General features: G+C 52.5%; 3 protein-coding genes and 1 long non-coding RNA gene across 6 annotated transcripts; all 4 read right to left on the bottom strand.

The window, feature by feature from the left end:
• Positions 1-17,654: 17,654 nt before the first annotated feature.
• C1QB (complement C1q B chain) lies at positions 17,655-26,088 on the bottom strand. The gene is made up of 3 exons (XM_017974389.4): positions 26,048-26,088; positions 19,546-19,749; positions 17,655-18,372 (listed from the first exon to the last, which is right to left on the bottom strand). The coding sequence occupies exons 2-3, from the start codon at positions 19,727-19,729 to the stop codon at positions 17,798-17,800; spliced, it is 759 nt and encodes a 252-aa protein (XP_017829878.2). The 5' UTR covers positions 19,730-19,749; positions 26,048-26,088; the 3' UTR covers positions 17,655-17,797.
• Positions 26,089-31,483: 5,395 nt separating this feature from the next.
• On the bottom strand, positions 31,484-35,883 carry C1QC (complement C1q C chain). The gene is made up of 3 exons (XM_003733361.6): positions 35,802-35,883; positions 35,332-35,522; positions 31,484-32,348 (listed from the first exon to the last, which is right to left on the bottom strand). Exons 2-3 carry the CDS (start codon positions 35,507-35,509, stop codon positions 31,792-31,794), a joined length of 735 nt encoding a protein of 244 aa, XP_003733409.1. The 5' UTR covers positions 35,510-35,522; positions 35,802-35,883; the 3' UTR covers positions 31,484-31,791.
• Positions 35,884-40,116: 4,233 nt separating this feature from the next.
• On the bottom strand, positions 40,117-43,077 carry C1QA (complement C1q A chain). 2 transcript variants are annotated; one of them, XM_009000598.4, is made up of 3 exons: positions 42,623-43,077; positions 41,944-42,113; positions 40,117-40,899 (listed from the first exon to the last, which is right to left on the bottom strand). In XM_009000598.4, the coding sequence occupies exons 1-3, from the start codon at positions 42,649-42,651 to the stop codon at positions 40,325-40,327; spliced, it is 774 nt and encodes a 257-aa protein (XP_008998846.2). In that variant the 5' UTR covers positions 42,652-43,077; the 3' UTR covers positions 40,117-40,324. The 2 variants fall into 2 exon arrangements, with proteins under 2 accessions (XP_008998846.2, XP_003733408.2); XM_003733360.5 differs by having other exon boundaries at positions 43,021-43,077.
• A 7,468-nt stretch (positions 43,078-50,545) lies between these two features.
• On the bottom strand, positions 50,546-54,364 carry LOC128932598 (uncharacterized). 2 transcript variants are annotated; one of them, XR_008482621.2, is made up of 2 exons: positions 53,587-54,364; positions 50,546-51,610 (listed from the first exon to the last, which is right to left on the bottom strand). It is a non-coding gene; the product is annotated as an uncharacterized LOC128932598 (long non-coding RNA). The 2 variants fall into 2 exon arrangements; XR_008482622.2 differs by having other exon boundaries at positions 50,546-51,365.
• Between the last annotated feature and the right edge of the window lie 2,644 nt (positions 54,365-57,008).

The raw sequence follows: 57,008 nt of genomic DNA, 5'->3' as shown, positions 1-57,008 counted from the left end.
CTCTGTAAAATGGGATGTCTTTCTAAGAAGAGGAGAGGACACAGGGAAGAGGCCGCCTGAAGACAGAGGCTGAGGTATGAACTATTCCGCCACCAGCTGAGGAATGCTGGGCCGCCAGAAGCTGGAAAAGACAGGAGGATTCTTCCACACATCCTCAGAGGAAGCAGGGCCCTTCCAGGCCTTGATTCCAGGCATCCAGCCTCCGCAACCGGAGACAATCCATTCCTGCTGTTTTCAGCCACCTGGTTTGTGTTATCTTACTGCGGCAGCCCTGGGACACTGATAACATCTGAATGAGAAATGATCGCATTTATTTATGGATTTACTCTTCATCCTTCTCCTCAAGGGATCCGCTCCATAAGGTCAGGTGCCATCTGTTTGTGTCGCTGCTCTGCGCCTCATGTCTGGCACAGTACCTGTTGCATTGTAGATGCTCACAAAGGATTCAGTTGGATCACAGAACCCTGGGCCCTGTGTGCTGGGAGGGTCTGTCTAGTCTAGCCCCAACCTGCTGTTCCAGTCAGGCCCTCCTCCTGCCCCTCCAGCCCACTTCCCAGACATTTTGCTTTTGACAAATGACTCTGGTGACAGACCATGTTCCCCCCCCCAAGACGCACAGTGGCTCACGTTATCCTTGAAAGGGCAGTGTAACCCAGTGGTGACAAGCTGAGAGGTACAGAGATCCCAGAGCTGGGTTCAGTGGGGTCTGGCTTGCCCTGTGGCATCCCCCCAGCAGGCCCTGTGCCTCTCAGTTTCCTCCCCTGGAAAACGGGGACAGGATCCCAGCCTCTCAGAGTTACTGTCAGTGCCTGGCATGCAGTAGGTGCTCAACAAAGGGTAGCTGTGGGCCGGGCGTGGTGGCTCATACCTGGAATCCCAGCACTTTGGGAAGCTGAGATGGGTGGATCACTTGAGGCCAGGAGTTTGAGACCAGCCTGGCCAATATGCAGAAACCCCGTCTCTACTAAAAATACAAAAATTAGCCTGGCATGGTGGTACACACTGTACTCCCAGTTACTCAGGAGTCTGAGGCTGAAGACTCACTTGAATCTGGGAGGCAGAGGTTGTGGTGGGCTGGGGTAGCACCATTGCACTATAGCCTTGGCAACACGGCAAGACTGTTTCAAAAAAAAAAAAACCAAAACAACAAAAGGTAGGTGTGGTCAATTCTCCTTGGATGTCTCATCTTCCCTGTGAGGCTGGCCTGAGCCCAGTCCTCCTGCAGGAAGCCTTCCCTGACTACCCCCACCCTCGGGCTGCCTCTCCCCAGGACAGACTTGCCGAATGGCTCCCTTGCCGCTTGCACAGTCTGTTTGGGATCGGTGAATTGTCTGTCGGGCACCCGTGGCCCATATCCAGTGTCTCAGCCGTTGGCCATGTTTTAATGAGGGCTTCTCTTTGTAAATAAGGAAGCAGGCCTTTGATCTCCCTTCTGGAATCGGCTGTCTTTGATAGACTGCACTGATGAACTGCTGGGCATCCGGCTAGAATTCAAGTCTGGGCACTGCTGCCACTCGCTGCCAAGCCCTGGGCAGCTGCCTCCCTTCTCCCAGCCTCAGTTTCCCCCTAAGTAGAAAGGGCCTGGGTAGAGCAGACAGACTGTGGTCCATAAATTAGCTGATCCGTGAATTCAGCAAAATGCCACCTTTGTGCCAGTTTCTTTGGTAACCTCCCTTTCTTTAATTTCAAGCACAAATCAGCCATTAGCTCCAGTTCCCTAATGAGGGACAATGAGGCCAGGAGAGGTGAAGTGACTTCTCCACACCCTCATTCAGGCATGAAGCCGAGGGGACATTAGAACCCAGGTTGTCTGACTCCTGGTCTCGCTTATTTCTGTGACTTCTCACCCTCAAAGGTCAAGGTTAACAGAGAAGGCTGTGGTCTACTGGTGATGTCTTGGAGTCAGTCCAAGTCAGGACCCCCAGGCCGGCTCTGCCCTGCTCTGCTCTGGGAAGGCGGAGTCCTAGAACTTTGGGCAGGTCAGACACTTGGAGGAAGAACCATTTTCAAAGGTGAATGCAGTTCTGATGCAATCCCTCAAATGGCTCCGTGGGTCTGGTTCTTGGGGACAGGGCATTCGTGGAGGCCAGGTTCTTCACATGTGCCCGCTGCACACACAGAGGAAGACTCGGAGAAGAAAAGGAGGTGACAGGGCTGGAACTGACCCCAAACCGTGGCCTACCTTGCACTAACTGTGCCCCCATATCCCAGAGGGGGGCCTGTCAGTGGGGGAAGCCCCCAGCAGGTACCTGGTACCTGGAAGGGAACAGAAACAGACTCAAAGCCACACAGTCAGGTTCCCTGGGAACAGTGTCATGAGCAAGAGTTGGGGTAGGGAGCAGCAGCTGGAAAGGGAAAGCCGGTGACTATGAGAGAGATTAAAAGAGACATTAAGATTAAAAAAAAGAGAAAGAGGCCAGGTGCGGTGGTTCAAGCCTGTAATCCCAGCACTTTGGGAGGCTGAGGCGGGTGGATCACGAGGTCAAGAGATCGAGACCATCCTGGTCAACATGGTGAAACCCCATCTCTACTAAAAAATACAAAAAATTAGCCGGGCATGGTGGCGCCTGCCTGTAATCCCAGCTACTCAGGAAGCGGAGGCAAGAGAATTGCCTGAACCCAGGAGGCGGAGGTGGCAGTGAGCCGAGACTGCACCATTGCACTCCAGCCTGGGTAACAAGAGCGAAACTCCGTCTCAAAAAAAAAAAAAAAAAAAAGAGAAAGAGAGGGAAAGCAGGGGGAAAAGATGGAGGGAAGGAGGGAGGGAGAGAGGGAGGACGGGAAGAGAAAAGAGAGAATGAATGATGGATTCATTTTCATGTTCTGGGCAGAACCCATTTCCAGATCTAGGGGAATGCTGAAGGCAGAGTGGCTAACTCAGTCGGCTTGACAGGAGCATGAGGACCCTCGCCTCCTTGTCCCCTGCCCTTGTCCCCTGCGTGGCCCCTTGGTGGACAAGGGATGGAGCCAGGCTGGTGGGATTCAGGGCCAGATCCCATTGAAGGATGGAAGAGGGTGACTGGGGGCCTGGGCCACGCTCAGGAGCTGAGTGATCTTTAGTGAGCCACGGCCCCTCTCCTGAGCCTCAGGCTCCAAATCTGCAAAATGACCAGAGCTGGGGCTGCGTGCATCTGTGTGTGTGAGGGTGTGTGTATCTGTGTGTGTGTGCATGTGTGTATGTGTGTGTCTCTTTAGTGGGCTGTGCATATATGTGGTTATGTGTATGGGTGTGTGAGTGTATGTGTGTACATGTGTATGTGCATGTATGTGTGGTTTGTGTGTGTGTCTGTGTATGTGTGTGTCTCTGTAGGGGGATTTGTATGTGGTTGTGTGTGTATGTGTGTATATGTATGTGCATTTGTGTATTTGTATTTGGTGTGTGTGAGTTTATGTCTGTGTGTATGTGTGTGTGCATGTCTATATGTGTGTGTCTCTGTGGGGGGATGTGTGTGTGTATGTGTGTCATTGTGTGTGAGAGTGTGTATTTGTATGTTTGTGCATGTGTGTATGTATGTATATGTATCTGCATGTGTGTATGTATTTGAGTGTGGTGTGTGTGTGTATGTGTGTGAATGATGTCTGTGTGCAAATGTGTATGTGTGTCTGTGTGTGGGGTGTGCATGCATGTGTGTGGTTATGTGTGTATGTATTTTTGTATGTGCATATGTGTGTGTGCACACGTGTGTGTGTGTGTGTGTGTAAGAGGCAGCATTTGGGCTCTGATGATCTGGGTGCCACCACGCCTGGACTCTAGGCCTCTCATGAGTGGAAGGTGGGGCAGCTGGTCAATAGCCCCTTCCCTGGGTGGATCCAGCCTGGGGCCCAGCTGCGCCTCCCACACATCCAATGCCTCCCTCCCACTCTCTCCAGCTCCTTCCTTACTATGCCAAGCCAACCCCGACAGTGGCAAAAAGAAATGTTTGGGGCCAGCCATTAGTGGGCGGAAAGTCTTTGTTTCCTTCTCTTCCTGTTCTGGGATCCATCCTGCTCTGGGCCAAGTAATACCAATAGCAGCTGCCGTCATTGGGTGCCTACTGTGTGCCGGGCCTGGAGCTAAAGTCTTGAGAAGATCGTCTCATCAAACCCTCAGAACTACGCCCTTCACAGATCCCCACTTTCCAAAGGAGGAAATCGAGGCTCTGGGGGTGAAGTGACTGGTCTGAGGGCCCACGCTGGGGGCTGGACAAGCCCAAGGCTGCACATGAGTGATGGCGTTGTGACCAGAATGCAGGGGATGGTAGAGCCAGGACTCTGTCGAGTCTGTGCTCTTGGGCTATCACCACCACCTGCCTGTGACCTCAATTTCCCCATCTGTAAGAGTTGCAGTAAGAAACGGAGATGGTTGTAGAACCCCTGGCATGGAAAGGCTCAGCAAACTTCAGCTATGCGGAAGGAAGAGTTCAGATTCAGCCTCCAGCTGAGACCCAGCTCTGCTACATCACAGCTGGGTGATCCTGGGCAAGTGACTTAGTCTTGCTGAGCCACTTTGTAAAATAGGGTGCTTCAAGAAAAAGACAGTGGTGCGTAGAAAGGGCCCCACTGAGCGCCTGGCACAGGAGGAAGGACCTTTGATCCCAGCCCTTCCCCGCCTCTCCCCTTCCCCTTGTACGGGTGTGGGAAGGGAAGGCCTGGGACAGGAGGGGATTAGCCCTGGGTCCCCCTCCTGGGGCGGTGCTTTTAACCACGGTCTCCCCCGGGGATCAGCCCTGCCCCCTCCCAGGCCCCCGGCCAGGCCTGTGTTTGCCGTGGGGATCTGGGCTGCCCGGGCCCCTGCCTTTCATTCCTGGGCAGCTTTTGCTTGCTTTGCTCGCGGTGGGGCCAGGCGGCGGTTATGCGGCTCCCCAGGAGCAGATGGGCCGCAGTGGGAAAGCGCGGCGGCTGTCCCTAAGAGGATTGGCGGCCTTTCTTCCCACCCTTTGTGACGCTCCCCGAGGGCCGCCGATGCACAGACCACAAAGGCCGCTTGTTTGGCCGCCTCTGGGGACGCAGGGGTCACAGCTGACAGCGGCGCCCTTGGAGACAGTGGCACCCCAGTGAGCGGGAGAGCCGGGAGCACCTGGAGCACCCACGCTGGGGAAAGACGGGGGTCCTTGTCTCCTCCCCGCCTCCCAGGATTTCACAGGAAGCACTCTCGCATGCAGGAGAGGTGCTGGGAGTGGGGGCACTGCTGGGGCAGTCCTTTAGATGGTGCCAGTCCAGAGAGGATCTGTCTGCAAGCCCCCATCACCTCACTGAGAGCTCGAGGCCTAGACAGGTCTATGACTCAGGCAAGTCACACAGCAAGTGAGTCACCAGCCAGGACTCACTCCTAGGGTCCCCAGCGCCCAGCGAAGCTCCTGCTCTCTGGGAACTGTGGTCTCTCTTTCCCCCCTGTTCATTCCACCTGGCTGTGAGGACCAGGAGAATCTGAGAAGGTTGAGGGCCTCGACAGTGGAGGGACTTAGCCAGTTGAAGCCTCGGGACCAAAGAACAGTCCCAGAAGGGGCATCTGACGATAATTTGAGGCCAAGCTCTGCGTGAGAGGTGGAAGCTGGGAGAGGGAAAGGACAGGAATTATGTCACCCAGGAGCTTATTTTAAAAAGTTGTTGCGTGGCTGCTGTGCGGTGGGTACTGAGAAAACCAGGAGAAATAAGATCAGCCTCGGCGCCTGGGGCCCTCTTGGTACTAGGAAGACAGATTTGCAGGCAACAGGCTCAGGACCAGTTTCTCAGCTTTGAGAAAGTGACATTTGGGGTAGACAACTCCTGGTTGGGGGGTGTCCTGTGTATTACAGGAGGTGTTACAACATCCCTGGTCTCCACCACCAGATCTCAGCAGCACCCCTGTGACCCCAAAAAGGTCTCCAGACATTGCCAAATGTCCCCTGGCAGGGAGACAACCCCTGCTGAGAATCATTGGTCTAGACCATAATCCTGTTCATTCATTCAGCACGTGTCAAGTTCATTTGCATTTACCTGTTTGAGGAGAGAGTGAAATAGTCCATGTGGGGATGACATGGGGTGAGGGTTACCAGGAGGCTCCTGAAGAGGTGACATTTGAGCCAGGCCTAGAAGGAGATGCTGGGACAGAACAGATGGGAAAGATGACACTGCAGGCTGAATAGGCGAAGTGGACATTCTGGATTCATTCCCCAGAGATTCTCCAAGGGCTTGCTGTACACAGGGCATCTCTGGTGTTACCAGTGAAATGAGAAAGGCCCTTTCTAGCATGCGGAGGCTTGGGGCTTGCCAAGAAAGGTCTGCACCTGGTCCAGAGGCCATGGAGGGATTGTGAAGTGCTTCCCAGGGAAGAGGAGATGGGGGTCACATCTTGAGGCTGAGCAGGCAGGAGCTGGGCAGGCAGAGGAGGTAGCCCCTGCTCAGGCTGCAGCACTTGGGAGCCCAGGGCTTTGGGTGAACTGCAAGGAGGCAGTTGGCGCAGGGGCATGGCATTCTGGCAGTGGAGATGGGGAGATGAGGCTGGAGTGGGAGACAGGGAGAGGACCTAGTTGAATCGCCGGGGTTTGATACTGAGTCACTGGGGAGTCATGGAGGGCATTTGAGTATAGGTATATTTTTGTTTTAGAAAAATCACTGCCAGCCAGGTGCAGTGGCTCATGCCTGTAATCCCAGCACTTTGGGAGTGGGCGGATCACAAGATCAGGAGTTCAAAACCAGCCTGGTCAATATAGTGAAACCCCATCTCTACTAGAAATACAAAAATTAGCCAGGTATGGTGGCAGGAGCCTGTAGTCCCAGCTACTCCAGAGGCTGAGGCAGTAGAATCGCTTGAACCTGGGAGGCAGAGGTTGCAGTGAGCCAAGATTGTACTTCCAGCCTGAGCAACAGAGTGAGACTCCATCTCACAAAAAAGAAAAAGAAAGAAAGAAAAAGAAAAATCACTGTGGCAGCGGTGAGAAAATTGGTTGGAGGGGAACAGGCAAGAGGCAGGGGGACGGTTGCAGTGGTTCAGGAATGAGATCAGGGTGGCCGTGCACAGGGAATGCAGGGGACGATCCCACAGACACCCAGGAGGTGAAGGCGTCAGGATATGGGCTTGAATGTGGTGTTGAGGGAGCTGGAGGAGGCATCTGGGCAGATGATGGGTGTCTAGCAGTGCAGCACTAAAATGAATCACCAGATTAGAAATAAGCACATTGGGAGGCGGAGGTGGGCAGATCACAAGGTCAGGAGTTCAAGACCAGCCTCGCTGACATAGTGAAACCCCATCTCTACCTAAAATACAAGAAAAAAAAAAAAAAAATTAGCCAGGTGTGGTGGTACATGTCTGTAATCCCAGCTACTTGGGAGACTGAGGCAAGAGAATCGCTTGAACCCAGGAGGTGGAGGTTACAGTGAGCCAAGATTGTGCCACTGCACTCCAGCCTTGGCAGTAGAGCAAGACTCTATCTCAAAAACAAAGAAAGAAAGACAGACTAGATGAAAGACCAAGTAGAGAAAGATATGTCTGTGGGTCTCAATATGAATTGTTTTTGAAACTTTTCCTATGTTCATCTTTAAATATTGATAACCAACATTTTTACAGAGCTTAATGCTTTGTGCCGGGCACTGTTCTAAATGCTTCGTGTACATTTGCTCATTGAGTCTTTAAAACGATGCATTGAGGGAGTTGCTTTCTATCATCTCCATTTTGCAGATAAAGAAACCGACGCACAGAGAAGTAACTTGTCCAAGGTTAAACAGCTAGCAAGCGGCTGAGCCAGGATTTGAAGTCAGGCCATTTGACTCTAGAGTTTTGCTATCTGCTATGCTCTACCACCAAAACATAGAGTTTGTTTAAAGCCTGGTTCACTTCAGCTATTTTAAAGTCCTGTAGTTTTAATATAAAAATAAGAAAGCAATGGCATTTTATAGATTATGGTGGTGGGATGTAAAAGTGGAAAATCATTTTCTGGAATCTCAGGGAATACTTGGACAGTGACTACCGCCACCTGGTGGCAGTGTACCCCAAGTAGAGCCATGACAAAGGCTAACCCCAGTTTCTTTCAGTATTACATTTATGAAACTCCAGGCCAGGGTGACAAGAACTTACTAGTAATATGTACACTACTATTACAAAAAATGTGTCCTCTACGGGGTTGCAGGAAGACAGAGAGGAGGCTCCCGATGCCCAGGCCGCGGGTGTATGCACTGAGGAACTATGATTGTGGGGACTCAGGGTGAGGCTGCCACGTCCTGTCCAGACCCTCTCACCAGTTCCCTAGACGACCAGCATTAGGCATTTCTGAAACAGCTGGTGGGAGCTAGGGGTGGGATGGGGTGTTACTCTGCAAACATGGGCTGTACCCATGACCCCGACCTTCTAATCCCAGGGCTTAACTGACTTCATTAACTCCAGGGGGGCTTGAGAGAGAGCACTCCCCAAAATCATACTCTGATAAGCCACACTCAGAAAGGTCCCATTCCTGGGGGCTGTGCCGGATAACCTCCTGCCTAAGGCAGGGGACTGGAGGTGATGCCCCTTGGCTGCAAACCCTCTGCTGACCAGTGAAAGGGCTGGGTCTGCCCCACCCCCTGCCTGCCAAGGGGCAGTGAGGGAGAAAACTGGGTGAAAGCAGAGCATGCCGGGTAGCTTGGCCAGGAGCTGAATGGTCCAGCCTCCCACCTCCCACTGTGGTTGCCATGGCAACTGAGGAGGGGAGGGAGGAGGGGAGGAGAGACCACTCGTCCCTCAGACAATGGGAACCTATTCCAGGTCACCCTTGGCCTTTTCCTGAGGGACTTGGGGCAGTCAGCAGTTCTGGGCTCTTTGTACCCTGCTTGTACCCTGCAGCATGGGGATTTGGGGGCATAGTCCTCGGCTCAGGCCAGGTTGGAGGGCCCCAGAATCAGGGACAGAATCCTTGCCCTTGGAATATCCCAACCCCACCAGAGCCTTCCCCTTCTTGGGCTCCCAGATCCCCCAAGATGAAGTTGGGTTCATTTTCCAGGGCCCCTCCCCCATGGAAGAGCGTGACCTTCTGTTGCGAAGTGAGCGGTGGGCACAGGGAGGAGGCAGCCGCCACTTTGGGGACAGGCCAAGTATTTTATGAGTAATTTAATATCTGGAGCGCGAACCACTGAGCAGAGAACTCATCAGCTGCCCGGAGCGAGAGCTGGTCTGGTCCTCATAACGTAGGGGCAGGGGTGGCAGGCTGACAGGGATGGACCCGGGGCCACAGAGAAGTTAACCCTTTCAGGGTCCTGGAATGAAGCTAGGAAGGGGCGTGGCCCCATGCGCCAGATCCTGAGCCATGCAGTTTGGATGGCTTGAGCCCTTCGAACCTGGGAGGGAAGGGGTAGCCTGTTGAAAAGGCACTGGCTTTGAGACCAGGGGACCTGAGTTTGCTTCTTGCTAGCGATGTGACCCTGGACTAGTGACTCCACCTGTGTGAGCCTCGGTTCCTTATGCATGAAATGGGGATGACAATGATACCTGTGCCATTCCTGCCACAGTAAGAAGTGGGCAAGAATGAATACAAAGTACTTAATACAGTGCCCGGGACACAGCAGGCCCTCCGTCAAAGGACCTGCCCTCATGACTCTGATGTGTGTGAAGCTTGCCAGAGCCCCTTGAAGCCCCTTGAGGCCCCCAGAGCCCCTCAAAGCCCCCAGACATCCTTCATAGGTTCTCATAACGCAGGAGCAGGGGTGGCAGGCTGACAGGGATGGCTGTCAGCCCCACCACCCTGCTGTGTCCTGGACTCTTTTTCTTGTCTCAGGACCACCTGACAGATGTTCATACCAATCTGCACAAGACATAGCTGTGTCCTGGCTCCTGACACTTGCTTTAGCCTCTACTCAGAGTTTCTCAGAAGGGGTCCTGTCCAGCCTTGTGGTGTGGAAGGGGCCTGGGCCCTGGGTCAGCCTCCCAGCTCAGCCACAGTCCGGCTCTGTGGCCAAGGGCAGGTGCTTCGCTTCTCTGGACCTCCATTTCTTCCTCTATGAAAGGTGAGTAACAAAGTGCTGTCCTCATAAGAATGCTGTCCCAGTTAATGAAGACCATCCTGTAAGGAAGCCAGCACAATGCCTGTTACGTAGTCGGTACTCATTAAAAGGTGCTCTTCATCACTGATACTTCAAAAGAGTGGCTTCGGTGCCATGTTTTAGTCCATGTCCCAGCTCTGCCGCAAACTAGCTGTGAGGACTTGGCCAAATTACTTTCCTATACCTCAGTTTCCGTATTTGTGAAATGGGCATCACAATAGTACCTGCCTCATGGGGATTAAACAAGTGAAGATGTGTAAAATGTTTGGAACAAAGGAGGCGCGTGGCTGGTGTGAGGCTGTTCTCTTCTTCTGAGGTTCAGAAGCAATTTGTGAAAAGGCATCTCTGGTCCCCTCCGCTGCCCTCATCCTGCCACTGGGCCTGTGGCAGGTCTCCCAGGCTGTCCTTTGTTGCAGCATGGTGAGCTCACTCCCTGGGTTTATCTTTCTGCCTTCCTGGGGGACTCCAACAGCATCAAGGGCTTCTCCTGCCATAGGAATGGTAGGAGCACTGGTCTCAGAGTCACCCACGCACTGTGGTGACCTCAGGTACGTAACTCCAGAATGGCTTCTTCTGGGATTCTGCCCTTCGTCAATCATTACATCTCCCTTTTCTACACAGCCTAGTCCTGGCCATTGTTTCACTTCCTGGAAAAAAATTCCATATGCCTGAGCTGAGATGAGCCAGAGACCATCTGGCGCAGTCCCCTCATTTTACAGATTGGGAAGCTGAGGCCAGGCTTTGGCTTCATCACAGTGCTCCAAAAGGAAGAGCCCAGCCAGCCCAGGGATTTTACGGATGAGGAAACCCAGTTTGAGAGTGGAGTCACTTATCTGAGATCACACAGTGTCAGCGACTCTGGGACCAGTGCTCCTGTAGCTTCCTTTGCCCCCAGTGACCTTCTTTCAGTGTGGTTTCACTGAGGATGTCAAAGTCTCTCTCCACTTGGATCCAAGGAAAGGGCCATTCATTGAGCACCTGGGTCTACAAAGTGGGCAGCTCCATGCCCTAGTGTGCCCCTTTTTGTGATTTCCTGGTTGCAGTGAGTGCCTGCTCTGGTTGACAGACCCCAGCTTACAAAGGTGATCTTGATCTTTTTTTCTTAGAGATGGGGTTTCACCATGTTATTTAGGAGGCTGGTCTCGAACTCCTGACCTCCTGACTCCACCCACCTCGGCCTCTCAAAGTGCTAGGATTATAGGCGTGAGCCACCATGCCCGACCGATCTTTCTCTTCTTAAGAATCCGTGGGCACATATATCATTGTCCCATTTTGTAGATGAGGAAACCGAGGCTCTGAAGGGGAAAAGTGACTCCAGGTCACTCGATGATCAGGCCCAGCCTGGCTGGGGGCTCACTGGGAAACTGTTCTCCCCTCCCCATGACTGGCAGGACCTGCACAGGCTTCCACCACTGTGAACTCACTCTGTACAAAGCCATCATGGCCTAAGCTGTAAAACAGAAGGAATGAAGACATATTTTTCAGGTCTCCTTCCCCGGAAACCAGCTGGGGCTGGGGCCCAGCGAGGCTGACATTTACGTACTGTCTTTAATCACAGTAGCTGACGTATTCCAAACACGGTCTGGAGACACCTTGTTAACGAGGGCCCAGCTGTCTCTCCTGTGGCTACCTGCGCTGGCAGGGGAAGCCTGCCCCGAGATGTGCTAACTAAGGCCTGGAGCCTGCAGACAGGCCCACCCTGTGGCATGGCTCACGTGTGGCCGCTGTAAGCTCTGCAGAAGCCAGGGCTTGTTGGAGTGGCTGAAATCCAGGCAGGCGGGAGAAGGAAATATCTGTCCTGAGGTGGGCACAGGATTTTTGTCTCTTGGTAGCTCATCTGAACCTCACAACAACCAATAGTCACATTTCACAGGTAAGGATGCTAACATTTGTTGAGGACCTACTATGTGTCTGGGAAGGTGTGTGTTTCTTTTGTTTTGTTTGAAGACATGGTCTTGCTCTGTTGCCTGGGCTGGAGTGCAGTGATGTGATCATGGCTCCCTGTAGCCTCAACCTCCTGGGCTCAATAGAGCCTCCCACCTCAGCCTCCTGAGTAGCTGGGACATAGGTGTGTGCCATCACACCCAGCTAATTTTTTTATGTTTTGTAAATACAGGGTCCCACTATGTTGCCCAGGCTGGTCTTGAACTCCTGGGCTCAAGGGATGCACCTGCTTTAGCCTCCGGAGGTGCTGGAATTACAGGTATGAGCCACTGTGCCCAGCCTTGTGTTTCTTTATAACAGCCAGATTTTATTTTGGGCCTACTATGTACCAGGCGGGTGCTTTACATACACTAGCTCATGGAATGCTCGTAACAATAGTAGCCGATAGAGTTTCATTTTGCAACCAAGGATATGAAAGCTCAGAGTCGAGGCGACTTGCTTGTCAAGGTCATCCAGCTAGAAAGTGGCAAAGCGGGAATGAACCTGGTGGGGCTGAAGCCAGAAGCCAATGAGGGAAACTGCACGCTGCATCTGGCACGGCGCCTGTCACACTGGAGCTGCCTGCCGCATCAGGCTTTGCTTCTTCTGCCTTCTTTTTGCTGGTTGGCTTGTTTACATCCTCTCTTGCTCCACAGATGCTGTAAGGCAGATTCTAGGAAGAAATATGTGATGTGGCTGGTGCCGTGGCTCACACCTGTAATCTCAGCACTTTGGGAAGCCGAGTCAGGCAGATTGCTTGAGCTCAGGAGTTTGAGATCAGCCTGGGCAACATGGCAAAACCCCATCTCTACAAAAATAAGCCAAGCATGGCAGTGTGCACCTGTGGTGTCAGCTACTTGGGAGGCTGAGGAAGGAAGATCACTTGAGCCAAGAGGTTGAGGCTGCAGTGAGGCACGATCACGCCATTGCACTCCAGCCTGGACAACAGAGCAAGACCCTGTCTCAAAAGAAAAAAAAGTGATGAGAAGACATAAATGAGAAGAATCTGCAAGAGCAATGGGAAAATGGGGAGGGGAAGGCAGGAAGACGTAAACAGAAATGAGGAGGGAGGCTTCAAAGAAAGTACGGGCCAGGCATGGTGTCTCATGCCTGTAATCCCAGCACTTTGGGAGAGGGAGGTGGGCAGATCACTCGAGGAGCTCCAGACCAGCCTGGTCAACATGGTGAAACTCCGTCTCTACTAAAAATACAAAAATTAGCCAGGTATGGTGGCACACACCTACAATCCCAGCCACTCAGAAGGCTGAGGCAAGAGAATTGCTTGAGCCCAGGAGGCGGAGGTTGCAGTGAGCCGAGATTGCACCACTGCACTCCAGCCTGGGAGCCAGAGTGAGACTCTGTCTCAAAAAAGAAAGAAAGAAAGAAAGTGAGGTGCGTAAAGCCCTGCACACTCTCCGAGCCCTGGTGGGTCTCTCTGGAGTTCTCGGGCCTCAGTTGTCCACTGGGTCCTTGCCTCTGAACATTGGTGACGACGCCCACATCAGGGGCTGCTGTGAGGATGTCAGGGGCATCTCTGTACGACGGGCACGTTCACGATGCTCAGTTTGGCTTCTCCCTGCCTGCTTTCCTTTCCTTCCAGATGCCAAGCCTTCCCCTGGAAATGTCCCAAGGGCCGAGGAAGCATTATTATTATAGGCCCTATCTTTCCAGGCAGGACACAATTTTGACAGTCCTTCCATCTTGCCTTTCTTCCTTCTGTTTGGCAGCTATTCACTGAGCATCTATTATGTATATCTGTCTCCAGGCCCTACAGTCTCTGGAGTCGATCAGTCAATTAATTAATTAACCAATATGGCCATGCTTTCATGCATTCATTTGATAAACATGAATCTTCCAGGCTCTCTGGGCTGTGAGGTGTCAGTTTCAGCCTTCTTTGTTCCCTCCTGGGTCCTGGCTGTGTTCTGTGTAGATGAGGATTCTGGATAAGTGGGGTGCAATCGAGGGACGGGCTGCTGCTTTCTCACTGGTCAGTGACCCTGTCCTTATTCGTTGCCTCTTTCTTGAGGGCATCACCAAGCTCCCCTCATTCCTAATAAGTAGGCTTGGCGTGGGCTTAAGACTGTATCACAAGCTCCCCGGTTGAGTCTGATGTAACCTCCTCTTTCTGTGGGATAGTCTGAGGCTCAGAGAGGGGTAGTGACTTGTCTGAAGTCACACAGTAAGTCAGGTTCCGAGGCCAGCCTAAAACTGGGAGCTCTTAACTTCCCATCCAGGGTGCCTCCTGCTCTGCCAGGTCCCCTCACTTCCGGTGTCCCCCGGAGGGGGGACTGCTAAGTTTCTTGAGCAAACACCTGCTTTTCTCCTGCATCTGGTCAACAGGGTTGTCTATGAGAATGCCTCCTGGCTATGTGCAAAAATAAATGCAGCTTGCAGCTTTCTCTGAAGGAGGGCGTGTGTGTGTGTGTGTGTGTGTGTGTGTGTGTGTGTGTGTGCGTTTGTATGTGTTGTTTAAGGCAGGGCACCTGGTGCCCCGTGATTAGCAGGAGACAAGAAAGGCGAGGACATGGAGGAGAAACCAGGAGGGAGACCACAGTGCTCAGCATTGGGGAAATGATGATCCACCTTTTGTCCTTCTCTCTGCCTGACCTTGAGCTCCCGCATCCTCTCCATCACAATATCATCACCATGAGCACGACAGCGACAATACCAGTAACATGTTAATGACAGAGCACTTGCCGTCTACCAGTCCCTAGGCTAACCAGAGCCTGTGGATGACAGAACTCAACATCATCACAAGTCAAAATGCCGAACCACTGCTCCTGACCCGGGCTACTTAAAGCATGGTGCCAGCCAGGCAGCATCAATGCCTCCCAGCAACTTATTAGAAAAGCAAATTCTCAGGCCTCTACCCCAGACCTACTGAATTCGAATCTGCATTTTGGCAAGACCCAGGTGAGTTTTATGTACGTGAAAATTTGGGAAACCCTTGCACCACCATAGCCCTGATTCCAGTAACAACCCATTACTATAACGACAGCTACTACTTGTGGGGAAATTTCTGTGTGCCAAGGGCTTGGCACACAGAATTTCATTTAATCCTCATCAACTTTCTGCAATGAATATAATATTATTACCCCTATGTGACAGATGAAGAGACTAACCCAGAGAGGTTAAGTAATTAGCTTGAGAACACACAGCTTGGAAGTGGTAGAGGTGGGATTTGAACCCAGTCTCTCTGAGCTCCCTAAGCTTTTTTCCTCTGCTGCATTTCTGATCTTGTGTAGGTACTGACAGACAAAAAGTCAGCTTCCCATTTCCTCTTCCCATATAGCCACTGGATTTCTGGGGGAAGAGGCTGGGCCTACTCTTATTCAAGCCTTTGTATTAATTAAGCCAGCACCCTGGCTGGAGGTGGAGGATCACTTTGGAATCAATACAGACAGAGTGCACCTTTCCAGGCCCCTCCAGATCTTGTCTAATCTGATGGAATCAGAACCATCGGAACCTGGGATGGCTCCTGGACACTAGCAAATTTCCAGGGGATCTCATTGCCCAGTAAAATTGGGGACCCAGTGCCTCAGATCGCACAGAGGTTGCAATGCCCATTTTATTGTTAAGGGCAGTGAGACCCAGAGAGTTTTTCTGTCTATTTCCCAAGGTTGTAATCTGGCAGATGAACTTACAGGAAGGAGCACTGGCTTGGGAGTCGGGCAGCATCTTCCTGCTCCTCTTCTCCAAGGTTAGAGCCGTATTTGGGTCTCGAGCAGGTTGGCAAACTATAACCCACAAACTGTTGTGTGCAGCCTGCTAGCTAAGAATGATTTTTACATTTTTAAATGGTTGAAAAAAAACAAAAGAAAAATATTTTGTGACACATGAACATTATGTAAAATTCAAAGTTTAGTGTTCATAAAGACTTATTGGAACATAGCCACATTCATTTATTTATATATTGCTCATGGCTGTTTTCATGTTATAAAAAGAGGGCTGAGTAGTTGCAATAGATGCTGTGTGGCCTGCAAGGCCTAAAATATTTCCTAGTTGCTTACAGAAAAACTAGGCAACCCCTGGTCTAGAGCAGCGATCCTCAAGCTCTGGCTGCATCAAAATCACCTGGGCAGGTGACGGCTGGGCTCCTCCCTCCGATTTTCTGATTCAGCCAGGCTGAGATGGGGCCAGAGGATTTGCATTTCTGATAAGTTTCCAGGTGATGCTGATGCTGAGACCCCAGGTTGAGACGCTGGTTTAGAGGAATCCAGGTCTTGAAAGCTGACCTCACCACCATCCTGGAAGTTCATAGCCCACCCAGAGAGTGGGAAGGGCTGGGGGATGAGAGCAGGGAGGGAGGAGTTTCCACGGTCCCACGTAACCACCGGCCCCTTTTCCAGGCCATCCTTGTCTTGGTGTCTGCTCCCCCCTGGTGGCAGCAAGCGTGGAGCAGCCTGGAGCTTTGACAGCCCATCCCTCCTTTTGGAAACACACTTCAAAGCCTTCAAAGGGTACATATCCTTTCACCTGGGGAGTCCACATCTAGGCGCTTCACCCAGGAAAAGCGTCAAGGATCTGCATCAGGACATCACTGCTGCATTGTTTATTTGTATGGGGGTAAAACAGGAGACCCCTGTACAAATAAACAGGAGACCAGGCAGTCACTTGACGGGAGCCACACAGCTAGTGAGAAGCCCAGGCAGGATTTGAACTCAGGTCTAAGTTAAGAGCTAGTGCCTCAACTGCCACCTTTACCGCCCCTCAGGGATCCTCCTGTCTGCAGTGACAGAGCAGCAGCTCTGGAACCGACCTGCCAGGCGTGGAACCTGGTTCCGTTACTTAACTAATTGCAGAATGCTGGGCAAGTCATTGACTTGCTCTGCCTCAGTGTTCCCATCTGTAAAAGGGGAGCATGATTGCAAAGATTACATGGGTTAACATGAATACACAGAACCGTGCATGCTTCGAGCTGTTGTTACCACTGCTTATTACGCCCCCACCTTCCTGCATCTTGGCCGTTTCCTCTCCTTTCCTCTCTCAACCAACTCAAACCATTGTGGGACACCGGGAGGGGCATGTGGGTCAGTATCAATGGGCGTGAAGAAGCCAGGACTCACACTGTAGTCAGCAGGGAGTCAGGCAGCACTGGGCCCAACTTCCCGCTCCTCTTCTCCAAGGTTAGAGCCACCTTTGGGTCTAGAGCAGGTTGGCAAACTATAACCCATAGGCTAAAGAACCTGTCTCAAAAATAAATATAAATAAATAAATGTGAAGAGTCGAGGCACATGCACGTCTGTATGGAGCAATGCATGTTGGACTGTGATGGGCATGGCTGGATGCACGGTCAGAGCTGGGATTTCTGGCAGGTCTGGAAGCTCCTGGGAGAGCCCAACAAGGGCACTGTTATGAGTGTCCTGACTGTGGGGGGACAGGGATCTGGTGGAGGACAGGAAGCAGGGTCAGGGTTTATGGGTCAGGGGTAAGAGGAGGGTTGGTCCTGCAGAGGAGCCAGGCATCCTGATGGCAGCTCCTGAGACAAGCAGGCAGGTGCATGGACGTCTGCTCTTCTGTAAGCTGGGCACAATGCGCCCTCTCTTCCAGGAAGAGAGTGAGGATTAACAGGAGAATCAGGAAAAGGTGTACCCTACTGCTGGGAGCATAGTGGATGTTCGACCCCTGCCTCCCACTGTGTGGCTGGCATAGAGCAGGACTTGGACAGAGGCCTTCATTCATTCATTCATGTAACCAACACTCTGAGCCTGGCACTTATGGTGTGCCAGGTGCTGGGATGCAGAGTAGAATTAGACCACTGTCCCTTGGCCTTGAAAAGTTTATTTACTCATTCACTCAGCAACATTCACCAAGCCCTACTGTGTGCATTGGCTGGGCAAGGGGTGGGGCTGGGGGTAGAGTGCGCGTTGCTGGCGGGGTGAGCCGGGGTGGGTGTGAAGGTCACAGGTCAGGCTTCCACATCTGGAAAGAGAAGGAACCCGGAGAAGATGCTGTTGGCACCGTCTAAGCCCACTAGCGAGTTCTTGTCGGTGGCTTGCAGGAAGACGTTCTCCCCCTGCTCCAGCTTGAGGACCAGGCCACCGGTGGTGACCTGGTAGGTGTTGTACGTGTAGTCGCAGAAGGTGACCACCTTCTGTGCGCGCTCCCGGCCACGCATGAGGTTCAAGCACAGGTTTCCTCGAGAGCTGGCGTGGTAGGTGAAGTAGTAGAGGCCGGACACCTTGCAGGTGAACTTGCCACTGCGGGGCTCATAATTGTTGTTCACGTTGGTGATCACGTGGTCGAAGCGGACTGTCTGGTCCCGGCGCAGTGGGGCATTGATGGTTCTTGTGGCAGAGAAGGCGATTTTCTGGGTGGCCTTGTAGTCTCCCGATTCACCTTTGGGGCCCGGGGCTCCAGGGGCCCCAGGGCCACCTTTAGGGCCAACGGGGCCCTTGGGGCCGACTTTTCCTGGATTCCCAGGAATCCCTGGATCTCCTTTCTCTCCAAACTCACCATGGTCTCCAGCCAGCCCTGGAAGCCCTGGAAAAGCAGAGACCAAAGAGATGAGATCACTGAGACCAAAAGAAAAAGGTGCATGCTGGGGCCTTGGGCAGGGCCCTGCCCCTCTCTGGGCCTCAGCCTCCCATTTATAAAACAAAGAAGGCAGTGTCAGAGAAGGGCTCTGGGTCTCCCTTCAGCCCAGCTTCCTGAGTCCGTGATATGCTTGAACTTCATGGGGACTGACGGCTGGTGCGAGGGGAACGACTGCTCGCTGAGGAAGGTGCTAGGCTGGCCCTCCTCCCCAGCTTGCATGGGGGTTCTTGTTCAGGCTAGAGCAGGGGTAATAAGTGCTGTCCCTCTCCACCCCTTACCTCTGGGAGGCATCCCTAATTAATCATGGCCTTCGCTATTGCTGCTCCTGGAAATGGACTTCAGCATCTTTCTCACTCCATCCCCACCCCCTTAGCAGCCACTATCCCTTGGTTTGGCACAACACAAGATAAAACCGATTTTCCAGTAGAGTGGCAGAGACTAGGGCCTGAGAACATGGGCTCTGGGGACAGACAGGTGTGCTTTGCGTGTCACATCTGCCATTTGTAGAGGTGTCACCTTGGCTGAGTCACATTTCCTGAGGCTCAGCCTCCTCATATGTCAAATGGGGATGAAGATGTTTTGTGGGATTGTGCGGATTAGACAAGGTTATGTGAGGAAAGTGACTGGCACAGAGAGTTGCTTTATAACCTTAGGTTAAATGAATGAATAAACCACAATTTACAGAGGAGTTTTCACGGTAGGGAGTCTCATTTGAACCCTATGACAACCCCACAAAAGTATTGTTGTCCCCATTTTACAGGTGAGGAAATAGCGATTCAGAGAGGTCACTTGCCCAGGAGGTAAAGTTTAATACCAGGATTGTGTGGGAACAGCGGCACTTTCTCCACCTGAATTTAATGGTAAGACCATTAAATTGGTCTGGTCTCAGCCTCAACATTTACCGAGCTACCTTGAATAAGTCAGTAGTCTTTTTGGATGCCAGTTTTCCTGCCGGTCAAATGGGAATCAGAATTCCCTCCCTGCAAAGGTACTGCAAGCGTTCAGCAAGCTGCTGGATCTGCCAGTGCTTTTGCGGTCTCAGTTAGGCAACTGTGACTTGGGACGCAGGAGATGGGAACTTGGTCAGTATTACTAGTGTGTCCCTAAAGCCCATGGTACCTTTCTCTCCTTTTATCCCTGGGGTCCCAGGTTGGCCGTCAGAGCCAGGCACCCCAGGGATACCCGGGATGCCAGGGATGGCTGGGTGCCCGGTGCAGCTGCCCTGGGCCCAGGAGACATCAAGCAGGCCCAGAAGCAGGAGCAACATCAGTACTGGGACGCTGCCCCACGGGATCTTCATCATTATACCGAGTCAGATGCCTCCTGTGGAGGAGAAGACAATGTGAGAGGTTACCACCATGGTGATGCTATTATCCATCCACCCATCCATGCATCCACCCATCTATCCATCCATCCATTTAACCATCTCCATCCCTACATCCCTGTATTCATCCATTCATCCATCCATCCACCCATCCGTTAATCTATTCATCCATCTCTATCCCTCCATCCCTGCATCCATCCAGCCAGCCAGCCAGCCATCCCTCTATCCCCCATCCCTGCATCTATCCATCCATACGTTCATCCACCCATCCATTCATCCATCTCTATCCCTCCATCCCTGCATCCATCCAGCCAGCCAGCCAGCCATCCCTCTATCCCTCCATCCCTGCATTCATCTATCCATCCATCCCTCCCTCCATCCTGCTGTCCATCCATCCATCCATTCATCTACCCATCCATCCATCTATCCATCCATCTCTATCCCTTCATCCCTGCATCCATCCATCCATCCATCCAGCCATCCCTCTATCCCTCTGTCCCTGCATTCATCTATCCATCCTTCCCTCCCTCCATCTTGCTGTCCTTCCATCCATCCCTCCATCCTTCCATCCCTGTATCCCTCTGTCCATCCATCCATCTGTCCATCCATCTCTCTATCCCTCCATCCTGCATCCATTCATCCATTCATCCCTCCCTCCCTCCCTCTGTCCATTCCTGCAACCATCCATCCATCCATCTCTCTATCCCTCCATCTTTGCATCTACCCATCCCCCTGTCCATCTGTCCATTCATTCATTTCTCTATCCCTCCATCCCTGCATCCCTCCATCCATCCATCCCTGCCTCCATCCTGCTGTACGTCCATCCATCCACCCACCCATCCATCCATCCACCCATCCATCTATCTATCCATCCTTCCACACCTGCATCCCTCCATCTTTCTGTCCATCTATCCATCCATCCATTCTTCCATCCTCCCTCTATTCTTCCATCTGTCTCTCCATTCATCCTTTCACCCACGTGTTCACTGATTGTCCCCTATCTACCAGACCCTGTCCAAGGTTCTGGGGATTCAGTGAAGAACAAGACAGATACAGTCCCTGCCCTCATGAAGTTGTGCCCCTGGTGGAGAAACAGATATAAATAGGTCAGCATAGAAGTAAATAGAAGTAGTGACAGACTATGTTGGCACTCTGAAAGGAAGGGAAAGGTACTGGGAGGCAGAGTAACTGGGTTGGAGGTGGAAGGAAGGTGGCGGGTTTTGTGAGGGATGTCCTCCCACCAGGAAAGTTCTTCTCCAAGGGGAAGCCACTCTCGGAAGTGATGATTAGGCTGAGACCTGAAGGTTCAGAAAAGGTGGGGGCAAGAATGCTCCAGGAGGACAGAAGAGTATGGAGAAGGTCCAGAGGTAGGACAGGCATTGGAATGTTGAGGATCAGCAGGAGGCCAGTATGGCAGAGGGGAGCGAGGGTTCAACCGACAGGACGCAAGACTGGAGAGGCAACTAGGCTACTGTGAGTTTGGGGTCTTACTCCCCCAAAGCTCTTGTTCAGTAGAGCTTCTGAATTCAGGGTGCAATGCCACTTATGAGCAGGCCACCTTGCATGCTTCGAGCATCCCGGCATCTACTGTGATTCCTACACCAAAAAGGACACAGGGAGGCTAAGTCACTTGCTCAGAGTCACACAGGAAGGAATGAAGCCGAGGTCCCTGCCAGCGTACCAGGTCTTCTCTGCAGGTGGAACATTCTCAGAGCTGTGACTCTGGCAGGAGAGCAGTGCTGGCTGCTTTTAGATCCCAGAGAACTAGGAATAAGCTGGTGGGCTGTCTCAAACTGGTCAGCATGGCCAGTGTCCCATGCTGTTGGCTCTCGGGACAGAGTGGCCTTAAAGTCCATCCAGTTTAACCCTCAACCTATATATTTGTAATTGAGGCAACATTCCTACAACATAAATTTAACCAATTGAAAACGAGCATTTTAGCGGTATTGAATACATTCACAGTCTTATGCAACCTTCACCTCCATCTAGTTCCAAGACTTTTCATCACCCCAAAATAAAATCCTATGTCCGTTGGGCAGTTTCTTTTCAATTCCCTCTCCCCCGCCCCTGATAAACACGAATCTGCTTTCTGTCCCTATGGATTTACCTATCCCTATTATTTCATGTAAATGGAGTTAAACAGTATGTGACCTTTTGTGTCTGACTTTTCATTTAGTGTAATGTTTTCAAAGTTCGTCCATGTTGTAGCATGTAGCAGTACTTCATTCCTGTTTACAGCTGAGTAATATTCCATTGTATGGATACATGTGATATTGCAAAGTATATATTTGGTCTTCTACCCCTTTCCTGGCAGACAACTCCTAAAATCCTTAGAATTTCCAAAGTGATGTCTTTTTGTATGCTAATGATTGATTGATGGCTGGCAGCCTTAGGTAGCTTAGGATGGGGCTGGTCACCAGGAAGACCAAGGCAGGCTTAGAGGGTTTACCCTCAGCCCCACCTCCTAACCTCTGGGGAGGGGAGTGGGGTTGAAGGTTAAGTTGATTACCAGTGGTCAATGGTTTAATCAACCATACCTATATAATAAAGCCTCCATAAAATCCCAAAAACTAGGTTCCCTGAGCTTCCAGATAGCTGAATGTGGAGGTTCCTCAGGGGTGGCGTGCCCAGGGACCTGGGTGTGACATTGGCACGCCCCTTCCCTCATACCTCACCCTGGGCACCTCCTCATCTGTATCCTTTGTAGTATCCTTGATAATAAACTGGCAAACGTGTTTCCCTGAGTTCTGTGGGCCACTCCAGCAAAGAAACCAAACCCGAGGAGGGGGTTGTGGGAACAATCTTCAGCATGAAGCTGCGGGTCAGAAGTTCTGGGGGCCTGGGCTTGTAACTGATGTCTGAAGGGGAGCAGTCTTGTGGAACTGAGATCTCAGCCTGTGGAGTCTGATGCTATTTCTGGGTAGTGTCAGAACTGAATGGAAAGACCCCCAGCAGATTTGGTTGCTTGCTTGGTATGTTGAGGGGAACCCCCCACATTTGGTCACAGAAGCCTGTGTTGATTGTTGTGGTATGAGAGTGGGTGAAATATAGTTTGTGTTTTTCCCCTTACAAACTAGATTATCATTTGGTTTTTGTTTTGTTGAGATGGGGTCTTGCTGTGTTGCCCAGGCTGGTCTCAAACTTTGGAGCTCAGGCGACCCTCCTGCCTCAGCCCCCTGCGTAGCTGGGATTACAGGCACTCACCACCTTGCTTGGTTGTTTCTTTGTCCACTCAACATTGGTGGGCATTTGGGAAGTTTCCACCTTTTGGCGATTGTGAAGAGTGCTGTTATGAACATTTGTGAACGAGGATTTGAGTATCTGTTTTTAATTCTTTGGGGTTTATACCTAGGAGAGGAATTACCACGTTTGGTAATTCCATGTTTAAGTTCCTGAGGACCATTCAGCCTGTTCTTCAGTCTCCTCAATAACGCCTCTGCCAAGGTCCCCTGTGCGGTGCCTCATCCCACTCCCCTGCTGCGCAGACGCTGCGTTCACTCAGTCCTGAGAACGAATCACAACTCCATCTCCACATCACGTTCTTTCCTTGGAAGAGTCAAGCTGAACTTTCTCAGCAGAGTATGAGGAAATGACATCTCTGCTGAGGGCTCTTCCATCCACGGTTTGCATCCTTTCAGTGATGGGCAGCTCATTACCTCTTGAGGCAGCCCATTCCACCTTTGCCCAGATTCAAATTTTTTTTGCCATTCAATGCTTGGGTCAAAGCCTTCTTCCTCCGGGAAGCCTTTCCTCAGAGGCTGAACTGTATCCTCTCTTAAAATTGGGGAGCAGAGCGGTCTCTGCCCACCTCCCAGAGTGGCCACAGGGACCCAGGTGAGGCCATGGATGGGAAGGAGCCACGAAGCCCAAGCCCTGAGCTCTTATTGCGACTTGTGGCTGCTTCTGCTGTTGCTGCTGTTCTCTGAGTCTCACAACACCCTGGGGAAGGGGGTTGTGATCAATTTCCCACCTCTCAGATGAGGAAACTGATGATCAGAACTTAGAAAGCAACCTACCCAAAATCACCCAGCAAATGATTTAACAGTAGGGCTGTGGGCAAACCCCTACCCTCTCTGCCTCATGCTGGCTATACCAACCCCAGGGTCTGGCAATGTGGAGGGCTCCCTGGGACCAGAGAAGTCTGCTATTTGGCTCCTATGATCTACAAATTAGCCTCAGCCCCTCAGCCTAGTCCTGATAAATTTCTTCCTCAAAGCCCTGAGCTATGCCAGACCCTGTGCACCAAGGAAAGGGAGGCTGTGAAGAGGAGTATGGCCAGGGTGTGCTGGTGATGGATTTAGACTCTGTCAGGCTCTGTGCTCTAAAGAGAGGGCGGCTCAGGGGCATGGTCCTGCTTAGTCCTGAATAAGCATCCGCTCTCACTCTTGCTCTTGCTGAGGGTTTTACACAATGGCAATTTGACAACTTTAATAAGTTGGGCACTTATGGGCCAGGCTCTGAGCCAAATGGTTTACATGCCCTTAACTCATGTAATTTGAATGCTCAACCCCTGAGAATGCTCTCTGGCTGTCTTATTTTACAGATGAGAAAACAGGATCAGAGAGGGCAAGCACCTTGATAAAGTCACACAGCTCCTGTGTGGCCGGGAGTCAAACTCATATCCATTGGACCTTAAAACTCAGTCTTAACGTTAAGAGGCCACTGTACCTGATGGTTAAAACAAACTTTGAAGCCAGGCAGCCTGATACAAGGACCAATGAACGGACACACTATGAGTCGTGGTAGGCACATGGTCAGGGCTCGGTGGAGTTGGCTTTTACCACCATGATGATCGCTGCTCTTTGTAGGCAGCGAACATTCACCCAACAGTGGGAGCCTGGAGCGTCACAAGGAAAGCAGCACCGTCCGGATTCACATCAGCTCTCTGCTGCTCCTTAGCTCAGGGACTTGGGAAATCACTCCTCCTCTCGCGCCACAGTTGGCCCTCCTATAAAGTGGGAATAATGCTACTGTCTCCCTTGTAGGGTTGGCTCGAGGACACGAGTTACAGCTTCCAACAGAGCCTGGCATGTTGGCAGTGCTTAATGAATATTAGCTATTTTATTATTCTCACTGTCATCCAAGAATTCCTGAGTGGTTGAACAGAAGGAAAGATGGTTGGAAAAGTTAAAAAAAGACAATCCCTTGGAAAGACTGGGCTTAGAGGGAGGGGGTCTATCAGCAGGAGGCAGCCAGACGTGGAGCGCTGTGACCAGCTGGTGGGGGGAGTGGGTGGCGAGCAGGGCTCTGACGGGACCTGGGCTTCCTGGGGAAGCCAGGGGTAGGGGGAATGGGAAAATGCTGGTTCTAGCCCATTTCAAAAGCCACCGAGTTTCAGGCTTGAGTTAGGGCTTACAACTCACCTGGCTTACCCGCCTCCTGCCTGTGCCAGCCCATCATCATGGCCAGTCAGGTTCCTCCCATCTTCCCCCCAGCTCTGGCCTTTCTATCTCCTTCAGTCCCAACAGTCCCTTCCCCCAACCTGGAGTCAGGCCCACTTGACCTTAAAGCCCCTTCTGTGCAGCCGGCAGCATAAACTCAGGCAAGTGCCTCAACCTCTCAGGGGCTCTTGGCAATGCTGATTTCAGCCTGACCGGGCTGCTGGAAGGGTGACCGGAGAAGGTGCTTAGTAGAAATAAGGTCCCCGGTGCAGGACCACTTCCCATCCCCTGCACAAACATTGCATTCACTTAGCACTAGCTAAGAACAAATCCTAACTCTACCTGAACATCCCCTTATTTCTTCGGAAGAGTCAAGCTAAGCTTTCTCAGCAGAGTGCGAGGAAACAAGAGAAGCAAGATGTTGGAGAAATGCTGGGCTGGGCAGGGGCGACTGGGTTCTAATCCCACTCCTGTGTCTGGTTTACTGATAAATTTTGAGCCAGGGCATGCACTAAGCTTTGGCAAGCATGATCTCCTGTAGGGCACAGCAGCCCAGAGAGGTTCTGATCTCCCTAGAGGGGGCTGGGCTGAGAGAGGTTAGGTGGCTTGCCCAAGATGACCCACGCATACGATGCAGAGCTGGACTCAGCTCAAGTCTCTGAGATGCCAAAGTCCCTAGGCTGCAGGCACTCACTTGAGGTGGCCTGCCCATCCGCTGGGCCCTGGGTGGCAGCAGACTCCCCAGACTCCCCAGAAAGATGGGTCCCATAGATCTGGGGTGGGGCCCGGCTGCCTGCACTGTTAAACAGCCCAGCTGGCTCCAAGGCAGGGGGCGCAAAGCTCACACTTACGGAATCACCACTTTCTTCCATACTGGCCCTGCCAGCCTCCCCCAGGTGCCAAGCCCCGTCCTCACCTTGGAAGCTGGCGTCCTGTGATGCCGCTGGGCTGAGCAGCAGTGGGACCAGGAGCCGTGGGCCTGCTGCCCTCGGTTGAAGCGGAAGTTCCCTTCCCCAGAGGCGGGAAGGGTTTCCCCTGATGGTCCCCTCCCATGGCACAGCAGTCCCCTCCCATGACCCCTTCCCGTGCCCTCACTGTCCCCCGACCCTGCTGCCCTCAGGCAGTTTCAGGTCCCATTTCTGCAACCCACTAGATTTACTGTAAATGAGATGGGTGGGTGTGAGTTTGGTTTTGCCGACTCAGCAGCTGTGAGGAGAACACGCAGTCCTGGGGAACCATCTGCAGCTGGCGGCTCACCCGCCCAGGCACTCTGACCTCGTGATCTTCTTCTACACTGGGCAGGGGTGTTCCATGAGCATCATGTGGCTGGCCACTGGGCCTGAGCACGGACTTAGAGTCAGAGACTTTGAATCCGATCCCGGCTCTGCCACTTGCCAGCTTACATGTTCTCAGTCAAGGGAACCCCAAGGGAGCCCCAATTTTCTCTGCTATAAGATGGGACCATAATTATATCTGCTCTACAGATACAGATCTCACGGGCCACTGGGAGGATAATGGAGGAAATGATGGGGGAGAAAGTGTGTGGGGGTAAACTGTAAAGTGCTGTGCACGTGTTCATTGTTAATATCACTTCATATCCCAGGCTTCTGCTTTCTGGGCTCATCCCTTCTGCTTCCTTCCCGTTCTGTGCCCCTGCTCTTTCCCTGTTCTCAGAAGACAATCTCATAATGCATTTTAAATGTGTTCGTTATTTATTGATGCCCCTCCCTCTGCTTCCAGCAGGGCTTGAAGCTGGTGACAGTAATAGGCCCAGGCAGGGGCCTGTTGCTTCCTCTTGATCCTGGAATCACACCAAGTTAGGGCTGGAGAGGGGCTGAGATTACTCAGCCCATCCTCCTCATTTTATATACAGGGAAACTGAGGCCCGGAGGGGAGAGCCACCATTTAACGAATATTGTGTGTTCCCCTCCATGTGCTAAGCACTGAAGGGAGAGCTCTTAGCAAATTGGCCATGGTCCCTGTCCCCACGGGGCCTCCCTTCCATGGGGGGAGACCAGCATTAAACACAGAAGGACATGAGGCTTCATTGCTCCTGTGATAAATGTCACAGAAAGACGTGACTGCTGGGGCCTATGCCTCATGGAAATGGCAGACACAGGTCTGGAAGCTGGCGTCCCTGGCATTGGGGTATCAGCCTCCCTCTCCCTGTGGCTGCATCTAAGACGATGTGAAGACCGGCAAGCACCGGGAGCTGGAGGGCCGGTCCTCTTGATGTCTGTGCCTGGAGATGGAAAATCACTGGGCTGGTGGATGCGGCTTGATGGAAATAAGTGTTAACCGCAGTGGGTGAAGAGGAGGGAAAGATAAGCTTCATAAGACCAGAAGGACTCTGAGCCCAGTCAACTATGAACCCAAAGGGACCCAGGCTAGGGCATTCATCAGAAGCAGGGGATTCCACAGAAGGAGAGGGGAGTTAGTAGGTTGCAAGTCAAGGGGTTTTGGGAGTTCCCAAAGCTGAGTGGGCCTGGGCCTCTAATTCTTCTTTTTTTTTTGAGACAGAGTTTTGCTCATGTTACCGAGGCTGGAGTGCAATGGCGCGATCTCGGCTCACTGCAACCTCCGCCTCCTGGGTTCAGGCAATTCTCCTGCCTCAGCCTCCTGAGTAGCTAGGACTACAGGCACACGCCACCATGCCCAGCTAATTTTTTGTATTTTTAGTAGAGACGGGGTTTCACCATGTTGACCAGGATGGTCTGGATCTCTTGACCTCGTGATCCACCCGCCTCAGCCTCCCAAAGTGCTGGGATTACAGGCGTGAGCCACCACGCCCGGCCCTTTTTTTTCTTTCTTGAGATGGCGTCTCGCTCTGTCTCGCAGGCTGGAGTGCAGTGATGTGATCTTGGCTTACTGAGGCCTCTGCCTCCTGGGTTCAATTGATTCTCCTACTTTAGCCTCCTGAGTAGCTGGGACTATAGGTGCATGCCACCAAGCCCGGCTAATGTTTGTATTTTTCTAGTAGAAACAGGGTTTCAACCATGTTGGTTGGTCTCGAACTGCTGACCTCAAGTGATCTGACTGCCTTGGCCTCCCAAAGTGTTGGGATTATAGGCATGAGCCACTGTGCCTGGCCCCTGTGCCACAAATTCTTAGGTGGCTAATGGCAATGGGAAAAGGTGGACGTGAATTTGGGGTAGAAGCAGTGAGGCTAAGAAGAGAAAGTAGCAGAGGTGGGTTAAGAGCACAGGCTTTGGCAGTTTGAATCCCAGCTCGGCCTCTTGCTAACTATGTGGCCTCAGGAAGGTTTACTGGCCTCGGTTTCCTCGTGTAGAAATGGGAGGCACGAACACCTATCTCCTGGGGCTGTTGCGGGGCCAGCGAGGTCACTCTGCTATGTCCAGGGCTAGCTGAGTGCCCAGCCCTTGGTGGGTGCCCACTGCAAACACGGGAACGGTATAACTTACATGAAGAGAAGATGCAATTCTTGGAACCCAGGAGTAAAGAAGCTATCCCTGGATTAGGAGGCCTGGACTTGGGAATCAGGAGCTGAGGGGTCCCTGGGCCTTGACTCCTGATGGGAGCCAGCTGGTGTCTGCAGCCATGAAATTTTGGACTGGCATCCCTGATAGAGAGTGGAAACCCTGATCCCTGCAGAGCAGAAGAAGCCTGCACCCTCACCTTCCCCTGGTCAGAAAGGGGTTCCTTGTGGCTTGGGGTGTCTTGTCCTGTCTTCTGCCCCACGTCCACCCCTCCTTGCCTGCCCCGCTGGAAAACTCTCACCCGCCTCCCCTCAGCAAGGTAGACAAGCTGGCATTTTCAAAGGCCAGCCTCCCCTGACGAAGAGAGAGCAACAAGGAAACAATTACGGAAAATAACAATGGCACGAAAATTGTCGTTTCCAAAGTACCGGTTTCTGATCTGCCACTGTGGCCTGCAGAAACAGGGTATTGATTTTTTAAACAAAAGAGAAACGAGAAGGAAGATGTATCACTTTCGACGTCCCCAGGTGGACAGCTAAGGGGCTGGTGGAAGAGAGCAGTGGATGCCGTGGACGTGGCCTTCACACCGTCCCTGCCAGGGGCACTGGACTCAGTGAACTGACCGGGTTCCTCGGCCCCTGGCCCCTGCTCTCCCACTGTGGATTTCTGTATGTGTATGTAAGCGTGTGCATATATATGTATGTGTGTGTATGCGTGTGCATATACGTGTGTATATGTGTATGCGTCTGTGTGTATATCTGCATGTATGTGTGCACGAGTGTCTATGAATGTCTATGTGTGTGTCTGTGAATGTGTGTGGATGTCTGGATGTCTGTGTGTGTGTCAATGTATGTGTATGTATATGTATGTGTGTATATACGTGTATGTGTATGTATATATGTGTCTGTATGTTTCTGTGTGTATGCACATATCTATGTGTTGTGTGAATAACATATTTGTATATATGTGTATGTATGTGTGTATGTGTATATATGTATATGTGCATCAGTCTGCGTATGTGTGTATGTGTAGATATGTGTGTGTGTATATAGGTATATTTTTGTATGTGTATATGTGTGTATGTCTGTGCATGTCTGTGTATGTGTATAAATGTGTATATGTGTATGCGTATGCATTCATGTGTGTATGTGAGTGCATGTCTGTGCATGTGCCTATATATGTATGTGTATATGTGTATGTATGCATATATGTGTATATTTGTATTTATGTGTGTATATGTTTGTATGCATATATGCGTATGTATGGTATATGTGTGTATGTTTATATGTATATGTGTGTATGTGTGTGTGTGTACATGTGCCTTTATATGCATGTGTATATATGTGTATGTGTAATGTGTGTGTGTCTGTATTTCTCGTCCTCCTTCCCATCTTACACACTTTTTATGCCCAGTTATGTGGCAGGTGTGTATGGAAGGGGCCCTATGTCAAGGATTCTTATAGTCTAGAGGGAAGGCAGACCTGTAAGTGAATAAGTGCACAAGAGCCTAGTGGGTGGGCTGTGTGCGTCAGATTCCCCTGCAAACCGCCAAGCCATTTATAGCCTGGTCTTCCCCAAACCTTTATAAAACAGCCTGGAGTTGAGAGATCTGGTTTTGTTTGTTTTGTTTTATATAAGCCTTTAGGTTAATTTTATTCACCACCTGATTTGAGAACCTGGGCTCTAAGGAGTCATGAATTTGTGTCCAAATTTGTGGAGGGCACTGTGGGGACCCAAGGGGTAAATCGAAGAAGGCTTCATGGAGGAGGTAGTGTTTGTGTTGACTCCTGACAGTTGAGTAAATATTATCCAGGTGGAAAGATGATTTGCATGAGTGGGAGGGACTGCATGGGCAAAGGCAGGGAGGTGTGACACAGCCCCTCCCAAACAGAGGAGCCAAAGTGAATGGAGGCGGTGGTAGAACTCAGCTTGAGCCGCTGCTCTTAGCCCATGCCTCAGTTGACTGGGGCTTCCATGACTCTGTGGGGCTTTGTGGAACCGCGCTGTGACCACAGCCAGGATGGACCAGGTTCTCCCAGGCTAGAGTGAGCCTGGAGTCTGACTGGGAGCTGAGAACTGGACGTGAGTCTGCATAGGAAAGTTATACTTCTTATCTTTTTGCACTTGCAACATCAAGTAGTGGGCTTCCGTCATCCTCCACAAGGACCATGGTGGCCGGGTCCACCCACCAACAACCTCCCAGTCAAACTTGATGGCTGGTGGGCAGCAGCGGTTTCAAATCTCCTGGGAGTCCCAGAGTCTGTGAGTTATTTGGGGCAGGCCAGACTTCTGGGGGGCCAATTCCCTCTCTCTCTCCCGCTCATGCCCATCTCAGAGCACGATTATGGATGTTTAATGAGTCTATATGTATAAAGTGCTTAGCGCAATGCCTGGCATATACTCAGTGCTCAGTGAATGTTAGCTGTTATGATTTTTTCATTCATTCATTTACTCTGCTTTTAGCCGTTTACTTACCCACTTATGCATTCATTAATTCACACCAATTTCTTATTCATTCAGCACAAATTCATTGCACGTCTTGTCTTTGTCTGTACTGGGCTTCCCCAAGCCCAATTCCCTCCCATGGTAAATGCTCCTGAAGCTCAGCACAGGCCCGGGAAGTCAGACTCCCATTTACCTGTGAGCTTGGATACCTTTCATGATGGCAGTGCCTCTCCCCCCAGACAGGGGACAGCAGGTGATCCCTCGGGGACCTCTGGCAGCCTGTAACCACTCTTAGAACATCTCTCTCCCACCTGGCCAAATGGTGCTGAGTGTCCTAAAACTGGCAGCCAAGATTTCCCTGAGCACCAGCCAGATGTCCTGAGTCCAGAGCCCACAGACAGCTATGGATGATGCCAAGTCGAAGATCTGAAGTCCAAGGAACCAGCAATGAGGAATCTGAGCCAGGCATATTTATTGATTTCACTGTTTATTTATACATCTCTCCACCCCTTCCAATACTTAAAAAAAAAACAAATGGCAGTACCAAAAGGTATTGGTTAAGTGTCACAGGAACTGCACAAGCAGTGACTCCAAAAGGAGTTCAGAGGAGGGAGAGAACCCATGGAAGGGGCAGTGGTCAGGATGGGCTTCCTGGAGGAGGAGTCCATCCAGTGGGGAAAATGGTCTAGGTAAGGATGCAGACTGGCCAGTAACGTGGGTCCATGCAGGACGCTATGGGAGGTGGATGGCCCATGGGGCTGGAGCCCACCTGCCCGCCCTAGTCGGGGAAGAGCAGGAAGCCGGAGAAGACGCTGTCGGAGCCCTCAATGCCCACCATGCCATTGTAGTCATTGACAGCCAGCCACACCTCCTCGCCCACCTGCAGCCGCAGCAGCACTCCGCCGGAGCTGACCTGCTTGGTGTTGGACATGTGGTCACAAAAGGTGACCACCTTGACGCCGTTGCGGTACAGCAGCACGCACAGGTTGGCCGTCTGTGACGTGTGGTAGACGAAGTAGTAGAGGCCCGGGACCTTGCAGGTGAACTTGCCAGTGCTCGTGTCGTAATCCCCCTGCGGGTTGGTGACCGCCGTGTTGAAGATAATCAGGCCGTTGGCTGCGGGGAACTGGGAGGTCTGCCGAGTGACCGTGAACACTGACTGGTACTTCTGCTTGTATCTGCCCTCCTCGCCTGGCTCTCCAGGGATGCCGATGGGGCCAGGCACCCCAGGTATCCCAGGGGGTCCCATGGGGCCATTTTTCCCAGGATGGCCAGGTGTGCCTGGTTCTCCCTTCTGCCCTTTGGGTCCTCGGGTCCCAGGAATGGCTGGGATTCCTGGAGATGGAGAAGGCAGAAAGACAGTGATAGGGTGGGGGACAGGGAAGAGGGGCCCTGGGGGTGTCCTCCAGGGAACACAGCACTAGTATTTGGTCTCTAGAATCTCCTTCTGTCTCCTAGAAGTAGGGTGCAGGGAGTCAGGCTTTGACCGGAAGGGAGAGAGAGTCTGGTCCAAGTCCTGCTCCTCCACTGACCTGCCCTCTGACCTTGTCTAGGGCACTTCCCCATCTCTTGGCCTCAGTTTCCACATTTGTGATGGAGCAAGTAGGGAGCTCAGAGCTGGGCGGGATCTCAGTTATCATAACTGTCAGCCCAAGCACAGATGGCATGTGACCACAGATACCATGTGGCCTCCACAGCGATTTTTGAAATGTTTAATTAAAGCCCAATGTGAACAAGTTCAGAACTCACTTAAAATGTGAAATTCTCAGACCTTCTTGACAAAATCCCCAGAAGGCCAGTTGGAGGCAGCTTAAGCTCCAGGTTCTGTCCATTTGCATCAGCCCCTTCAGGCTTTTCACCTAATTTTGTGTTTCTCTTTTTTTTTTTCAACTTTTTATTTTGAAATAATTATAGAGTCATAGAAAGTTGAAAAAAATAAAGAACAGGGATGCTTCACTCAGTTTTCCCCAATGACACATCTTGCATAACGTAAGTACAATGTCAAAACTAGGAACTTGAGCTGCCTAGAATTCACGGAGCTTATGTAGACTTCGCCAGTTTTATATATACTTTGTGTGTGTGGTTCCAATACAATTTTGTCATGTGTGTAAATTTTTGTAACCACTCTCCCCTCTGCAGTAAGCGTACCTGTCAGTGTGTATTGTTTTTCATAATGAGGACCCTCAACATTTTATAAGCTTCAGAGTCCTACACAACCTATGTCCATTCCTGAGATGGACCGCCCCCCCGCCCCAGGCTGGCGTTAGTGCCTGGGAACCACTGGATGGAGCCCACTATGGGGCCGGCTCTCTCCAGCTCGCCTCAGCCCCACTCAGCCCACATCAGCCCCCATGACAGTTGGCCTGGTTTGACTTCCCTCATGTTACCAATGAGGAAACTGAGTCAGAGACTTGCCCAAGGCCATGAAGCCAGTATGAGGTGGAGTCAGGTCTCTAACTCAAGTCTGGAGAATCCCAGTGTCTCATTTTGTTCCAGCTCTGATGATCTGAGCCTGTGAGCCTCTTCTCCCCTTATCTAAATCATACCCATCTTTTAAGGTCTGACTCCAGTTTCCTCTTCCAGGAAGCCCTCCTTGACCACTCCCACCAGCCCTCATGTTACCTTTCCTCCTCTGACTTCCATAGGGCTGGATGTCTGTGCAGACACATTTGTGACAGATCCTTTATGGCTTGTAAACCTGTTAGGCCTCAGAGTTAGGAGTGTGGGATTGGGAACCAGCAGACCTGGCCTTCAGGCCTGTGACCCTGGGTGGGTGACCTCCCTCCCTGAGCCTGTGTTTGCTCAGTTGAGATACGTGCATGATAGAACAGGGAGTCCCCGAAAGGGTGGAGTGGGAGAATGCACAGTGCCAGGCACACATAGGAGTGTGCTCTGGAGGGTCTGGTCCTTGTGGTGGCTGCTGGTGATGCTGAGCGAGGCAGCATCTCATCCTTTGTGATGTCCTCAAATCATCAATTGGGAAAGCACCAGGAAATAGCAATGGAGTGGGGCTGGAGTGGCAGCCGAGGGCAGCAGTGGAGAATGAGGGCTTGGGAGTCGGGCAGGATCCCACTGTGTGACTTTGGACAAGTTTCTCAAACTCTCTGAACCCCAGCTTTGACATTTGCAAAATGAGAGTCAACCACTTCTTCAAGGGATGGTGGCCTCTTTTTATCACTCCTGAAACTGAGACCATGCCTGGGACTTGGGAGTTCAATCACAGGGGGCCATCAGCTACCCGGGCAGGGAGATGGGCAGAGGCAGCTGTGAAGTACAAGGTCCTGGAAAATGGCACACCTGGGGGCCTCACTGAGCTCACCCTAAATTGGAGAATTCCTTCTGGAATGTTGATGCCAGCCCATCTATCCAGGAGGGAAGATGATGGTGAGGCCACTCCTAAGGACGTTCCTCTCCACTGGCCTCCCTCCCTTCCACCGCCCCTGTCCTATGTCCTACGGGCATCCTTGGGATCCTGTAGCAGCCTGTGTTGGCCTGGCTCCTGAGGGGTGCAGGACTCCCCCATCACCTCTGCTCAGTCTCACCCCAGGCCAGCTCCAGACACACCTAGCGTCCCAGACGTGCACAGCTTGCTCACAGACACAGCACTCACATGCCCAGGGCTCCACCAAGCCTCAGCCCCTTCTCTTATGCCAACGATTGCCTGTGGGCCTTTAACAGAAGCTTCTCTGGCTGTGAGCCTGACCTCTCTCTCCCCACCCTTCCAACTATCCAGAATCCTAAGGAGGGAGGTGAGCACGGATCTCTGATATAACTGATGATTCAATAGCCTACACCTGTATAGAGCTCCCAGGTGCTCAGGGCTGTTTTATATTTAAGTTAACCTACTCCTCACAGCAACCATCTTATTTTTCAGATGAGGAAACTGAGGCACTATAAGGTTAAGTAACTTGTTTGGGTTCACAGAGGGATTCAGTGGGGCTGGGATTTGAACTCTGACAGTCCTGCACTGGATATATTCACTTCCCAGGTGCCCATGTTGCAGGGCAAGAAGACTTTCCTTGCACTGTCTCCTGGGAGCCCCCTGGCCACCTCTGGGGGTAGGCACTCTTATTCCCTTCCTATAATCAGGTGAGGAGGAGGAGGAGCGTGGAGGTGTGCCAGGCCCAATGTCACCTCTGGGGAGGCCTGAAGCCTGGGCTCTGAGGATAGAGGAGCCAGACCCACAGTGAGAGTCCAGCTCTGCCCAGGGGCAGCCGTGGCAGCAAGGGAATGCACTTCCTGCTGTCCCCACCCCTTGGTCAGCCCCAAACACTCTGATCCCCGCCCCAGACCCCAATCCCCAAACCAGCAGACTCACCTGGCTCCCCCTTGGGCCCTGGCAGTCCATCGTGCCCATCCTTCCCTGGTGCCCCGGGCAGGCCGGGCATCCCTGGGATCCCGTAGCAGCCTGTGTTGGCCTGGCTCCTGAGGGGCAGCAGCAGCAGCAGGAGCAGCAGCAGGTTCAGCCCAAAGTGGGAGCCATGCCCCACATCCATCCCGGAGAAGGAGCTGGGAGGGAGAGAGCTGATCTGGCCCCCAGCCTCTCACCTTCCCCCACCCTGCCAACCCTCTCATTCCCCAGGGCTCGTCCTCCCCAGCTCTCGGGATCCTGCCTCCCTGCCTCCCCCGGGAGCCTCACCATGGATGGATGGTGACACCTCTTCTTAAGCCCAGGTCCCGGGGCCCAGCAGGGAGTGGGAGCCCTCCTTCCCCTCACACAGCAAGCTGCCCTGGCACCACGTTTCAGGAAGGTGGTGGAAGGTGGGGGGAATGGCCATCTGCCCTCACCTGCAGGTGTGCAGCTTCTAGCCTGGTCACAGAGATGTCCTCAGATCTGCTTCCCCTCTCCCAGGCAAGAGGATACGGTGTCAGAGTGGTCAGAGCAAGGATTGCCCAGAGCAGGGCTGGGCCCTCTCCCCTTCTCATGCCCTCCCCAATCCCACATCCCCTTTCCCAGAATTTTCCCTGACTTGACACTTTCTTTTGGGTGCTGAGCCAGACTGACCACAGCAACACCCCCGTCCACAATCCCACCGGCAGTCATGAGTGTCTGAAATGAGGAAATGTCCATTGCCCCAGCATCTGGCTGAGGGCATGTGTGTGTGTGGTGTATGTGTGGTGTGTGGTGTGTGTGTGGTGTATGTGTGGTGTGTGTGTTCGTGGTATGTGTGGTGTGTGTGGTGTGCATGTGTGCGTGGTGTGTGTGGTGTGTGTGTGTGTGTGTGGTGTGTGGTGTGTGGTGTGTGTGGTGTGTGCGGTGTGTGTGGTGCGCGGTGTGTGTGTGTGTGGTGTGTGTGGTGTGTGTGGTGTGTGTGTGTGTGTGTGTGTGTGTACACAAGCCCCCAAGGCACAGACGTCCCCCAGAGTCAGGTTCAGCCCATCTAATGCCCAGCGCTGGCATTTTCTGTGCCTGAGACTCAGTTTTCCCAGCATCCCTAGGAGGAAGTTATTTTCCCCCTTTACAGATGAGGAAACTGAGGTGTATCTGGTGTGCGTGTGTGTGCGTGTGTGTGGCGTGTGTGTGGGATGTACACCATTGCCCAAAGTCACACACCGAATGGTCTCTTGGGGCCCAAAGCCTTTCTCTGATCCCTCTGCTCAACTTCCCCCAGAAACAAGCCTCGAATGCACTTATCAAGTGGCAAGCTTTGTTCCAGAAACTTCCATGCGCCCCATCCCAGTGGCCAAGCTTGGAGCTGGACCCCCAGGATGGAGCCGCTTGGATGGCAGGCAGGCAGGGGCTGTGATGCATGGGCTGTCCTGGCTACAGAGTCAGGGCCCCGGCTTCTCCTTCCAGCCCTGTCACTCCATGGACCAGATGCCTTCAGCAAATCACCGGTCCCTCTAGCCTTCCTTCTGTCCACCCCAGGGGTCTCGGCTTCCCATATTGGTGCCTCTTCCTTTGCTGGGGCCCCTGGTCTTCCCTGACGGTTCCACCTTCCCTGCCAACACCACCTTCTTCACTTGCATCCTGGGCATGCCCTGACTCTGGGCTTGGAGCCCACCACGGCTGGTGAGGGGCTCCTGGTCAGGACCAGGCTGGCAGAGCTGAGAGGACCCTCCCCTCTCCCTCTTCTTACATGAGATTCTAGGAATGAAGGGGCTGTCAGGCAGTAGCGGGGCTCCAGCCTTGACCCCACACCTGCCACCTGTGTCCATTGGGTCTTCCTCTGAAACATGGGGGCTTCCAATAGCTCCCATGCAGGACAGTGGCTGGATTCAGTGAATAACACACATCAGTGCCTTGCCCTGTGCCAGGCACGGTCAGGTGTTCAGAGCTCTGCCCCTGCCGCGCTAAGAAAACCTTATGTTCTCAGTCTCCCCACCTGTATCTCCACCCTGTGCTGTAGGGCTGCAGAGTGTGGGATGAGTTAAGGGGCATGAATGCACTTTGCCTCAGAAGTCCCTAGTGGTTTGGAAGACTGGGATGAGCAGAAATGATGGACATTGCATTACAGGGCTGAAGGCCACCCAGCCTAATGGCTCTGGGCTCCTCTCCTCCCTTTACACCTCCTCTGTGCCTGGTTCTGGCTTGTCCAGCAGGTGGCAGCCTCGGCCCACACTCAGCCCTCTCATGCCCCGCCCACCTGGCCCCTTTCCAGCTCCAGCTCATTCCCCTCCCAGAGGAGCCAGAGATTTTGCCTTGTGTAGTGGGTGGATGATGGGGTGTGGGTAGGATTTAGGGTAAGGGGGCGGTCAGGCACTCCCTGCACACCCCGTTTCTCTCACTGATGCGGCCTCCACCCCTGGCATTTTCTTTGCGTGCCCTAACCCTGTGGGGTCTGGTAGCCCTGGTCCAACCCCAGGCCGCTACCCCTTTCTGTCTGTGAGTCCTTGAGTGGATGTCCCCTTTCTCTGAGCCTCAGCATCCACATCAATTTTCCTGGGATTGAGTGCATCAATGGCCGTGGACTGGCCAGAATGTAGGTGCCTGAAGACTTGTCTCTTTCCCTGGTGCCTCTTAAACAGCGTGTGATGTGGGTGGGCAAGGTATGGGGAGAGATGGGCAGAGCTGACCCCGGGAGGGAGCTAGGGGCTGCCCTGAGACTGTGGAGGGTTTCCTCTTTCCCTGGGATGGAGGGTTCCCTCTTTCCCTGGGACCCCCTCACTTCTTCCCGATCCCCCAAACCCTGTTGGCAGGACGGGGCAGTCCCAGAAGAGGGTCTTGTACTTTAGAGGTGGGTATTCAGGTTGTGCACTCGAGGATGTAAGGTCATCTGTGCGTCAGTCTGTGGGTGGGAGGGACAGCCCCTGTGTTTCTGAGGATGGCCCTGTGGGAGTTCGAGTGTATGGGGGTCCGTGTGGGAGACGACACAGGCATTGTGGGGCTCGAGCATGCTGGAGGGAGGAGGATGTGTGCCTCTGGGTGTAAGGAATGTGTTTGGGGCACGAGTCTCAGGGGGTGTAAGAGAGAGAAAGATTCGATGGTTCATGGATGCTACTTGTATGTCTGAGGCAGGGGCTATGTGGTATGATGGCTGTGCCTCCCTGACTGAGCCTGTGGGTGTGAAGGTGTAACTGGGGTGTGTGTGTGTGTGTGTGTGTAGCACAAAGATGAACCCAGTTTCCTTTGATAAACTGCATAGGGTATTGGACATTTTCGGGTCTGAACTCCTGATCTCCTGATTTCTCCCACATTCAGGGACAGGGTAGGGTTTGCTACTTTGTAGCAGCTTCCAGACAGACAAATAGGGCCCTGAAATGCACTGTGAGCATTCACCACTCTCCCAGCACAACCCCCACCTCCCCCGTGGAACATCCAGCAGGAAGCAGAGAAAGCAGCCCTGGCCTCTACACCTGGCTAGGGGGAAGCTCAGGGCTGGACTCAGGAAACCTGGCTCCAGAAAGGACTGCTGAGTGCCCTTGGGCCAACTGCTTCCCCTTTCTGATTCCTGCCCCTGCCTTCCCAAAACAGGTTGGAAAAGCACCTGTGATGTGTCAAGTGCTTCATAGAAGACGGAGAGGCTGGTGAGGGTAGTGGTTAAACACAGGTTTGGGCATCAGTAAGACTTGGGTTCAAATCCCAGCTCCTCCCCACCCCACCTTGTCCTTTTTTTTGAGAGATGGAGTTTCACTCTGTCACCCAGGCTGGAGTGCAGTGGTGCAATCTCAGCTCACTGTAACCTCCACCTCCTGGATTCAAGTGATTCTCCTGCTTCAGCTCTCCAAGTAGCTGGGACTATGTACCACTACACCCAGCAAATTTTTGTATTTTTAGGAGAGATGGCGCTTCACTGTATGTTGGCCGGGCTGCTCTCTAACGCCCAACCTCAGGTGATCTGCCTGCCTTGTTCTCCCAAAGTGTTGGGATTACAGGCATGAGCCACCATGCCCAGGCCCCAGCTCCTCCCGTTCGAAGCTGATTTGCTGATCTATGCCTGCTCCTCACAGCCTCAGTTTCATCATCTGCAATGCAGGGCCATCACACCACACAGAGAGCTTGGTGATAAAGATGGAACAAAATCTAACAATGGCGAAACTTCCATAGCCCTTTTTATGACCCAAGCAGTGCTCTACAATTTTCATACTACATCATTGAATCCTCCCAATGACCCTTTGAGGTAGATACTATCATCAGTCCCACTTAACAAATAGGGAAACAGATCTCAGAGCTTGGGTAACATGCACATGATCAGACAGCTAAGAAATGGTGGCATCAGGATTCTAACCCAGGCCAACGATGGTGCTGGGACCTGCTAAACATATCACCTGAAATACTAGGGATGTGCCAGGTGTGGTGGCTCACGCCTGTAATCCCAGCACTCTGGGAGGCTGAGGCAGGCGGATCACTTGAGGTCAGGAGTTCGAGACCAGTCTGGCCAACATGGTGAAACCCCTTCTCTGCTAAAAATGCAAAAAAGTAGCCAGGTGTGGTGGCAGGCGCCTGTAGTCCCAGCTACTCGGGAGGCTGTGGCAGGAGAATTGCTTGAACCCAGGAGGCAGAGGTTGCAGTGAGCAGAGATTGTCCCATTGCACTCCAGTCTGGGTGACAAGATTGCAATTCTGTCTCAAAAAAAAAAACTAAGCATGAGCCTGCCTCTTAAGCACTCAATTGCTATCGTTCTTAGGCCTCTCTCTCAATGAGTAGCAACTGAAGCGCAAGTCCAGCAGACACAGACACAGATGTTTATTCCAGGAAGAGTTCTGAGAAACCAGCTTCTGGTTTCTGTCATGGGGCAGCAAGTCCTGGGGCTCTCGGAGCCAGCCCTCTCTCTTCAGCAGCTAAAGCAACAGCACCCCCATTTTACAGAGCAGAGCATGGAAGCCAGAGCGGTGGTGGGGCGGGGGGCGGGGGTTGGTCCTTTCCTGGCTCAGGCAGACGGGAAGATGAGGAAGCCGCTGAAGACGCTGTCAGCCTCGGACCCCTGGTAAATGCGGCCCTTACTGGGGTCTTTTTCGATCCAGACCTGGTCACCCCGCTGGAGATGAAGCACCGTGCCCCCCGACACCACCTGGAAGATTCCCTTGCTGTTGGCGTCACAGAAGCCCAGGGAGCGTCGGACCTGGCCCCTGGAGGAGGATGCGATGAACAGGCAGATGTCCCACTTGGACACCACCTGGAAGGTGAAGTAATAGTAGCCAGGCACAGCACAGACGAAGCGGCCCGAGTTGTTCTGGTACGGGCCCTCCTGGTTGGTGAGGACCGTGTCGAAGATGACCACGTTGCCTCCCATCGGTGGGTTCCGCCTAATGGCCGAGAAGGCCGGCCGCGGCTGGTCCCTGATGTTTCCTGGATTGCCCTTGATGCCTTTAATTCCCGGCATGCCATGGATCCCGGGGAGGCCGCTGGGCCCTGGGTAGCCCATCTTGCCGGGGCTTCCAGGGGGCCCGGGTTCCCCCTGGTCTCCTTTAAGGCCTTGGATGCCTGTCCGGATGCCAGGGGCCCCTGTGGGGAGAAATGTCAGATTGGGAGTGAGAGTCCAAAGCCTACCAGTCCTCAGGGAGAGAACTGGATCCCCTGAGTCTATGGGATAAAGGGCCAGGAAGTACCTGGGCCTTCAGGACATTGGCTCTGACTGGCTGTATGACTTAGGGCAAGTGTCTCAACCTCTCTGAGCCTCCCCTTCATCTGTAAAGTGGAGAGGAGTGTGAACAGGCACTCGGGAAAGTGTCAGGTTCTAGGAAATGCATGGCATTCTGGCTGCTCTGCTGTGCTCGTGCTCAAAGCTGGGCACTCCACCCCCATCCAGGGCACTGACCTTAATTTCCATAGGTTCAGGTATCCCACATAGGACACCCGGATGCAAAGTATTGCAAATGTCTATGTGATCCATCTAGTCTGCTTTGGACTAGGAGGCTCACTCCCTTTCTGCTCTGATCAGGACCTCCTCCCTTTTCCATCACCCCCTGCCTTTCTTCTAGAATGGGAGAGTTTCTGAAGCCTAAGGGGCTGGAGAGGGGGAAGCACGAACAGTGCCAAGGGTGCTGGAAGGAAGTGAAGGGGCAGTTGCAGTTATTTGGTCCCTGTCTATGTGCCATGTGGGGTTAGTTTTCCATTTTACAGATGAGGCCACTTAAGCTCAGAGAGGGCTGATAACTTGCTTGAGGTCACACAGCAAGGCAAGTCTAAACTCTGCTGAGTCTAAACTCTGAGTCCTCATTATGCTGGTGAGAGAACCGTGAACCAGGACTCATCATTGCTGCTGGAACTTTCACATTCACTGCTCAGAGCAAGACATTCTCCAGAGGGGGAAGGTAAAGCCAAAGGAAGAGGACCCAGGCCGTCACCGGGGAGTGGGGAGGCTGGGGACATGGCCCGGGGAGAAGGCTGGGCCTCCCTTAGCGCCTGGGGCCAAGTGCAAACTGGAGAGGATTCATAGGGCGTTGGGCGCAGACGGACTCCTGATTCTTAGTGCCATCCCCAAGCCTTCGCCTTGGAGGCCAGGCCAGGCTGAGGTCAGAGGGCCTGGGTCTCCAGGGGGTTGCTTACCGGGTTCCCCTTGCTCCCCCTTGAGGCCTGGCCGCCCCGGTCTGCCGGGTCTTCCTGCCACCCCGTCCTTTCCATTTGGTGCTTGGCACACGTCCTGGGTCACCGTAGAGGCCAGCGATATGGCCAGCACACAGACCACCAGCCAGCCCTGGGGCCCCTCCATGATGCCCCTGTGGAGACACGGAAGAGCCTGGGCAGGCTGGACATCACATACTCACACCCAGCTCACACCCTTGGGTCCCATGCACACCATGATGTATGCACACCCCTCTCCCAATGCACACGCACCCTCCAGGGCTCTCAGCGTCCACTCTCAATCAAGCTCCAGGGACCCCACACATATACAAAGAACCACAAACTTACACACACATGCAACCAAGCACACTCACCTCATCACACACTCATAAACAAACACAGCCTCTCACCCACACACCTACAAAACACAATATGGAAACTCAGAAATCCACTACACACCCCTAGACACACAACTGATACACAAATAGACTCTGTCCCTCACTCGCACCGACACACACATTCATACACTCCACAGGTGATCGATTTCACTGAACAAATATGTATCGAGCGCCTGTTCCTTATTTACCGAACACTCGCTCACCCAGATGGTGGAGCTGTGCATACACACAGGAATTCACAAACACCCCGCACGACACCTGCTCACCCTTCTACGTGCTCAGCGCTTTTCAGCATCCACCGGAGAATGGCTGGTTGGCTGCCCCCACCGTCCCCTCTGCTGGGTCCCACTGCCAGTTCTAGCACCCCAGCCTTTTCCCAGTTTCTTAGGTGTTTCGGGGCCAGACCCAGGAACCCTGGTCTTACCCATCAGTTGTTGAGTCTAACTCACTGCCTCACACCCTCCCCTGAGCTCTGGGTCTAGGAGTTAAGGTCCCTCCACTCTCCCATTCTGGGTGGATCAGTGCCGCTCCCCCATCCCTGTCCTGCCGCAGAATCAGCCACACTTATTTCCCTCCCTCCCTGCCTCAGTTTTCCAGCCTCCTGGGCCAGCTCCCCTGAGTCCCGGAAATCCATAGCCCCCTCCCTCTGGGACTCTGGCCTCACCTGCCTCCTGTTGTCAACTTCAACTGGATGTTCCTGCCCTCTGCACAGGGCCCCTGTGGGCTGCTGAGCAGGAGTGGCGCCAGGCTGTGGCCAAGTTTCACATCCCTTCCCACTTCCCCTTCTCCAGACCTGCCCCCTGAACTTCCCCAGGGCCCAGAAGTTCACCAGCGACATTTCGAGCAGCCTTCAGCAAGACAGGAACATTGGGTGTCCTGCCCCAGCAACAGCTGGTGTGGGGGTGGGGGCAGTGAGGCCAGCGTCTGTGAGGATGTGGGGTGGAGGCCGTGCAGGGCAAGGCTCTGAGAACCAGGGAAGCACAGAGTTCCAGAGCGGAAGGAATCTTTAAAAAAAATCTGTCCCTTGTAGGACTTTTCATGATTATGAAAGTGACATGCAATTCATTGCCAAAAGCTTGGAAAAGACAAAGAAGAAAGCAGCACATTGGTGAGAAGGACGCACAGCGATTTGTTTCTAGACTTGCTGCTTCCCAGTTGCATGTCTTTGGAAATTACTTGACCTCCTGGTCCCTCAGTTTTACCTGTACATTGAGAACGAGGTTCCACCTCATCTGATCATGACAGGTGAACACTTAATCATTAGCTTTTACCAACATTTAGAAAAAGAGCAAGTCTCATTGCTGGGGCTCATACCTGTAATCCCAGGACTTTGGGAGGCTAAGGCAGGTGGATCACTTGAGGTCAGGAGTTCGAGACCAGCCTGGCCAATATGGTAAAACTCCATCTATATTAAAATTTTTAAAAATAGCCAGGTGTGGTAGCATGCAGCTGTGTAGTCCCAGCTATTTGGGAGGCTGAACTGGGAGGATTGCTTGAGGCTGAACTGGGAGGATTGCTTGAGCCCAGGAGGTTGAGGCTGCAGTGAGCTTTGATCTTACCATGCACTCCTGCCTGGAAGATGAACAAGACTCCATCTCAAAAAATCAAAACAGACGGCAGCAGTGGGCCATCAGGAATGGGTGCTGCCATCACACCTGCTGCAGCAGGGAGGCACAGCCAGGACTGCATGCTCCATGTAGTCAGTGGGAGCTGGGAACAGTGGGAACCCCGCCCTCCTGGGCACCACTGCAGTTGCACAAACCACAGCTGAAGACCCAGGCTTCCTGATCCACAATGCAAGTAGGGGCCCTGCTGCCCCCATGCAGCCGTAGCCACCTAAACTGCAGCTGTGGGCCCAGGCATCCCTGCACTGTTGGGGGCCTGGGAAGGTCCCCTCCCCCTGCCCTTGCAGGCTCAGAAGTGCCTGCTCCCACTGCCTGGCTTCTCCCTGCTCTTGGCACCCACTCCAATCTCAAAACAAAGTTAGGGCTGAGCCTGGGCACTGCTGGCCCTCTGCTGCCTTGGTCCCCTCCAGACTTTGGGCATTGACTATCATGGGAGGGAAGCCAAAAGGGCACTGAGGGCAGCTTGGCACTGGCCTGCAGGCACCCCTTGGCATGAGCAGCCTGGGCATCATGAACAGCAGCAGGAGTCAGACAGGCTCCTGGGTGGAAGGAGGTGGGTCCCTGGTAAGGCCCCACCTTCAGGCCAGGGAGGGCCTGAAGTCTGGGGGCCAGGCTGCCTGTCCTACTGACTGGTGTGGGAATTTGTGGTGTCTTTTCTGGGCCTGCCTGTGGCCACCCACGGACCCGTCAGCATGCACCTCCTCCCTTCTGAGGCCCATGAAATCTCCAGGCTCAGCCAGAGCTGGGCAGACATAGGGATAACCAGCTGCTGAGAGGAGCTACCCACTCCAGGGCCTCCTTTCTGCCAAGAGCTGCAGAGATGGCAGAACGACCTGCTGCAGAGAGGAGCTTCCCACTCCAGAGCATCCTCTCTGCTAGGAGCCAAACCCTCATCAGGACACCCTGGCTTCAGAAAGGAGCTGACCCCTGCTAGAGGCTGAGCTGTTCTTTTGCTCAATAAAGCTCCTCTTCATCTTGCTTACCCTCCACTTGTCCGCATACCTCATTCTTTCTGGTCACAGGATAAGAACGTGGTTGCTGTTGAACAGTGGGGCTAAAAGGGCTGTAACACAAACAGGGCTGAAACATGCCCCTCGATTGCCATGTTGTTGGTGAAGAGAAAGCGAGAAGAGCTGCAGCCCTTTGGGGAACCCAGACCTGGGAACTCCTCAAGCCCGGGCTGTGACTCCCTTTTTGGGGCCCTGTGGTTCTTGGTGTCTGCAAGCTTCCAGGTGCTACCACGTTCCCCAGTGCCACCCGTGGAAGCTGCTTGTGGTGAACCTGGTCCAGCCGCAGCCTCGCAGAGAACCGGCACCTGGAGCTGCTCATCCATGGCAGCAGCCGGCATATCTGACTGTGTGCAGCGGCTGGACCCCCCGCACACTCATGTACCTCTCACGGTTCCACGCCTGACTTGTCATGGGCAGATGTGGGACCCAGGCTGGAAATGTGAGCTGAGTGCAGCCTGCAAGGCAGAGTGGGTGAAACAAGCCCAGCAGGCCAGAGCCAAACTCGGGCAAAGGTGCCACCAGCCACAGAGGTTTCCTGTCAGAAAAATGACACCCCAAAGATCCTGTAATACCATCTCAAAAAACAAAACAACACCATCAACAGCAACAACAAACCCAGCAACAAAAGCCTGTGAGTTCCACCATCTAGAGATAATTGCTGCTAACGTTCGAACGGGCCATCTAGCCTTACTCAACTTCACTGACAGGGTGTCCATTACCTGTCAGCACTCACACCACATCATTGTCAGCTTGGACCCTGAGAATGCTTTTCTGTAGATGGGGGGCTCTGTCTCTCCCAGACTGGAGGCCACATCTGTCTGCTTCTTCTCATGAGCGTGCTTTTATTTGTTAGTTAGTTAGTTTTCTGAGAATGTTGCCAGAGGCAGAAGGAGGAAAAGAGGAGGAGGAAAGAGGAGATAAGGGGAGGCTATTGTAACTGGGCAGATGAAGGGTGGTCCAGAGCCAGGGTTTTCACGCTGTAGGGGCTTCTTTTTCATTTCATTTGAAATCTTGTGATTTCATTTGAAATCTTATATGTCAAACAGATAAGAATAGAGATGCTGGGTTGAAAGGTGGGGGCCCAGAGTGCCTCCTGACAGCCCCTACCATGCTCCCTGGATTCAGAAAGTTCGTAGAACTGGAATCTCACCTGTTCAACCCACACCTAACTCACAGCGTGACCTTGGGCAAGTTCTCTCATCTTTCTGAACCCCACTTTCTCCATCTACCAAGATGGGGGAGCAGGTGGGAGGTGGGAAGACTGTCCCAAAATGATCTCTAACATCCCTTCCAGTATCCCTCTTCTTCTTTTTGAGATAAAGTCTCACTGTATTGCCCAGGCTGGAGTGCAGTGACACGATCTCAGCTCACTGCAACCTCTACCTCCCAGGTTCAAGCGATTCTCTGCCTCAGCCTCCTGAGTAGCTGGGATTACAGATGCATGCCGCCATGCCTGGCAAATTTTTGTATTTTAGTAGAGATGGGATTTCACCATGTTGGCCAGGCTGGTCTCGAACTCCTGACCTCAGGTGCTTCGCCCACCTCAGCCTCCCAAAGTGCTGGGATTACAGGTGTGAGCCACTGCACCCAACCAAAGTCTAGTTTTCAAAATATCAAATACCCAGTTTTAATAGAAATACAATGTGAGAACATGTCAGTGTCTTCCTATAGGTTGTTAATGCTAAAACCAGCTAGCTGACAAAGTTAGTTCAAGGATATGAAAAAATATGTATACCTATATGTGGAGAGAGAGTTAGTTGAAACAACAAAATTTCCGGAACATTCGTAAGATTGCTAAATTAGATACAAAACTGGTTAATGTTCCATGGGGCAATACGATCATGATGTGGGGCATATCTTCTCTATTGAAAGAAATCATTTGCATCTCTACCAGACGAAAATAATTTGCAACTTATCAGTTTTCTACCAGTTAACGGCTATCTTTACCGAATCTGGGCTCTAATCAATAGCAAATAATAAGTCAAGCCAAGCGACATGCCCCTAGAGTGTCAGATGACCCTTAGGAGGGCTTGTTAGATACAGCTCTAGTTTGACTTTGAAAGGACACTGGTTATCTATCTGCCTTATTTCCAAGTGTTGGATGATTTTACTTATCAGGCTGTTGCAAGAGTATAAACACTTCACAAAAAATAAAAGGCATCGATAGTAATGCACATATCATTAGTGTGAGAAGTAGAAGGGCCAGCAACAGCCCTGTGGATGTCACAACAGGACACATTCAGGCAGACAGGAAGGGCGTGTTCTTCCATTTCTTCGGAGCCCAGACTCCTAGAAGGGAGGTGGGAGGTGTGGGGAAGAGAGGAAATTCCTAGCCATGCTTGCACTGTCACAGTGAGGTTCACAGTGAGCGGGGTCACGGGTCAAATCAATAACCAAAAAATAATTTTTAAATGACTCGAATTATTTATGGCGAGGCACATCTCATTTAAGGGTTGGGTTGCAAAATTGGCATACGAGGCAAACATTGTAAATAGCGAGTATGACCATTGGAAAAATATCTTCAGACAGCACCACATGAAAGACTGTCTTTTTCACAATAGTCTTTTTTTTTTTTTTTTTTTTTTTTTGAGACAGAGTTTCACTCTTGTTGCCCAAGCTGGAGTGCAATGGCACAATCTTGGCTCACTGCAACCTCTGCCTCCCTGGTTCAAGCAATTCTCCTGCCTCAGCCTCCTGAGCTCCCAAGTAGCTGGGATTGCAGGTGTGCACCACTATACCCAGCTAGTTTTGTTTTGTTTTTAATAGAAACAGGGTTGCACCATGTTAGCCAGGCTAGTCTCGAACTCCTGACCTCAAATGATCCACCCGCCTCGGCCTCCCAAAGTGCAGGGATTATAAGTGTAAGCCACCACGCCTGGTCCACAATAGTCTTATGCTGTCCAAAGATATTTTTCCAATAGTAATACTCACCATTTCCAGCGTTTGCCTCGTGTGCCAATTTTGCAACCCAAACTTTAAATGAGATGTGACTCTGCCATAAAGAATTTGAGTCCTTTTGGCTGTGACAGAACAGATTTCCTGTTCTTCAGTTGAGTATCAGTTGGTTAAGGTTAACCAACCCCCACCCCCATCACTCACACATAAAGGAATTGAATCTTCGGAGACTGAGCCACCCTTGGAGGGAGGTGTTTAGACCATGAGGGGTTCACAGGAGCTGAGGCAGACTTGGGGATAGCAGACCTCTCCCATCCATGGTTCCTCCAGTAATAGGCTCCTGGGAAACAGTATTCCCGGGCCGGGTGTGGTGGCTCATGCCTGAAATCCCAGAATTTTGGGAGGCCAAGGAGGACAGATCACCTGAGGTTGCGAATTCAAGACCAGCCTGACCAACATGGAGACACCCCGTCTCTACTAAAAATACAAAATTAGCCGGGCATGGTGTCGCATGCCTGTAATTCCAGCTACTAGGGAGGCTGAGGCAGGAGAATCTCTTGAACTAGGGAGGCAGAGGTTGTAGTAAGCCAAGATTGCACCATTGCACTCCAGCCTGGGCAACAAGAGCAAAACTCCATCTCAAAAAAAAAAAAAGAAGAAGAAGACAATACCCCCTGCCTCACTTAAATTGCAATTTCTAGTTGTTTCTCTGAGTCCTATTAGGCAAAGTGCAGATAGTCAAGTGTGTATATAATGTGACTCTTGTATATTTCTTTTAAAAAATGGAGGCATAATTTGCACAGAATAAAATGCGCACATCTGGAGCGCACTGCTCGGTGGCTTACACCTGCATGCACAGGCCCTCTACCACCACTCGGATCAGAGTGCAGAGTATCCATCTCCCCAGCAAGGTGCCTGTGCCCTCCAAGTCAACAGCGCTCCCCTCCACCCCCGTAGTAACCGACGCTCTGCTCTCTCTCACCGTTGGTGCCTTCTGCCAGTTCTTGAACTTCATGGCAATGGAATCATGCAGCCTGTGCCCTTTTGAGTCTGGCTTCTGTTGATGAGCATGCTGGTGGGATGTATCTGTTACCGTGTGTGTCAGTTCCCATGGTATTGTTGGGGGCTATTCCATTGTATGCTTACACAGTATCACACTTCGTTCATCCCTTCTGTTGGTGTGGAGTTTGGGCTACGATGAATAAAGCTGCTAAGAATATTCTTGTGCAAGCCCTCCGCCCCACCCAGCACGCAATTCTCTGCTGTACGTTTTGACACCAAGAAGGAGGCATAGAGTTCACACTACTGCTCCTTGCTCTCTTCCACCCACTCCCTCAGATCTCTGTCTTCATCTTCCTGTCCATTCCAAAAAAATCTCCTGGCCCCTCTGCCCAGAGCCACTGTTCCTCCTTCTCCCTCACTCCTCCTGCTCTCTGTTCTTGATTATGGAAATTGTCTTAGTCTCACCTTTCTTGCAAAATTCTCCTCCTGGGCCTTTTGGGGTCTATCCTTGCATTCTCTGTCCCCACCGCACAATAAGATCAGGGTCTTTGAGCAAGTCGTTGGGGGGTGGCATTTGGAATTGGGGAGGGAGCTTTTCTGTGAGAGCCTGCCACTCATCGTCTGTGCACACTCTCTACTCTTCACTTTTCTTGGCAGATAAAAGCGCTTCTTGGGATTACTTTATAAAACGCAGAAGAGATTGTGAACAACAAACCATTTGTTGTGGAAACGGAGGCAGCGTGGGTTCGAATTCAGTGTCTGTCTCCTTTTTGCTGCTTGATGTTTCACGAGTGACCTCCTGTGTCTGGGGCTCTAGCACCTCGCCTACAAAAAGGGATGATGACCTCAAACTATGTGAGGCTTCTAGGCAGCGGTGCGGCTGGTCTCTGTCACACAGTAGGCACTTAGCAAAATGTCTTACCTCTTCCTGCTCTCACCAGGCACTCAGAGGGCCAGTGCCTGAAAGGAAATGTAAAAAAAAAAAAAAAAAAAGACAAAATAAGATAAAAAAGGCCAGGCGCGGTGGCTCACATTTATAATCCCAGCACTGTGGGAGGCCGAGGTGGGTGGATCACGAGGTCAAGAGATCAAGACCATCCTGGTCAACATGGCAAAACCCCGTCTCTACTAAAAAAAATATATATATATAAAAAATTAGCTGGGCATGGTGGCACATGCCTGTAATCCCAGCTACTCAGGAGGCTGAGGCAGGAGAATTGCCTGAACCCAGGAGGCGGAGGTTGCGGTGAGCCGAGATCGCCCCATTGTACTCCAGCCTGGGTAACAAGAGCGAAACTCCATCTCAAAAATAATAATAATAATAATAATAATAAGACAAAAAAGATTTCTTTGGGGGAGGGTGAGGAAAAATAGGAAGAAATAAAGCTCCCCTAACTGGAAGCCAGCACCCTGAATGACCATGAGGAAGGCAGCCAAGCCTGGAGAACTGGACGGAGCTGCTCTGGAGAAGTTCCCGACAGGCGAATATAGTTGGAGGCCACCAGGCAGGTAAGACGTAAAAAGATTAAGAGGATTAAGAGAGTTTGGAAGACAAACAGATTGAGCTATGAGAGCCAACAAGGAGGTATTGTCCGACCTACCCTCTGCGGGAAGACTGAGCTCGTTCGGAAAAAACCAGACCGTAGGCTAGAGGAAATTCCTTAAGTTCAGGCTTTATTGAGAGGAAAGAGCCTCCGGGCAGGCCAGCCGGGACGAAAAGGAAAAATGGCCGTGCTGCTCAGAGGGGCAGGGTTGTTTTATAGGGGGCTGAAGGGCTGGGGGGTGGGGAAGCCAAAAGCCGAGGTGGTGGGCAACTGTTGGTCAGTTTGAACTGCTGGGTGGGAAGCTGGGCGGCGGGAAGCTGGGCGGCGGGAGGGCTAGGACCGGTATGTAAAGTGAGAGATAAGGGAGCCTCTTTGTGGGGGAGGGAAAGAGAGAGAGAGAGACAGCGTTTGCGGTAGGGGCAGAGTTTTCCAAACATTCCCGACTCCTTAAAGAAAAGAAAAAGAGGGGGTCAGGGGCGTCGGTTGTCTCTCTGGCTACTTCCTGCTGACAAGGGTCGACGGGGGGTTCTGAAGAGGTTTCTTTTCCTAAGGAGCCTGGAGGTTTGGGGAGAGGTCTGTTTCTTGCACTCGTTCAGGGTGGGGTTGGAGCAGCATCTGGTGGATGGTGACTCCAGTCAGTTCTTGAAAGAGCCGCTGTAGGAACTGGAGAAAGCAAGGAGCAATAAGTAAGATTAGGCAAACGGCTATTAGGGGCCCAAGCAATGGTGACAAGAGGGTATACATAGAGGAAGACCACCACGCTGTGGCTTCAGCCGAGAACTTCTGACTCTAGAGGTTAGTTTCGAGTTTCTGGAGGCTCTCGATTCGGGTTTCTACTAGGCCGGATTCACAGATGTAGTAACAGCACTCTTCTTGTAGGAAGATACAGGTCCCTCCTCGTTCAGCAGTGAGCAGGTCTAGGGCTCTTCAGTTCTGTAAGGCAACTTGGGCAACTGAGGTGATCTGTCGTTGGAGTGATGCTAAAGACTCAGTAGAGTCATCAATAGCTGCTTGGAATTGCGAGGTCAGTCGGGCTATAGCCAGGTGAGAGTGGACTAGTGCCCCTCCTCCTAATCCTGCTGCAAGTGCTGAACCAGCAAGGGAGACTCCAACGGCAATGGGTAGGAAGGCAGCTCATCGGGTGCAGCGATGGGGAGTTTGCAGCATCTGGAATTCGGCTGGGGAATATATAGTGAGTCAAGGGACTAGGGTTACCGGGAGGCATAAAAGAGATGAGGAAAGGCCAATGTAGAGAGTTTTTGTTAAGGTCTTGTTACACCCGAAAAACGTTCCTCGTGGGGCTGTTATATTAGTGGTTACCCGTATAGTTCTGTTACAGCTAGGGACGTTTCGGCCTAGGGAATGTGGGGTTTGGTAGGGGATACTTGGGGTCCCATCGATTCCCATGACTAAGACCTGGGAAGGGGTGAGATGGCCAGAATAAGAAGGAAGTGCGGAGTAGGTAGCCCCCATGTCTTGTGACCCTAGGCTCGGCGAGGGTAACCGGAGTCGGAAAGCCAGGGCCCCGCTAGTCATCTAGCAGCCCTAGTAGACTGGGGAACGGAGCTCCCTCGGAGGTCGGCTCCTGGCAAGCAGGCTCCTCCCTACTGAGGGCGACCGCCGGCTGCGTAACGCCAGTGTGTCTGTTTTGAGGAACCGGCACCCTGGGGAAGCTGGGGCAGTCTGACTTCCAGTGTCCCGGGAGCCGACAGATAGGGCAAGGCTTAGTTGGTGGCCATGGTTGTGGACAGGCTCGGGACCAGTGTCCTTCCTTTCCACATTTGAAACATGCCCCTGGAGGGGCATGGGTTTCGGCCTTGGGCTTCTGGTTCCCTGCCGGCCTTAGAGCCGCCACTAGGGCTTGGGTCTGGAGGGCAGCCTTCTGCTTCATGCGAGTTTGGCAGGCAGCCTCAGCCGCATCTTCCCTGGCATTGAATACTTTAAAGGCCATTTTTACCAGGTCTTGGATGGGAGTCTCTGGCCCCTCTTCTGCTTTCTTTAGTTTCTTTCTTATGTCGGGTGCTGATTGGGAGATAAAATGGGAGGCTAATACAGTGGCCCCATTTTGGGAGGCTGGGTCTAGTCGAGTATACCGGACTAGGGCTTCTTATGCTTGAGTGAGGTATTGGAATTCTTTAATATAGGTGGACGGGTCGGCTGAGAAGGATCCTAAACGTTTCTCAATTTGGGACAGGTCTTGGAGTGAGAAAGGAACATGGACCCTGATTAAACCTTCTGCGCCTGCTACTTCTCGGAGTGGGGCCAGGATAGTTGGTTGGTGGGGGCGGGTGTGGGCCGCCACCGGAGAGGCAAGAGGAAGTGCGGCCTCTGAGGGAGGGGGCTCGGAGGGAGTAGAGGGAGAGCAAGGCATGGCCTCTGAGGTAGGAGGTGCAGAGGGAGTGGGGGAAGGGCGTGCCGTTGATGGCGACTGGTTGCTGAGATTGGCAGGAGAGGACAGATGTTCAGGCAGATCCTCCGGTGAGGAGTAGGGAGGGGGAGAGGTAGTGGAGGAAGATTTACAGGGGGTTTGAGATAAGAGGATTTGGTAGGTGGAGCAGGAAGAACATAGGTCGGGGTGGGTACGGAGGTCCCAAAAAGCCTGGACGTAAGGAATTTCATTGTCCTTGCCTGTGCGGCGACAAAAATCGTCGAGATCTCGGAGGGTGTTGAAATCAAAAGTGCCAGTCGGGGGCCAATGTGACTGGTTACTGAGTTTGTATTGGGGCCAAGCCACGTGGGACAGGAAAATAAGCTTTTTCTTTCTGAGGGTTTGGGAATATCCCAATTTGGTAAAATTTCGCAGCAAGCACCCGAGGGGGGTGCTCAGAGGTATTTTGGACTCCGAATTTCCCATGGCAGGCGCAGCTACAGACCCTCCGGCGCGGATGGGCAGATGCAACGAAAAGGCGTCCCCGTTCGTTGCAAATTCCCCGGAGTACAATTAAGTACGGAAAGGGAAGCGGTCAGAGGGGCGTCCCCCGTCTGGCAGCTGTCCCTCGGAAGGCTCCTGGAGCGGGAATGGAAGACTACCTTGGCTCGGCCGAGACTAGGCAAGGAGTCCGTGCGGAACGCCGGAGAGGGAGCAACTGCACCATGCCGTAGGAAGAGGAGACGGGAAGCGGGGGAAGGCAAAGCAAGAAAAAACTTGGCTTACCTTAATCGGAACGTGGAGGTGGCAGGGCCAGTGTTGGGTAGGTCGGGGAGGGGGGCCGTGGCCGGGCCAACGGCCCCAGCTCCCGTCCTGGGTTTCCGGCACCATTTGTCCGACCTACCCTCTGCGGGAAGACTGGGCTCATTGGGAAAGAAACCGGACCGCAGGCTAGAGGAAATTCCTTAAGTTCAGGCTTTATTGGGAGGAAAGAGCCTCCGGGCAGGCCAGCCGGGACGAAAAGGAAAAATGGCCGTGCTGCTCAGAGGGGCAGGGTTGTTTTATAGGGGGCTGAAGGGCTGGGGGGTGGGGAAGCCAAAAGCCGAGGTGGTGGCAACTGTTGGTCAGTTTGAACTGCTGGGTGGGAAGCTGGGCGGCGGGAAGCTGGGCGGCGGGAGGGCTAGGACCGGTATGTAAAGTGAGAGATAAGGGAGCCTCTTTGTGGGGGAGGGAAAGAGAGAGAGAGAGAGAGCGTTTGCGGTGGGGGCAGAGTTTTCCAAACAGGTATTACCTCCACCTTGTGAGGGCTGGGCCCGACATCCAGGTTGCTGGAACATGCTAGCTTCCAAGGAGCTCACATAGGCATGAGGGTCACAAGACAGTGGCCAGAGAGAGCCTGGAGGAGAAAGGATCCCCCTCATCTCCCCATCACAGGACCTGAAATTCCTCCTGTAGCCATTCTTTCCACGGGGTAAGCGCTGTCCTCTCTGGGATGTTTTGAAGCTGATGCTGCACCGCAGTGTGTTTGCAAGATGTTAACAGGCTCTTCCTTGTGAGCCCTACTGAATGCTGGACTTCGTACTGGGTGCTTAATACACGACCTCACTTCATCATCAGAATCCCTGGGGAGGTGGCACGCTCTCTACAACCTCAGGCTTGGGTGGGGCCTCTGCATTTGAAACAAGTGCCCTGGGTGAGCTGAGGCTGGCAGCCCAGCCCCTTTCTGGGGGCTCTGACAGTGACTAAGGGCCTTTCCATCCTTGGCACGTTGGCTGGGCCTGCCCTGGACTTTGGACATGACCTTTTGGTATCTGACAAGTGGGGAGAAGGCACTGGAGGGCTTAGAAATGACTTAATGAAGGAGAGGCAGAGCCCAGGGGGTTGGAGAGGGGAGAGAAATGCCTTCATGGAGGGGGAAAAGTCAGAAGGCCACTTTTGCTGGGTGGGATAGGAGGGAGGGAAGATCCCTAAATCTCCCCAGAGGTTGAGACCATTTCCAATCTTGGAAATCATACCTATTTCTTCCATCTAAGTAGAGAAGTATGTTTTCCATGGCCCCTGCCTGGCTCGTGAGATTCCCCACATGGGGGCTGGAGAGGTTACTGCCATCATCCTTAATGAACTGATGGGGGATTCAGAGGGCCGAGTCACCTGTGTCACACAGAGAAGAGGTTCAGTCTCCAGGCCACCAGCCCTGCCCTAGGATGGTCCCGGAAGGGGTCCTGTCCCAGCCTCTTCCCAGAGTCCTGGGTCCGTGGGACACTGCCGTTTTCGTTGTGAGGCTCTGAGCCTCTGACTATGCCTGGCGGTGGCTCACTATGAGCCTTTGCCCAACCGTCCCCTAACCCCAGCTTTAATCAACCCTTCTTCTTTCCCTGGGGCCCAGGGCACGGCCACAGTCACATGGTGTGCAGGGCCAGTGCTGGGATTTGAGCGCAGGTTGTGTGCTGCAGGAGCTCGCCCTCAGGAATTTGGGCTAATGACAGCTGCTGCTGCCCTGTCCGCACCCCCCCTCTCCCAGCCCTCTGCTGATTACAAATAAACACCCGGTCTACACGGGAGAGTAATTAACTCTCCAATGTGGGGAGGACTAATCAGCCTGGAGTTTGCTGCAGGTGGGAAAAGCGAAGGCTTTTCCTAAGTAGTATGCAAATGAACCTGTAGTATGCAAACGAACCTCTCTTGCTCCTGGGAAAGGCTGTCAGAGCCGGAAGCACTGCTGCTTACACGGACAGGCTCTGGGAACATGGCCCAGCTACAGGGGCTTGGGCTTTTAGGTTTGGGGGGTTGGGAGGCCAGACTAGGAATAGGGGTAGGGCTCACCTTGAGGGTCTCCAGCACACCTGCAGCCCTTGCAGAGGACACACTGGGGATGGCAGAGGGGAAAACAGGTATGGGGCTTGGAGAAGTGGCTCTGAATCTGAATACCACTGTCCTCACCTGGGTGACCTTGGTGTCTGTCACCGTGCTCTTACTCTGCTGCAGAGGTCATAGAGTTCTTATTGCCATGGGTGGAGCCACGGCATCCAAGTGGCCTGGCTTGCTGAGGGTCTGCATGAAGGACAACTGCTCTGGAGAGTCACCCAGACCCACAACAGATAGGCTTTGCAGGAGTGGAGAGTAACCCTTTGTGGTGTTAAGTTCCTGCAATGTAGTCGTTACTGCAGCATAACCGAGCTTATCCTGACCGATACAGAAGAGGTTAACCCCGTGAGAGAATGATTGTTATGTGAACATTGCTGTCATCACAGTCTTAATCACCCTCCCCTCCTCCCTCTACCTTTTCTGGGCTGTCGTTGTCTCTGACAACGGTCCTTATAGAAGCCTTCTGGCAACACCACCCATAGCGAGTCCCGGTGGAACTGTCCAGGGTCCTGTCTTCGGCCTGAGATCACCATTGCCCAGACTTTCACCGGTTCTGTGCCTTAGGGCTGGGCACCCAGGAATCTGAAATAAAAAACATCCAGATGTACCTTTGGAGAGCTTGCATGCTGCTGCAGAGGCAGACATAGAAATAACTCCAGGACTGAGCAGGCCATGAGGCCCCATGGACACCCAGAAACGAGCAGCAGGTAAGAGGAGAGTCACCCCAGTGCAAGAATCTTGGGAGACTTCTCAGAGGAGGAGGCAGGAGGTGGCAGCAGTGACTCACCTCCTCGGTGCTCATCAGCTCCTCTCACAATTCAGGTGTGGGTCCCAGCTCCTCTACCCCTCATCATGTAGCCTTGGTGCACAGTGGAATCTTCCTTCCTAAAACCTTAGTTTTCTCATCTGTGGAATAGGACTATAAAAGCACATCTTCATGGGATTATTGCAATGGCCGAGTGGCCGAGTGGATTAGTATGTGTGAGGTGCTTTGCTCAGTGCCTGGCATGCAGTAATGTTCAGTAAAGAGTTGTTCTTATGACCTCATTTGGCCTTTGCAAAAACCCTGTGAAAGAATAGAAATAACTAGTGTTGGCCAGGCGTGGTGGCTCATGCCTGTAATCCCAGCGCTTTGGGAGGCCAAGGCAGGCTGATCACCTGAGGTCAGGAGTTCAAAACCAGCCTGACCAACATAAAGAGACCCCATCTCTACCAAAAATGCAAAATTAGCCAGGCATGGTGGTGCATGCCTGTAATCCCAGCTGCTCGGGAGGCTGAGGCAGGAGAATCCCTTGAACCTGGGAGGTACAGGTTGCAGTGAGCCAAGATCATGCCACTGCACT

The sequence above is a fragment of the Callithrix jacchus genome, chromosome 7, assembly GCF_049354715.1.
Source record: "Callithrix jacchus isolate 240 chromosome 7, calJac240_pri, whole genome shotgun sequence".
Lineage (NCBI taxonomy): Eukaryota > Metazoa > Chordata > Mammalia > Primates > Cebidae > Callithrix > Callithrix jacchus.
The sequence above is the reverse complement of the archived record's forward strand: the minus strand, read 5'-3'. Positions and strand labels throughout refer to the sequence as shown.

Coding starts and splice junctions, on each gene's coding strand:
- C1QB (XM_017974389.4), bottom strand. CDS start 19,729: ATGATGAAGATCCCGTGGGGCAGCGTCCCAGTACTGATGTTGCTCCTG. Junction 18,373..19,545: donor AGGGATAAAAGGAGAGAAAG/GTACCATGGGCT, acceptor CTGCTTTTCCAG/GGCTTCCAGGGCTGGCTGGA.
- C1QC (XM_003733361.6), bottom strand. CDS start 35,509: ATGGATGTGGGGCATGGCTCCCACTTTGGGCTGAACCTGCTGCTGCTC. Junction 32,349..35,331: donor AGGGCCCAAGGGGGAGCCAG/GTGAGTCTGCTG, acceptor CTCCATCTCCAG/GAATCCCAGCCATTCCTGGG.
- C1QA (XM_009000598.4), bottom strand. CDS start 42,651: ATGCTGAAAAGCGCTGAGCACGTAGAAGG. Junction 42,114..42,622: donor AGCGCTGAGCACGTAGAAGG/GTGAGCAGGTGT, acceptor GTGTCTCCACAG/GGGCATCATGGAGGGGCCCC. Junction 40,900..41,943: donor GGGGGAGCAAGGGGAACCCG/GTAAGCAACCCC, acceptor TTCTCCCCACAG/GGGCCCCTGGCATCCGGACA.